General features: G+C 39.5%; 3 protein-coding genes across 4 annotated transcripts in view; 2 read left to right on the top strand and 1 right to left on the bottom strand.

Moving 5' to 3' along the window:
• Positions 1-6971, bottom strand: part of LOC138000288 (FERM domain-containing protein 4A-like) — a 27660-nt gene extending 20689 nt beyond the window's left edge. The window contains exons 1-6 of one of the 2 annotated variants that reach the window (XM_068846599.1): positions 6645-6971; positions 6433-6527; positions 4076-4168; positions 3497-3581; positions 1734-1813; positions 449-532 (exon numbers count right to left, since the gene is read on the bottom strand). In XM_068846599.1, coding sequence (XP_068702700.1) covers positions 449-532; positions 1734-1813; positions 3497-3581; positions 4076-4168; positions 6433-6527; positions 6645-6719 — 512 coding nt within the window. In that variant the 5' untranslated portion in view covers positions 6720-6971. The remainder of the gene's footprint in view (positions 1-448; positions 533-1733; positions 1814-3496; positions 3582-4075; positions 4169-6432; positions 6528-6644) is intronic. The other variant, XM_068846598.1, reaches the window with a different exon arrangement.
• A 3291-nt stretch (positions 6972-10262) lies between these two features.
• Positions 10263-30624, top strand: LOC137999093 (kinesin-2b-like). Its single transcript, XM_068844927.1, has 24 exons — positions 10263-10367; positions 10440-10491; positions 12273-12364; positions 12543-12590; positions 13800-13883; positions 14592-14654; positions 15359-15436; positions 16256-16335; positions 16709-16828; positions 17300-17397; positions 18198-18261; positions 19221-19320; positions 20374-20428; positions 20668-20750; positions 21159-21275; positions 21817-21921; positions 22382-22471; positions 22823-22919; positions 23322-23464; positions 24410-24469; positions 25430-25531; positions 26692-26793; positions 27462-27717; positions 30027-30624. The coding sequence occupies exons 1-24, from the start codon at positions 10365-10367 to the stop codon at positions 30083-30085; spliced, it is 2151 nt and encodes a 716-aa protein (XP_068701028.1). The 5' UTR covers positions 10263-10364; the 3' UTR covers positions 30086-30624.
• A 4090-nt stretch (positions 30625-34714) lies between these two features.
• LOC138000287 (protein transport protein Sec24A-like) lies at positions 34715-58872 on the top strand. Its single transcript, XM_068846597.1, has 27 exons — positions 34715-35073; positions 37186-38084; positions 38392-38502; positions 38575-38646; positions 39129-39221; positions 39345-39373; positions 41189-41291; positions 41939-42065; positions 42181-42290; positions 42430-42496; positions 43442-43560; positions 44500-44545; positions 45000-45055; positions 45722-45823; positions 46668-46769; positions 47393-47516; positions 48392-48491; positions 48718-48776; positions 49844-50017; positions 50569-50679; positions 51708-51751; positions 52444-52578; positions 52858-52995; positions 53907-54011; positions 55709-55801; positions 56984-57087; positions 58049-58872. The coding sequence occupies exons 1-27, from the start codon at positions 34857-34859 to the stop codon at positions 58161-58163; spliced, it is 3555 nt and encodes a 1184-aa protein (XP_068702698.1). The 5' UTR covers positions 34715-34856; the 3' UTR covers positions 58164-58872.
• The last annotated feature ends 10461 nt before the right edge of the window (positions 58873-69333 follow it).

Here is a 69333-nt window from a genome sequence, read left to right as displayed (position 1 = left end):
TCACTTGATTCCATATCCGCAGTTCAATATGTGGTTCATTTCATATATCATTTCATCATTGAAAATACTGTAACAGTTATATGATGAACTGCTTGGTGCACAATAATTATGGTAAAGACACTTTCATTCACAGCTTTGTACAACACAGATAATTTCATAACTACTGCGTCTGAAATTGTTGGAGTGCTCTTTTCTTATATTCAAGCCATAATTCAAGTTATGAATCCTGTCATTGTCAAGTTCACCTGGTAATGTCTATGCACAATATCACTACAGTGGAGTCATAATGTATCACATGCAGACATCTTTACCATTAGAGCACATTAGGAAGCACACCACACTTAACAATATTGGCAGCTGACTAGTAATGCAAGTGTAATGGCAAAATTCTTGCACTTCAAGAGTAACAAGAATAATGGCTAAAAAAAATCAAGTTCACACAACTCACCAAAACGTAATGGATGGCCGCTCTTTAAGAGTTCTTGTTGGAAGAACAGGGAGTTTCCTGAGGTCTGCTCTTCCAGTTTCATCACTAAAAAGTTACTGTCTGCTTAGTATTTGCTTGCTATCACATACAAAATCTGGATTTCCTTTTATGTTATCTTCCCTAAAGGCTACTTGAGATAAAGTATAAAATAATCTATTTTCTCATTCTTGTTTAACCCACGGACTCCTGGGGGTTCCCCATTGACGAGTAAAATATCTGGCGTCAGACAGGGTAAAATACCAAATCTGGCCGGTTCAGGCCCGGTTTGGGTGTCAAAGTGTTAATTGAGTGCTAGAACTGAGGTCTACCAATGTCTGATTTAGGCTGCAGAAAAGTAGTGTTAGAGAAGGACTCTATACATGTGCATCTATGGATAGATCTCAGATGGAAATTAGCTAGCTAGTCAAGGACAAAACTTTGTGAGGTTGTTCACACTAGCTCCTTAACCAATAACTAGATATCATTGTGTGTCCTGCAGTTTGCTTGATACACATGGCAATGAACTAAGCGAAATCTTTGTGGGACAACTTATTGAAACAAAAGCAAAGTAAAGGGCTTGCAACTTTCACCTTTTGCAAGGCACATCACACCAGCCCCTAGCCTCGTGTAAATGTAAATGTGCGCTTAGTTGATTGCTCCCCACAAGGGCTTTTCAGGATCAACCGGCTCAACGGGATTGGACAGAATGCATGTGAAGGTGCCCACGGCTGCCGCCATATGATCCATGCGTGATCTTGGAGCACCGCAAACCCAGCAAGATTTAATTGACTGGAAGTTGATTTTGAGGAGGGAGGAAAACCGGAGTACCCGGAGAAAAACCCCCGGAGTCAGGTTGAGATCGACTGAAACTCAGCCCACATAAGACCCAAGGCCAGAGTTGAATCTGGGTCACAGAGGTGGGAGGCACGATTGATGACCTCTAAACCACCCTGACTCCCACAAGTAACTTCTCTTGCAAATTTACCATGGGCAATGTGAAAAAACTTGTATGAAACATTGGATAGGAGAACTGACATTTTCAGATGGACCTTACTTAACCACGAACAGCGAAACAAAACACCAAAACACCATGTATGGCTCCACCATACATTGAATACCAACCAATAAAGGTTGGATTTTAAGGCCTAAAATAATATTTAATCTCAAATCCAACCTTTGTTGGTTAGTATTCAATGTATGGTGGGGTAATAAATGGTAATACAAATTAAACTGATCAACAGCAAATTCTTGTAATTTAATGACAAACCTTGTATAGTCTCCATTGGTTGCATGAAGTGCAAGAGCTGCCAATTCAAAGACAGTTTCACTATCACACTGAATTGTACCCTGCAAAAAATATGTCATATGTAAGAATTAATTGAAGATTATTAAATACATGTAGCAATTTAACCTTATTGTTGATAAGGTGTAAGTTGCACACCAGCTGCTGTGGCTCACATGGTCAGAGCATAGTCCAGCTTCAATTAACATGAAGCAAGTGAGAGCATTTACATGGGAGGCATGGTGGCCTCATGGTTAGTGCGCTCGACCCTGGATCGAGTGGTCTGGGTTTGGGTCCTGGCCGGGGACATTGTGTTGTGTTCCTGGGCAAGACACTTTACTCTAACGGTGCCTCTCTCCACCCAGGTGTATAAATGGGTACCTGCGAATTTAATGCTGGGGGTAACCCTGCGATGGACTGGCATCCCATCCAGGGGGAAGTAGAAATACTCCTAATCGCTTCATGCTACAGAAACCGGAGATCAGCGCCAGCCTGATAGGCCTTCTAGGCTCATAGCAGACTTTATCAAATGAGAGCATTGACAGTGTACACTGTTTACTTTTCAAGAACAAGATGTTCTGTCACAGTTGAACGGAGCTGTCAATCAAGAAAAAAACAAACGATTGGTTTTCATAACTTAGAACACCAGTGTCATGAGAAAAAGCCCATTTTTCACATCTGTCCAAACATCTTTGTCTCATTAATGATGATGAATGCAGTTCAGTGGTTTTCCACAAAACACCAAATTAATACTTTAACAATTATTATTACAATAGCTTGTGGGGCTATATGTGTAAAGCTTGTCTGATGACTTATTGCTAACACTGGATAGCTACATGTAGTTGGTACAGTACAGCTTGAAAGTATTGACCCAAGTCATTGTCGTGTCACTCTGTCACAGCTTTCCCTTGGTATTCCAGCGGTAGACCGATTTCTTGCTGAGGGAAATTTATGGTTAGGCTTCAAAGCAAGACCTCGGTAATTAAAATGCTGCAGTGGCTGGTAGAGTTGGAGAGGGTTTCTTTTCTTTTTGAGTTTTGTTGAAATCCCACCGAATAACCTAAGCTGAACAAGTTTCAGCTGGAAATTGAGAACAGCAAAACAGATCATAGCCGCCAGTCATGGACCTACATGTAGGTCAGCTTTTCTTTTTACATGCGAAGAAAATATCTGTAGCCAGATTCCGACCACATTTGATACCTTCTTTGCGACATATTTTGATTGCAGCAAGTATTTCGAAGACTTCCTGTGGACTGTTCATTTGAAGGTTCGACGTGTCGATTTCTTTGACACTTGACATTGCCGTCATCACATTTTAAAGCTTTATTAATTTACGTTTATGTGAAGAAAGAAAGCCAAGAACATGTCTGCTTGTTTTTTTTGTTCCCTCAGCACACAAGCGTACATTACTTTATTATCTTGCTATATCCTACAGCTGCAGAGAGCTTTGACAACATATACAATACTGTAAGTAGTGTCTTATGTTACCGGCTCTTTCAATGCCTGGTTGTAAGACAAATAACTACTCAAGCTAGATGGTGTCTCTGCACTCATCACTGTCCAAAACGTGACTAATGCAGATTCACTTTAAATTGACTGAAGTCTCAGGTTGCTGGTCACAGAGTATTTTCAAAACACATTCAACGTATCCTTGAAAACCTTGCGTGGCGCACAAAACCTCTATTGCTTCGTCCCAAGGGGTCAATACTCTCCATTGTCTATTTTCACAATTTTCAACCAGGTCTCACCTTAAAGATCAGTATTCTTGCTTGAAGGAAGAAGAGTTCAACAGTAGTTGTGTCCTTCAAAATTAAAATATTTGGGACAAAAAACCTGCAAAGAAGGCAAAATACATGGGTCATAATTTTTTGATTGCTACCCTACACAAAATGTCATTTTCCTGCAATACATGAGACAGTTGAAAGCTGGCAGCTGATTTGAATAGATTGACCAAATGCTATTCTAATAATAATACTCAAAATGAATTTGAATCTTAGCTTTGAAAGAATGTTTTTTATTAATCACTTTAAGTCAGGGGAAAAAGCAGACAAGTTCTCTGAATCCACTGTAAGGCTAGTGGGTTTCTAGACAAGGCGCGGAATTATCTCATTGTCTGCTAGTTGGCGATGATCTGTTCACCAGTAAATTGGAAATGATGCTATGTTCTTTCTTTGAATACTGCTATAGTACTCAATCAACACATTAATAAAGTTCATTGCCATTGTTTCATTATTTTTCTTTTTCATTTCAATTTGTGGCAATTAAGTTGGGAAGAATACTAGGATGCAATCAAAAATAAAATTTAAAAAAAACATTATAATGGCTACCTAACACAAAACACCAATGAGACAGGGTCTTGGTATCTTGGAAGCTCGTGATCTAGAACCCGTTTGTCCAGGCATAACCAGTTCTGGTGGCTCCTATAGAGATCAAAGGCAAGATAAACTGAATGATGATCAATGACATATTTGTACAACCAATGATAATAAGCTACTGCCATAGCCTCTCATCAGCCACTTCACTGACATCCCTCATAAACTTCCCACATGACCTCTTCTCCCGAAATGTCTCCCTCCTTATGATTAACCACTTAACTCCTGGGGCACCCTAGCATACCCCCAGTTGACAAGTAAAATCATCTGATGTTAGAGTAAAATTTGCTAAGTCTCACTTCCAGGAGTCAATGGGTTAATAATAATAATCATCATCATCATCATCATAAAATTTATTATATAAACACCAATGAAATACCAAATAGAACATTACATGGCTGCTTGGAAATACGAAATTTGTCTCCTTGTGTTGAAAAATTTTCGCTGTGTCTAATCTCAGAGAACATCTGACACTACAAGGTATAGAGTGTTTTCGCTCACGTGAATAGTAACCTTGTTTTTACCGAAACAAAAGAAAAAGTTTGCATGATAATAGAGCTCAATTCCCTAAGGATTAGTTGGGGACATCATCATGGCCGCCATTCCTTTGTTTAGGGACCCCAACATGGCCACCGTGACGTCACGTGAAAATACTCTATAATTATTAGAAAAACTGCTGTTGATTAGAGGATGTATGAAATTTCCTGGCTTATAACATTTCTCAAATTCAGAGTCAGTGATGCATGTTCATGGATTTGTTTTGTTTATTAAAACTGTAAAAACAACAGGATTTCAAACAATGGCCAGGCCTAGGTCACTCCATAACACCTCTCAAAACAAAACTAGAGAATTTCAGAAATTTTGTAATCTGGCATGAGGAAATATGAGAGATTTTTGTCAAGAAATAACCCAAGAATATCTCGAAAATTGATGTACATGATACAGGGGAAACTTGCTATTTTTTTGGTTTTCAGTTACCGGTAGTTTAAAGAATTTGGTAAAATTTTTGAGATTCAGGGTTTTCGGAATGCGAAATTCATAAAAATCCTTTGATATGGCTCATAATCAGTCTAATTAAAAATAATGACTGATAGCTACGCCTACAATAGATGCAAGTTTCAGCAAGTTTACGAAGGCATTTTCTGTAACTTGTTTAATGCAGCCCTAATCCCGTTCTGTAAATTTCAAGTTTCAATAAATGCTTAAATTAATTAAGTGCGATAATGTTATTTAATTTAATTCTAACAATTATCCCAAATAAAATAATTAGATATCAACCTGATAACAAACATTTACTCTTGTGGATTGTGTCAACAGAATTGTGGAACACTTTAATCCACTACTCAATCAGGAAATCCTCACCAATAAACACCATTACAAATCATCGCTTCCTTTAGCGACAAAATGGTTGCGCTTCTTTCTGTATTCAGTAGTTTCCTTATTCAAAACCCAGGAAATAGCTGGAATTCTTAAAGAATCCCACCTCACGCTATCCGCCAAAGAACTGTAAGCAATCAGTTAAACGTACATAAAATATATTGCAGTTTCCATAAACTAAAGGAACGGCCCAAATACCTTTAATGTAAAAGAAAAATAATGTAACTTGTCTATGTTTCGTTAAGTTGCTAAGAAAACGTTCTCTGTGAAATTTGATCTACATTGACGAGTTACGAGAACAGTGAAATTCGTTCAGCACTGACAACGCAAAAATAAAAACTGGAAGATTAACAGCACTAATAAAATGTAACACCACAAGCTATTTACTGGCTATTTTAGAGAGCAACGATGCAGACCAGAGTTCGAGATATCACCACGTAGCGGATATAACTGACAAGTAGTTTGATAAAATAATTGCGACAAAATGCAAAATCGATTCACCATTTAAAATTCAAGAATTAACACGATTAACTTATAAGCCGAAAGCTACACGGGTGTTAATATGACAACGAGAGAGAAAATATTAATATCATAGGTGCATTACCGCAACAACAGGCGGCTAAAATCACTTTTTGTAATATAATTTCAGATTACACACGCTATTTAAAAAAAAGATCTCCAAAGTTTTGCAAATGCCGACAATGGAGTAGTGGTGGAGTTTGACATTATCACCGGTGTATAAAAAAGGACGTTGAGAACTTTAAAAGTTCATAGATTGAGCGACAAACACCGTTCGATCGAGAGCTCGTCATTACACTGAGACATCATGACAGACTATTGTTTACATGGGTTTTCGATATGTCAGGACTACAGTTGCCAATTTACAATGCATAACATCTTTAAATGCCTGTTCAACAAGGCTTCATTCAACTTACGTGTCATCGTTGTAAGAGAGACCAAAATAGTCCTTCTCGTGTAGTCCGACTTGTGAAGCAACCATATCGAGGAGGTCGCAGGACATCAAACGCGGCTGTAAGCAGGGAAAACATTCATTCACGCCATTGATATCAGCTTCGCTGTCCACAAGATTTCAAGTTTAACCGCTTCAAAAGATTCTTTAGAATAGTAAGATCGACATTTACATTACCTGAACCAAAAGATCTAGTCGCCGGTCATCCAACATTATGATCTGGCATCTACGCGGCTTTCGAGCATCGCTCATTCTACAACCGGGTTCGCTTTTCCACTCGAAACTATGGCTACGAGAAGACTTTATGGAAAAACACACAACTTCGGAAATATGGCTGTTTCCATTATCATCACCCCGGCGTCCGTACAACAGTCAGCTGCCTCTCAGGTATTCCAAAATAAAGACTCTTATTGCTGTAATTCGCACTCATGCATGTAGTTTTTCTCTGTGGGAATTCTTTTTCAATGCGCCGCTACCCGCAAAGCTAGTGGAATTAGAAAAATCTACGACGCATGCTCTCAAATCCGCAGCTGCCAATCACGCGGAAGGGTTCTTCAGAAGTTACCGCCTTAGGGTCCAAGCCCCAGAACCCCACACGGAAAAACTTCAATTGTTCTTCGGAGAGTAAACACATATGATTGCACGTTTCCAATATTAGACCATTTTACGGATACGGCGGCCATTTTGAAATCTATTGTTTCAAATAGCTATTATGGGATGCCAAGGGGGAAATTAGTATGCATTTGCTCCCTTAGCATCCCATGAGTGAAAATAATTAAAACTGTGCGGCTTGACTGCAGAATACCCTACCATTTTGAAGCTGCACCTCTGAAAAGGCTGGATACGCGGATACGCAGTCGAAAGTACCACCCCTCCCCAGGTAAACTTCTAACTATATTGTGAAGTGGATACGCGGATACGCGGATACGCAGTGGAAAACAGGGATACCCGGATAGGTGGATACGCGGACATCACACATGGGAACTGGATACCAACTTCGTGTAACGTACTTCAAAATGCTCTGTCGTATACTGTATGCATGGACTTACTCCACGTATTGTTTCAGTGATTAGGCCTAAGCCGGGGGCCTAAGCACTCTCGTAGAATTTTAGCTTTCATTTTACGCTTCGGTTAACTACACACTTTCACGAGATCGTGTGAAGAAGAACGCACTCGTTTACTGATTAAGCCTAAGCGCTCGTTTCAGTGATTAGGCCTAAGCACTCTCGTAGAATTTTAGCTTTCATTTTACGCTTCGGTTAACTACACTCTTTCTCGAGATCGTGTGAAGAAGAAAGCACTCGTTTACTGATTAAGCCTAAGCGCTCGTTTCAGTGATTAGGCCTAAGCAATCTCGTAGAATTTTAGCTTTCATTTTACGCTTCGGTTAACTACACTTTTTCACGAGATCCTGTGAAGAAGAAAGCACTCGTTCACTGATTAAGCCTAAGCGCTCGTTTCAGTGATTAGGCCTAAGCACTCTCGTAGAATTTTAGCTTTCATTTTACACTTCGGTTAACTACAATTTTTCACGAGATCCTGTGAAGAAGAAAGCACTCGTTTCAGTGATTAGGCCTAAGCAATCTCGTAGAATTTTAGCTTTCATTTCACGCTTCGGTTAACTACAATTTTTCACGAGATCCTGTGAAGAAGAAAGCACTCGTTCACTGATTAAGCCTAAGCGCTCGTTTCAGTGATTAGGCCAAAGCACTCTCGTAGAATTTTAGCTTTCATTTTACGCTTCGGTTAACTACACTCTTTCACGAGATCGTGTGAAGAAGAATAAAGCACTCGTTTACTGATTAAGCCTAAGCGCTCGTTTCAGTGATAAGTCCTAAGCACTCTCGCGAAATTTTGCGGTTTGGTTCTCACAATATATTTAGAAGTTTACTTGGGGAGGGGTGGTATTTTCGACTGCGTGTCCGCGTATCCGCGTATCTGCGCATCCGCGCATCCACTTCACAATATACTAAGAAGTTTACTTGGGGAGGGGTGGTATTTTCCACTGCGTATCCGCGTATCCACTTCACAACATACTACTTAGAAGTTTACTTGGGGAGGGGTGGTACTTTCGACTGCGTATCCGCGTATCCAGCCTTTTCAGAGGTGCAGCTTCAAAATGACAGGGTATTCTGCAGTTACTCCAACTGTGCCTCTCATGCGAGCAGAAGATCGGCAGCCGGAGTCTAATGTTCACCATATATTTCTTGGGTGCGCATCGGCCCAGTTAAGAATAACCCTTATGTTTTGGAAGCCATCTTGAAGGGTAGGCAAACGTGTCCAAAATAACAGTGTTTCTATGAGAATCTGCGTTAAAATAACTTGAGAAAACCTTGAATGTAGAAAAATATGTGAATGGTAAACTTAAGCTGCTAACCAAAGGATTTTACTGACAAATTTGACTTTTACCGACATACCTAAATGAAGATGTAGATGTAGATGTACCTGCACTAGAATTTTTTCCCAGACGCATGTCTGACTGAGCGTAAATTTCAAGCAATTGTATGGCAAAATTTAACATTCCGCTGGGCAAATTCTAGTGCAGGTAGGATCCTTAAATTTTGTCAGTAAAATCCTTTGGTTAGCAACTGAAGTTTACCATTCACAAATTTTTCTACATTCAAGGTTTTCTCAAGTTATTTTAACGCAGTTCCTCATAGAAACTTTTGGACATGCTTGCCTACCCGTCAAGATGGTTTCCATAACCATGATAAGGCCTATGGATAAGCAAGTGCGGGGTGGATGCCTCTTGAATATTTTTACAAACTTCGTATTTTAATTATGGCTCACAAGGCATTTTATAACTTGAGTTTAGATTAAATAAACTCCTTAGTTGTTAGGAGCTCTAAGCGCTATGATTTTAGGAAAAATTAAATATTTTAGTTATAAAGCCAAACACTGAGTTTGGTCATAGTTCTTTTGTATATATGGCAGCAATTGCCTGAAATTCTCTGTCTGATAGTGTAAGACATTTCTCTAACCCAACAGCTTTTTAAAATCAACTGAAGCAGTCCAAAAATAATATTAGGAATATCGAAAGGGTAGTTCTGTAATTTATAAATTATAGCAATTCAGATTTTTACTATTATTGATAAATGGTCATCTTTGTTTTACATTTATGTAATTATTTATGTTATTAATTTAATTTACAGTAGGTCCACATCAGATGTAAAGTTGCCTTTTTCCTATTTTCCTGCTTAACTAAATCAAGTTATGTTTATATGCTACTTATATCCATGACAAAAAAAGTAGATAATGAAGAAGAGAGATACTGGCAACAAGGTTGTAGATATCTTTGTAAGATGATTCAAGCTAAAAATAATTAAAATACAATAGTACAGTTTCTCTTGGGACCTTTCTTAGTCCCAAAAGAAAATAAAAACAATGCTTATGGAAGGGCTTTTACTTCGTGTAGAAGACACACATGACCTCAAACAATAGAACAAAAATCGTGAAAGAATGCCTAATCAGAATTCGAAATCCCTAAAGACCCCTAATGCTTTTGTTACGTCATGTGTGTTTTCTACACGAAGTAAAAGCCTATGCAAGGAACAAACAAAGAATATTATGGTATTTTTGATACTGAAATGATATTTTTTTATGATCATGGTTATAATTCCATGTCCAAGTACACAAAATGAAAAATCTCACTAAAATTCCGTGGACTCGTTGAGATCTTCCCCAAAATTCCTTATGCAATACACAACGTATTCAGCCAACACTATCCATTAACACTACATACTTTATATAGTCTCACATGATTAATTGTCATCCCCAGGCTTCTCACGTTTGTTATGTTGCTATGTTTTGGAAGTGACGTCACATATATCGAAGAGGGACTATGGCGGTTTGCGATATTTCTTAAATTCCTGTTCATATTCCACGAAAAATTGAAAAATGGTGAGTTTATAGTTTTTGTATTTTCTTTGATCCCCTCTTATTAACCTTTTAAACTCATACTTGTTCTTCCAGACGCCAGGAGGCTCAAATGTATTAGTTGCAGCTCGCTGTAGACCTTTCAATGGTAAGGTTGATTTTAATTAATTCGAAAATTCCTGTAGCTCTAAATTCGCTTTTGCTCTTTTTTTCTGACTTAAAAGCATACCCGTTTCTCTGGTATAGAATCAGGGTTGCTAAAACCAAATCAGACACTTAAACCTCTTCTATGTTTCCTCTTTAAATAATATAACTCCTATTAAGGTTCACTTTAGAGCTAAAAATATTAGCTTAATTAAGCTAAAATATTTGACTGTATAAATGATACGTAAATGAGCTCAAAATTGTACGATCTTTATCAGTCGTTTCTGCCAACATCGTTCTTTTTCAGCATTTGCTAATTGGTAACTTGCCTTTGATATTTTGATAAATATATATTCTCGACCAAAGTGAAGCTGAAGCAAGTGCTTATAAAAAAACAAACGAATTACATCTTTTCATTTTCTCAGTGCCTAAAATTTGATATTTTGAAAAAAATTAAAATCGTCAGTCAGTCAGACAGAGCACTGTATTATAGTATTATAATGAAGCTGATAGCGTGAATGTACGGGATATAATTATAAAACCTCTTGTCATAAAGATAAGAAATATCACTGAAAGAGTGATATTGTAGCCCCATGGAGCCAAAATTGGACACCAGTTGTTAACACAACAGTATTGTTACCACAGAAACAATGGAACAGCGATGGGTCAAGGGGTGTAATGTCAAGTCCCAGGAAGTGCAGCTTCCAGATAATAGTTTTTCTGAACTCATTGATATGGTGTTTTCAGTTATTCAGTATTGCCTAAAATTTAGGATTTAAAAATTAAATAATACTAATGAATTTAAAAATTTCAGTTGTAAGAAAAAAGAATATATATGGTTATATATAAAATATAAATAAATAATAATCTGATGATTAATCTTCTCAAAAGTAATTTACTTAAGTGAATCTACAATCCTCGTAGTTATGAATGCAATTTTAGCAAGTGCACAGAGAAGCTTGAAAAATTCAGGACTTCAACGGGGTTTGAACCCATGATCTAGGAATGACTCAACGAATGAAATGATATGTGAAATGAATCATATATTGAACAGCAAGACATGAAATCAATTGAAGCTACGATCCCCGCATTTATGAAGACAATTTTAGCTTGACTTGTTTTCAATCCACAATTCGCTATATATATCATTTCATTCCTTGATTCTTTCACCACGGGAACGTTAGAACCCACAAATGACCAGCTCCCAACATCAGTGGCTTCAATTAGCTCACTTTATTAGAGCGTTGCACCAGCATCGCAAGGTCACTTCAAACCCTGTTGAAGTCCTGACTTTTTCAGGCTTCTTTACGCAGTTGCTAAAATTGAGTTCATAACTGGGAGGATCATAGCTTCATTTCATTTCATATCTACAGTTTAATATATGATTCATTTCATATTTCATTTCATTCAGTAATTACTTAATTTACAATAGTCATAAAAGTTTAGAGAGATTCATCCAATACAACATCAGAGGGTAGCCAGTATTCCATTCTCTAAGTTAAAAAGTTCTGTGGAAATAAAAAGTACTTGAATACATCATTTATTTGTATGTTTAACACATTCTTAAAAAATAAAGAGTTCCGCAAGCTTGAGTTTCTCTGGCTGGTGTTATAATTTATAAAGTATACTTAAATAAATAATTGTTAACATGAATAACACCATTTTGTTATCTTATACATGCTAAATAAGTAGGGTTGCTTCATTATTTGTATCCTTTTCCTTTTCATGAATCGTTCCATTTTTTCGAATAAATATTGAACTGCTTTATTTTTACTCATCATACAGATAGCGAGAAGGCAAGAGCTGCCACAAGGGTGGTTAAAATGAGTGCTGAAAAAACAGTAATACATAATCCACACCCTGGAACAAATACCAAGGTATTATACTATAAAATTAACTGAGTTTGAAATAAATTTAATGTTAATATAAGAACTACTATTTGTTGGTACAATGTTACGTAAGGTATTAAATGATGTTATGCATTAGTGCTCCTTTGTTTATTTCTTTATTTCTTGAATAAAGTGTATTTATTTAGTATTATTTTTTTATTGATAGGAGCATGCATTTAGCCTTGATCACAGTTACTTTTGGGACACAAAAACTGTAAGTTTGTGAACATTATCATGTACATAAATTATGTACCTCTGGATGTCCATTAGTTCTGAACCATGTATTTGGGCCTGAGCTTAGACTGAGCCTTTTCGTTCACGATAATTATTGGCCTGAGCCCGGTTGTTCAAACACTGATTAACGCTAATCCCAGCTATTAAAAATTAACCAAGGAGTTTATTTCTCTGCTCCCAAATGCTGTTCAAAGCTGATGTTTGGAAGAACTTTTATTTTACTTTAGGGGAAGTCAATCTTGAAAAACAAAAATACAGTGTAAGCAAAAGAAACTTTCCCCAAAAAGTTGACAACATGAAACAAAAGTTTTACGCTTATCCTGGATTAAGTTAACCCTTTGATGCCTAAACCGGCCAGACTTAGTATTTTACTCTGCCTAATGCCAGACGATTTTATTCGTCACTGGGGAACCCCCAGGAGTCAATGGGTAAACCCATTCATCCCTACACCGGCCATACTTAGTATTTTACTCTGCCTGACGCCAGGCGATTTTATTTGTCACTGGGGAACCCCCAGGGGTCAATGGATTAATTGGCTTTTGAACAACTAGGCCCTGGAATGTAAGTTGCTTGGGAACAGGCAAAAGGACAAGTGAAATATCAGAGTCTAAGGTCTAAGGATTCGAAGCTACGACCTCCAGAACACTAAAGCTTTTCCAATAATTAGCCACTGTCACAGCCCAGCATTTAGTCTTGAGGACGGTGCCTACTAATTCAAAGGTATTTTTGCGCGGTTTATGGATATGCAGGAAAAGTAGACTATCCTAACAAGACTACGTTATTTCAATTCAAAACGAAAATTGGGGGTAACCACGCATTTTTCAAAGATAATTGATCGACAATATTTTGTAAAAAGCTTTAAAATACAAGGCGATTTATGGTTTTGTTTTCCAAATTGAAGCTTATTAATAATTATCTCTGAAAAATGCATGGTTATCCTCAACTTTCTTTTTGGATACTCTCTCTGCATAGTTTAAAACCTGTGCAAAAATATCATTGCATTACAAAGTACCACAGATAGGAAACCTGAATATCTCGAGATGTACAGAATGTATGCACAAATAACGATAATAAGCACCGTCCTTAAGCCAGCCAGTTAAAAGTTTTTCTAAAAACTTTGTTTTAATAATTTGTTAATGATACCAGTAATAATAATAATAATTATTATTATTATTGTTTTTCAACACAGGAACAAATTTTTCATGATCTGGGTGCTCCACTACTAAAAAGAGCTCTGGAAGGCTTTAATGTCACTATGTATGCATATGGCCAGGTAAGGTTACATGTATTTCCCTAGCATTGCAGAGCTTGTACTGTGTAATTTGCTTACATTAAGTCACTTGTACACTGTACGGAGTCTTTGATGTGGTCAAGATAAATTACTTGAACCTTGTTACCTGAGACTTCCGGGGGCTTCCACTGGAGACCAGGAAGCAACTTCCATGCCTCAAGATTTCAGTTACCCAGCCATGAGTCCTAATGCTAAGCGTTCATGCACACTGATAAACTTTGGAAATAGAGAGAGAAGAGAGCTTGTCAAATTAATACAAGCCACACATGATCACTGACTTGTAAGAATAGACTTTAACCCCACCCATATGCAATGACAGAGGTAGAAGGCATCAATTTGGTTCATGACCAATACACCAGCTATTCCCCACAGAGTGTAGTCAGCTCAGGGTCACCCATCCAACAGGACTTAACTTCAGCCTTTCAGTGTCAGCATGTTGCACCCCCCTTCCCCACTGGATTTGGTGGGGACCACTTTGATCCATTTGGGAAGCAGCAAGTCTGCAGCTTCATTATGTAACAGTAACTGTTAATAGTTGATTTATTTAGTCTGATGTGTATTACGTGCACCACTGTCTCTCGCGAGACTTTATCATTTTATTCAGTAAACCTGCTGCTGAAAGTGGCCACCCTTGGCTCTGCATTTTCCTTTGGTTATAGTACTCATACCTGTTTGTGATTCTCCTATTAGACAGGCACTGGAAAAACTCACACCATGATAGGCACTGAAGAAGAGCCTGGTATCATTCCCTTGGTAAGACTGAGTGGTAGTTTAACAAATAAAGTTAGACCGAGGAAAAATCTGTCATGTCTTGAACCCGGGATCTCTGGGTCTCAAGGCATTAGTGCCCTAACCACTGGGCCACACTGCCTCCTCAAATACAGTGTGTCACATATTTTATTTTAGTTGGCAAGCTTTCAGCTACGTCTGAAACACCACTTACAGGTCATTTTTAGTTACCAAACTTGGTCACTGGTTTAAATAACTGATTTGTCACCCAGAACTAAAGGGAATTGCATCTTTGGTAGCTCAAAAATTCATAATTTTCTGGGATAGCATGCTAAGAGACGTCGCTGGTAATTCAGGTCTTAATTAGGCCTCATCACTGCTCATTGCACTGAAATGGTGGCTGGTCCCCTGTTTACATACTTCAGTGCCACCCTTTTAAATTTTGTGCTGAGGTACATTGTGTAGGTACCATGGATCAACAGTGATTTTGGCAATGTTGGCTGCAGGCTGACACGTCAGCCAAGGTGTTGGTTGGCTTATGTTACCAATTAGCTAATTCAAGACACAGATTTCTGAAGGCTTTTTCATTTTTCATTTTATTCAAACGTAATACCTTCGTAAGATTTTTAGTGCAATTTATTATAATCATTTCTTAAATCTAATCCCTGCTGCATCAAATGGTGCACTGTTTTCTTTGACTTCTTGACTGTTTTTATTACTCGTAACAGCTAAATCAAGGTCTGTTCAAGTTTGTAGATGAGGCCCCACCAAACAAGCAGTTTTTTGTCACTGTTTCATTCTATGAGGTAAGAAATCCATACCAGTTATTGCACCTGTTGTTGACTGGCACTATCCTCGGGAAAAAATAAATCTTCAGTGAAACGCTATATTGCTGCACTAGTGTCCAGAAATACATTGCCATGTAATTAGATGCAATACAGTCCAATTTTGATAGTCAATACAAAGTGTCCCTTTAAGTCTAAGCATTTCCTTCTGATTTCTAACAATAAGGTTAGGGTAAAGGTTAGCAGTATAATTTTTTAGGTCAGGGTAAATGCAGAAGTTTATCCTTACTTGAGGGACACTTTTTGATGTTGATTGTCTGTATTCCGAGACACAAGGGATGTTGAAGTTGGGGAAAGGAGCAAGAGGACACTTGGTGACACTTATTGACATCTGCATACATGTGTTTAATTCCTCGCATTTCTGTACGTATCTGTATCTGCATTAACAGAAACAGAAAGTTCCTTCACATTTCTTTCTGATATCTAAAAATTCCATCATTGACATGGTCTCAAATGTATTAAATGCAACTCTTGATGGCAGATGATGTGGTGCACACACAACTTGATATTAAGGACAGCAATATGATAAACCTTAGTCGGATAATTCATCCTGTACAACTTAACTTTAGTGACAAGGTGTAACAACTATCTATTCTTGTTAACTGTTGTTCAGTTGACTCCAAATCACTTAACCCATTCACCACCCAAACATCCTAGGATACCCTCACTGATGAGTAAAATCGTCTGGTGTTAGACGGAGTAAAATCTATTACTGGGTAAGTGTCACTCTCAGGGGTCAATGAGTTAATTAAATTAATGTTTCTTGTCTTTTATAAATAGATATTTCAAGAAATGATTCATGATTTGCTGAATCCTACTGGCCAAGATTTGCGAGTCCGTCAGCATCCACAACTAGGAATGTAAGGCCAGATTTAACATTAAAATGATTCAGACGCTGATTTTCTCTGTAATCCCACAAATTGTGTTGAGGAATTACTGTTGCTTGTAAAATGTTGATCACATTGTACACCGAATTATTCTCTCATGATTGAAGCTCTGACATTGCAGAAAATTAATCCAAAATATATACGTAAGACTAGTGAAGTTATGTGAGGTTACTTGAAACATCTTTAATCCAAAAAGTGACTTCTGTGTTTTTCCTTGTGAATTGTTTTTATGTTCTACGTTTTCAGCCCTACTGAAACAAACTTGTTTTCACTAAAAATGAGACTAAAATACTTTTGACAAAAGTTAACAATACATAATTGGGTGGCTCTTTTCTCTTTTCCACAGCTTTATTGAAGGTCTTGCTGAGCTTGTTGTTCAAGACAATGAAGACCTTGCTCGTCTCTTTGAGCAAGGAAATAGGATTCGCAAAATGGCATCAGTTGATAAGAACTCCGGTGGCTCAAGGTATTTTTTAATGAAGCTGGAACTTTGCAGTACATTGCCAGTACCCTTACAAGGTAATGGCTTTAGAGTAACAGTGTCAGGCAACAGTCTAGGTTGCTGGCAATCACACTCTTTCCATTCGTCAATGGGAACCTGGACTGTCTTAAAATCATTCATAGCTGGTTTTCAAAACTTCAACTCAGAAACAATTAGGGTTAAGTGAGCTAAACAGTTACTAAATATTTTTCACGGTGCTTCAACATTGATGGGTGGAAATTGCAGAGAATATTAAGGAAATTTCAGGGCTTTGTAAAGAACCATGCTCTAAGGGAATTGTGGTTGTGATTTTGATGTACAAGTGATTTCCTGGATGCACAGTTAATATACATGTAATCAAACTTTCAAAATAGTAGCTTGTGTTAGGCAGGACACTCCTCAGGTCTTTATTATCCTCAATTGGAACTGTTAGTTATTGATTCTGTCTTTGTGCAGGTCTGATTGTGTGTTTACAATTCACATTGAGCAGAAGAGTAATGGAGGATCATCTGAAAATGGAATCAGATCCAAAATAATATTGATTGATATGGCAGGTGGGACACTGTAGATAAATTGAATACTGGAGCTTCAAAGAAGTGGTTGCAATGTACTTCCAATGGTGTCAAAAATGTGTTTCTTTACTAAAAAGCTATGAAGTGGAAGATGTCCCTCTTGTACATTGCTGGGACTCTGTCTGGTCTTAAAGTTAGAGAATTTGCTTGTTGCTATCCATGGGCGATCACTGGCCTTGCTTGCCACACCCACCCACTCACTCGCTCTCGTCCTACAATTACACCTGCCTTTTTGCATTGGCAGCATTTTCCAATCATAACACCACCATATTTTTATGTACTCAGTTTTTTTCTAATAGCCAGCCTTAGGTTGGGATCAACCAAGGTTGAAATGGTTGTGTTCTCCCAATAGAACACTTTTCCAACTGTTTTCAGTTGAAACATGGTAACTCCTAGGAACAGTCATTACCAGACTTATCTGTGTTGACAAGTTGAGGGAAAACAAAATAGCAGAGCTGACATGCGGCCCACTTTAAAATGCCTGAGTGTGTAAACAACAGTGGCCGCTGCCAACGCTTTCTCAACCGTTTCGACCTAGTTTAATTGATCCCGTTTGAAAAAGTTGATAAATCAAAATGTAACAAGAACCTGCACCATCATCTTTCCTCCATTCCACACAGTCTGAGGCCTGGTGGCCCTTCAGGCCCTTTTTTGTCTCCAAGTAGATGATTTTTGTATTGTAGATCTATGAGAATTTTTTGGCATTTCACTTTCCATTTTATTTGGCCTTTCATTTGCCCTTTCACAATGTTGTAACGTGAAATATTATTGCTCTTGTTTAGGGTCTGAAAGAATGGAAGGCATAGATCTTAACATTCAGAGTGAGGGAGGTCATATAAACAAGGGGTATGTATTACATCAGTCCAAGGTAAATCTTTTGTATCGTGATCATCATTGCTGCCATTGTATGTAACTAATAATAATAATAATAATAATAATAATAATAATAATAATAATAATAATAATAGTAATAATAATATAATAATAATAATAATAATAATAATAATAATAATAATAATAACTTTGATATTTACCCACTAAGCTCCATACACCCAAAAGTGGTTTTCAGGGCTCCAGGTCCCACATCCAATTGAATTGGAAACCGACCAAATTGGAATGTAGAGATGTTGTACTGACTAAGTACTGTTTAAAAAGAAATTCATTTGAATGTTTGCATGTTAGTTCCTAAGATGCATTTCAGCTAGGATAGTTTATAATAAATGAAGTCCTCTCTACGAGATAACAGAATTAATAAGGAACAAAATACAACAGGTTAAGATTTTTAGATCATTGCAGTTATGAAATGAACAATATTATTTTTAACCCATGACTTCTGTGGTAATTATTCATCAAAGTTATGACCAATCAGCAGGTACTATTCGAGTCACATGTAATCCTTGGTAAAACCCCAATACAAATCAACTGGGTTGAAGAATTATTAAACAGTAGAATTAACTTTTAATACAAACTCATGCTCAGTTTATTAGTATTCTTGAACCTTTGATACAGATCTCTACTGTATTCTGAGTTTGGTGTTTTATTTTGCAAGTGCGATAAAATATTCATGTCCAATCTGTATGGGTGTTTACAATGGCTATCCGAATACAGATCTCCTCCTTGTCTTTTATCTACTACTTAAGTGGCATTTTGTTCGCTAGTCACTTCACTATGCCAATTTACACTGCAGTAACTATAAACGAAAATGGCGAGCAGATTGCAACTCATTGTAAATCCCATACTGATCTCCTTGACTTGTGAATACATGTATGATATGATAGATTAACAAAGTATTCTGTGATTGTTAGGATGAGTGCCCTTAATGCTGTGGTGAGTGCATTGGCAGATCCCAAGAGGAAGGAAGGTCACATTCCTTACAGAAACTCTAAACTAACAAGGATTTTACAGGTAAGAAGAAATGTTAAAATCAGCCTTTGTTGCTTTTTAACAACAACTGCAGTCGCAAAACGTAATAGTAGCAATTTTAGTCATATTAATTTTAATTCAATGAAAGGGAAGGATACCAGAGTTTATCCCTATCGAGGGTATCTACCTGCAGCCAGAATGATGTAATTGACTGAGAGTCGATTTTGTTTTGGGAGGAATATTTAACCATTGAGAGGACCAATAGAAAAACCCTCTGAGTCAGATTGAGATCGACTGAAACTCAGCCCACGTGTGACCTGAGGCCAGGGTTGAACCCGGGTCACAGAGGTGGGAGGCGCGGTCGATAACCACTAAACCACCCTGATTCCCTAAACGTAGCGAAACAAATTTTGCTAACCTGTCCTAGCTTTACTTAGCAAAGTGATGTGGTCCAGTGGTTAAAGCATTTCATTTACGTGAGGTTGTGCCAAGTCATAGTTCAGAAAACGCTACTAACTATGGCCAAGTTCAAATACTTTTTTTAACCCATTGACACCTGAAATGCCCTGAAATGCCCCCAGCGGACGAGTAAAATCGTCTGGTGTTAGACAGTAAAATCTGTCAAATCTCACTCTTGTGCAGGGGTCAGTGGTCAACTCTATCTCTCTTTGTAAATAGCCATTCCATCTACTCCAGAAAGATGTGTTTTTAATTATGTTTTGTTTTGAATTCATATGAATAATAATTTTCATGTTTTTAAAGTGGAGTGCTTGTTTATAACCAGTTTGATTGATCTAGAGTGGCTGAGTGGTTACGGCACATGTCTTGAGATCAGGTGATTCTTAATTGCCTTGTTCCCAGTAGTCCTTCACTGGGTCAACTTCTCAGCTACACTTGTAAATAGCCAACTGGTTTGGTTCCAGTCACTTGGGATTCTTTTGAAAACATTGTTCTATTCTGTTCTGCTCTATCATTAATATTCATTTCATTGGTTCCGAAAAGCCTGTATGAGGAGTGGTCAATAATTTATTGCATGATTTTTAATTTTCATTGTGAAGAAAAAATTTAACGTTTCCCACATCTTTATTGTTGTAGGATTCTCTTGGTGGCAGTGCATACACTGCAATGATCACAACAGTGTCACCTGCAGGTAAAAGGTTTTTTGTTTCCCCTTTGGTAGAATGTAGACTGTCTTGCAGTAGGAACTAGTTCAATGTGGCTAATACCAATCTTCAACCCTTTGACACTGGCTGTTGGGCACCCCGTGACTTTTTGTCAGAGTGTGTTCCTCATAGTTGCATTTGCTTGCTCTCTGGCCCACATGCATAATGCCATGATTTTGGCCGATCCTCACAATCTCACAAGCAATCTTTGCTGTCTCTTAAACAGACTCCGACTATGAAGAGACTCTTGCTGCCATGCAATGTGGGAACAGGACAAAACTGATTGACAATGCTGTCAAGAAAAATGAGGTATCGATAAAAATTGCTGCATATTACTTTTGTGTAATTAAGTACTACACTCAAAAAAATATTATTATCTGATCGTGACTAGATGAGTCAAGCTACAGGATACCCTATTCTTAGGCCGATTTCAATTTCAAAGTTTAGTAACGTGGTTAGAAAGCTCCTAATCTAATGGTGGCACTAGAGTTCCACTAAAATGGTCTGATTACAATTATGAAAATTAATGATAAAAATGGTTCTTGATGAAAAGGAAAAGAAAAAATAACAACAACTGGAACTCCAGGACATTATCCCAAATAATAAATGTATGTTAATTTGTCCCTCTGGAGATACATCCACCATCTCCAATTAAGGTTATTACAGTACTTGTACATGATTACGTATAATTTGATGGGAAATTTTGGCAAAACACAGATGGAGAATACAAAGATAATCCAAGATTTGAGAGATGAAATTTCACGATTGCGAGAAAAGTTGGCGACCAGTGGTAGGGCAGGCAGAGCAAACAAGGATGATGTCATGCAAATGGAAGTATGTAATAAAGAATTATTAATAAAGAACATTTCATTTTTAGACAAGAGATAACTTTCAGTGATTTTCTCTTCAAATGACTATTTGGCTTCATTGAGGGCTTCATTGAGGGCTTTCAAAGGGGCACTGTCATGGCGTTATACTGTTTTTCAGCCACAACTACGGTTCTTCAACTGAATACTTGGTGCTGCAATCCACACAACATTTTTGATAACCAAAGGAAGAGATATCAAATGAATAATAATTATTATTATTGAAAAAATTGGCCAAATTTCAATTCATTTTGGTTCTTTCCATCCTTTGTTGCTGGAGAAAAAAAAAGAAAAAAAAAAACAGAAGAAGATCTTTTCAGTCTTCAGACTTAGGTCACACTGCTAATTTAGTGAGCATTTGAATGGTGAGACCTTCATGTCTTCTCTAGCCTTCCGTGAATTTTCAATGTTTTGGCCAGGGGCGAGACCCCTTTTTATGTCTCGCCCCACTTTCCGCACTGAGGGGCACTAACCTTTGACCTGTGGGAACTGATTTGTTTTCTATCCAGGAGCTCATAAAAGATCTTCAGACAGCTAAGAGGCAAACTTGGGAAGAAAGGGAAAGATTATCAGAGCATTATGATGAGGAGCGGAGGATAACCTTAGCAAATAAGGTAGCATGCCACATGATCCGTTTCGGGAGAGAGTCTATATCTTCTATTCAGGGGCACCCAACGAGAATATAGTTCAAAACCACTTAAACATAGCATTTTAAACGTATTTTAGTATTGAAACGGTAGATATAGGCATATTTTAATCCCCTAAAAATTTTTCATCTATTCGGATTCGCTAGCAGAAAGTCTAGTGATCCGAAAATTATGGGGATCAAAACTTACCTTTCGAAAATTTCAGCCAGATAAAAGGCTCCCGAAAGTTCTGGGTGACCTTCTTGGGGTAAAAATCACTTTAAAATGGTCAAATATACCATGTTTTAGATGTTCGAAAACCCTAGGACAGGCAGGCAGGCAAGCAAGGAATTTTACAACAAATGTTCTAGATCTCAAATCGTCTTCTGAACAGATATTTTCCGAAAGTTGACGTTGGTTGTCCCTGACTATCGTGCTATTCTTTCAGGGAATCTTAGACTGGGTAATGGATAGTACGAAGAGAGACAATAAAGAAGTACAGGAAAAGTTGATGACCCTTCAAAAAGAGAAAGACCAGGTGAGACCTGCTAAGAAGTGACTCGTTTTCCTGTTCATTAGGTCGATGAAGCACTGAGTATTGTTACCATGGGCATTGCGCACCGCTGGCTCAGTTGGTTGAGCATTGGGCTGCCATGAGCGAGGTGGTGAAAAAATAACTGAGGAGAAAGTGCTGCCTTTGTAATGACACCTGCAAATGCAAGATTGATCGAAGATTGGCGGATGTACACACGTAAACAATAAACGCGCTTATTGGGTGGGGCGCGAAAACGCTTCACCTTTCCCCCTGTTTCACCTGGTGTGGGCCACATCACGAGCAATTCTTGCCCTTTAATTATGCGCACACTGACTCGCTGTTATTTCTGTATAGTTGACTGCCGAGTTCAAAGAAAAGCGAAGACTTGTTGATGAGCTGAAAGACGACTTGCAGTCAAAGATTGCCGATTACTCCCAGATGGCAGAATCCGGTAATATTATATATTTGGTTTGCGGTTAAAACTATCTGCGGATAAACGCCCCAAAACCCTAAGAAACATGGGCGTGCATTCACCATGCACGCTAACGGAAACCACTGAAGCTGAAAGCAGCTTTTCCTTCCGCTAGTTTTGTAACACACCCTTTTTTGTATCAATTATTTTATTTCACAGAATTATTCAATTTTCTTTGACTTTATTATGATCATTTTTGGTTACCTTCGAGCCTTGCATGTTCTTCTCTGTTTTCTTAAGAATCGTGTAATTCGTGTTATTCATCTTTTCAGCTCTTTTGTTTTCCTCTTTTTCATCATTCGAAAGTTCAACAGTATGAGCAGGTAATTCTAACTTTTCAATAAAAAGCTGTGGACTCAATTGATATCTGATGTTTTTAAGGCAAGAACAGCGAAGAAGAAAACAAGGCCAGGGTGTCGGCCATTCATGACTTGAAGGAAAAACTCAAGAGCGAGAATGAAGAATTGAAGAAGATTAAACACAACCTCAAAGATATACAAGAAAAACAGAAAGCCGAAAAAGAGGTGAAGTTGTTGAAGATTCACGCGTATTTTAAAACTAACACATCCTTAAAACTTCTGCGTACGAAAATATTTCATGTGCACGAAAATAGAGGCGAAAACATAGCAACCATACAAATCCACATAATCGAATTACACAAACTCGATTATGGATAATACAAATGACAAATACAAATGAGTTTCTACCAGTTGATTGACAACTATTGAGAAATGAAGGGAAATGGAGCTGAAGTTTCAAGTGGAAGCCCTTCGTCAGACATTCTCCTGCCATTCACAACTGTCAACTCAATCGATACAACTGAATCATCGTTTTTCACTCACTTTTCGACGCAACTCCATCGTTTTTTTTAAAAAAAAAACCTGTAACGTTCGAGAAATTCAAGTCTGCGCTGCATCTGCGCGGCAGACAATTTTTGATTCCAATCCCCTCACTTGATACGACCAGGATCCCATGACAAGGAGCGAACAACAGCCCTATGTAATCCTGTCACCATTTTTTCACAGACCGATTTATTTTTAGATTGAATTTCCCGCGATTGAGACTCCCCTGGAGCCCGATGACCAATCACAAGAAACGAACTTAACGACATAGCGTCACCGAACCGGAACTGCTTTTTTTTGCGGAAAAGGTAGTCTGAAAATAGATCGGTCCGTAAAAATGCCGTGACAAAGCCTTAATATGGGAGTTGTTCGCTCCTAGGCGTTGGTTCCTGATGCGACTGAATTTCCGTGTTTCACTCACTTTGCGTCGAACCACCATCGTCTCCTTAATTGAAAACAATTGTTTCGTACGAAAAATTCTTGTCTGCGCTGCACACGATTCTTCATTACTTCCCACGTTCACCGTAACGCGATATACGCAGGCTTAACCATGCCCCTATACCCTAATAATTATAACTAAGTGTGGCTTTGACGCAGCATTATAATGGTGTATTATTTTCAATTTAGGAAGCAAAATCTCAAACTTCATTTTTAAAAGGAAATGCCGAACTACGTTACAGGATTGAGGTATGAGTTTGTATCAATGACGATATTGTTAGTGTTTTGATAGTCGATGGTCTGTCCTGATATCATCATCGTAGATACCAAAGGCTCTTCTCGTAGTCCATCTCTAGTTACTAGGGAGCTTGCACATGCGACGTTTTTGATTGACGGCAACCGGAAGTGAGCTGTTTTCCCTTTTGACTGGTCTTGACACTATCTCATTTATATTGCGAATCATTCCTCTAATGGAGTCAATTAGTTTAAATTTCTGGGAGAGACTACTGTCTGGTATGCGAAATGTTCACTTCCGGTTTCCGTCCGTGGCTCGAAAACGTCTTGTGCTCGTAAGCTCCTTATTTTAATCTCATTATGCCTGACGGCCAAAGAGTAAAACTACCTGCACTAAATCATTTTTCATGAAACTTGTACTTTTTGCGTTCGTTTTACGAGAATACATTCGACATTTACAGTTCTTTAAGGTCGCAGGAACAAGGGTAGACCACAACACCGGAACTCCGTGCTCCGCTGTGTGGGTTCTTTAACGTCCCACAGTGTTTCATTAAAGAACATTGATTTAACAACAGAGCCTGCGTTTCACAGTACCGAGAAGACCTGAAGGCTAACCATTTTCAGCCGTCAAAGCGATAGCAGCGATTTTTCTTCAGTCCTTATAAGTGTAGGGCTTGCGCTGGAATCGAGCCCATATCTTCGCGTTCAGGAGACTGATGCTTCGTTCGGTTTGAACATCAAGGCGGTCGCCTTCCTTAGTGATCTTCTTCTTCCTGCGCTATCGGTCGTTTTCGTTTTTTTATAGCTTCGCGGGAGACACGCGCGGGTATGGGAACGGAACAGACAGTAACGCAAGCTATTCCAATCCGTAGCGTCACACGGTGAATTGCTGAATATGGCTGTGGATGTCCCCACATATACAGCTTCTTTATTCGTTTGCTCTTCCAATTTTGTGCATTTGTTTTACATTTTTAGAGTGAACGACGCGAAAAACACGAGAAAGAAAATGCCGCAACATTGGCGGATGAGGTGGATCGGGTGAAGATGGAGGTTGAGCAGGAAAAAGCTGAGCTTCAGGTAATTTTTCTATTTTGAAGAGGAAACCGAAAACCGAAAACTGCACAATACAGCACGGGATGCGCAATGTTAGCCTGTGTTATTAGGGAGCTTAAGCACGCGCGTTTTTGAGACGCGGACGGCAACCGGAAGTGAGCTATTTTCTCTTTTAACTTGTCATCACACAATCACAATTACATCGTCAAGTATCTTAAAAACACGCGTGCCTCTCGCGCCAATAATAGGGAGTTTAAAGGGACACTGTCATGAGTTGCGCATGCGCTAGCGTCTTGCGAAAACTTGCAAAGTGTTAGGTTAACTTTTTCAAGTTGAATCGACAAATTCAAAATGGCGTCCACTGGGGAGAGCTATGATGGACTAAGGAGAAACTCCGGGAGAAAAAGGAAGGCTTTAAGGGATCGCAAAGAATACCTGAAGGAGTGGAATAACACGTACAAGCGTATTTATCAGAAGAAGAGAATTTTTCACGCCTGGCTGCAAGCTAAATTCGATGCTGGCCACGAAGCGTGCAGCGACAGTAATTTCGCTTTGTACTGCAAGCACTTTCGCATTTACAAAAGTTTAGTGATCCGGAAAGTTCTTCCTGACAGGTAAATATTAAATTCTGAGCACTATGTTTGACATAGAATTCATTAACTGCGAACGTGACTCACGCGTGAATCGATAATGGTGCTAGAATTTTCCGTGAGCGCGAGAGCGAACAAACTCGAGCATGCGCAGCTCATGACAGTGCCCCTTTAAGCATGCAACGTTTTTGAGCCGCGGACGGCAATTGTAAGTGAGCTGTTTTCCTTTTTAACTTGTCTGTTCACTACCACCTTTATATTGTTAAGTATCTTTCTGCCATTAGAGATGATTACGCTAAAAATCTGGGAGACACTTCTGTCCTGTTATGCGAAACGTTCATTTCCGGTTGCCGTCCACGGCTCAAAAACGACGGGCGCTTAAAACTTCCTTAATAATGCTAACTACGCAGGCTAGCGCAATGTTAGCTAAAAGAACTGAAATGAAACCTCTGCTAATCGAGCACTCAGTCAAGCAGAAGCGGACACGAAAATGATTCACCGATAGACAGGAAAGCCTCAACAGCACTGTGTTATGTGAGAGTGTGCTCTCGTTTTTCAATGTTTGTTTGCTAACAGAGTGGCATTATTTTACAGTTAAAAGCTGCCGAGGGAGCACAGTACAGCACTGAGCAGGCCATTAAGCTGGAAATGGAGCTGGTCGAGTTGAAAGCTGAACGCACTGTCATGTCACTGCGGGTAAAAATATAGTTCTTGCTATTTCCCTTTTGTACTTCCAGAGTTAATAGGAGTTACCTCTGGTACTTCTGAACGTAGCCTGTAAGCAGGCCCTTCCGTTAAAATGATTCGCGCTTGAAATATAGGGGCTTGGTTACTACTGAACCAAGTCCCTGTATTTCGACCTCGCGCCATTTTCAACGGAAGAGCCTGCTTGCACTCTATTGTGAACGGGGAGATGGGAACGAATCAAGCTGTAGACTTAAGGCTATAGGATTTGTAGACCAAATAAATTCTACACCATGCCTCAAGTAGTCTGCAAGTAGTTTAGTAGTCTTGAGCAAAACCGGTTTTGACAATAACACGCTTGTTACAAAGCTCTTGCCTGTAGCCTCGAATGTTAAGGCAGCGTTTTAAAGCCCCTGGTCAACATTGGGAGTGGGGGAGGGGTGTGTAAATTAGCACGTGACCTCACACAGGGGTCGTTTGTCGAAGAATGCATCCCTTATTGTTATTTACTTTTCAGTTAAATTGATCCGATCCTCATCAACGTTATATCAAATCGGCAATGTTGCATGAGTAGTTGCAGTTATCGGCCTATACTTGAATTGAAACATTGAGTCGTTTGCGACTTCATCGCTTTGTTATCTTCCTGTTATAATGGGATCATTTGATTATCGTTTTTATAGATTCAATCAGTAACGGAGGAGAAAAAGCGTTTAAAGGCAGATTTGGAAGAAGCTTACAAAAGACACAAGGAAGAATTGGAAATTCAACAGTTGCAGCACTTCCAGACGTTCCGTAACTATCGAGAAGTGTTCGAAGAACAAAAATCAGCCATTGAACAGCGCTACCGAACGCTTTTGGAAGAAGCGATACAAGACGCCGTATTTCTCTCCACAAGAAATCAGGAACTTATGCACGAAAATCAAGCCTTGAAACAAGGTAACTGGGGAATAAGGGGTCACGATAGCCTTTGCAGCAAGGGAATAGAGCGTTTCCAAAGACGTAAGAACGACCATGTGTCTCTTCACGATAATACGACGGCTACGCTGGCATCTAAAATAATGCTTTGAAAGTGCAAGTCTATTTGTATGCGAACAGGCTCTTTTGTTTTGCTTTAAAAATGGCCGGTGATTATGTGAGTGTAAACACTTTTTCGTCAAATATGTTGCCGCTTTCTTGAGTTCTGGAAGTAGAGAAAGGTCAAAGGGGGAAAACGCCTACTAAGTTCACTGGGTGAAATACGAGAGGAGTCTGTATCGGTGAACGATGGTAACATCATAATTGGTACTGACTGGTCCTTCCAAACTGGAGGTCTGTGGCGCAGACCTTGAATCAGTGAGTTTTGATCAAATTTCGGCAACTGGAAGTGGACATATACAATAGGCCATTTCCGAGTTCTGGCCTGCCTCATCTTCCAAGCGAGTCTAAGTGCGAAGTTTTTGTTATGAAAATTAGTTTTTATTCATATGTAAAGTAGAATTGATTACCATCACAAAAACTTCGCACTTAGACTCGCTTTGAAGAGGAGGCAGACATGAACTCGGAAATGGCCTATTCCAGGATGCAAGGTTTTACCAAAATTTTCAAACAAATCGTCCCTGTGAGATGATATGATAGTTTCCTGCCAACGGCCAAAAGGACAACTAAAGAAAAATCAGATTGCAAGGCAGGAATCAAATCTACGACCTCCGTTTACACAGGGTGGACTCTCTACGCAACGAGTTGCAAGAACTACAACCTCGTTCCCAGGGTCTCTCCTGGGAACAAGGTTGCAAGAACTATAGGAATCAACACTCAGCAATACAAATGTGGTAGAGTCAAGATATGATGAAAAGGTGAACGCCTCCCTTTAGGTTGCCTTCCGTTGCGGCACAAAACTGAGCTCTTGTACTTAAGTTTCCGTCTCTCCGACTTTTTTCGAAGGTTAACGCCATGTTGGCCGAATCTCGAATATAAAACATTAATTGAACAAAAAAATTAATCCTGTCGCGTGAAGGGGAGACCTGTTGTAAGAACGCTCACTAAATTTGGATGTTATTGCTTCAAACGCAACAACACTGTTAGTAATGTAAATTGCAGGTACAAAGGCATCCTTTTATCTATACTGTTCTCTTCCTTCGGGCTTTCCCCTCAGTTTAAAATTTAACGCTTAAAGGGGTTTTAAGGTAGAACCCAATAGACGAGTTCACCCTCCTGAGTGCATCATGGATAATTAGGGCAAGATGGAGAGAAATTCAAAGGTTTGAGTGGAAGTTTAAAACGATGAAAAGTATTCATGATATGCAATTTTTTTGGGTTTTTTTTTTTCCAAAACAGAAGATGTGCGCTCAAAGGTGCGGCATAAGAAAGTTGGAGAGAATGGCTATTGTAGAAATTATGTTATTAAACAGAGTTTCTGCCATACATTTCCTGTAATTCCAAAGGCACAAAATTACAGAGAGTGTATGGAGGCAAATAAGCAATATTTAGAAATTACAAAGATTAGATACCAAGTCCAGTTCATCTCAGTTGTGAACTTGGACTTATTTGTTTGGTTTGCGAAGGCGAAAGTCTATTAATTATATCTCTTAGATAGTACACGCGTGTGATTGGCTAAATTAGCGGGCCGTATTGTACAGTACGGCCCGTTGTACAGCCCGCAAAATTTAAAATTTCGATAGAACATTATCTAGCAAGTTCTTCATGTCGTTTCTGTTACATAAACATGTAACAATGTTTGAATCTTGCAAGCAACTATTTCAAACAGCCAAGAAGGTTGAGTTTTTCGGATTTTGACACGGCAATCTTTGTAGCAGTTGAACCTTCCGCTTGATTTCGACTAGTTTCCTTGCCCGCGCGCCGGATTAACCTCAGAGATATAATAAATATCTTACTAACCTCGTTTTCTCGGTCCGTACTGTAAGTTACGGATCCCTCGTTTTTTCCCGTTGTTTTATGGAGAAAACTCGGTCCGTAACTTACAGTATGGACCACGAAATCGGTTAGTAAGAGGTATGTCATGTTCGTTTTATTTTGCTTTAAAGTTCCATGCAAACCTTTGAATTTCCCGCCATGTTGCCTTGATTACCCATGATGCACTCAAGAGCGTGAACTTGTTTATTGATTTTACAATATACGCGGTCCTTTCCGGGTTGTTTATAACACGGCTACTTTCCTTTTTTCGTCCGTGCATTTAATTGCGGACTTGGTAAACGTCATTTGAAGAAAGACGTGTATTTTCTTGTTTTATTTTATTTTTATCTCTTTAGAAATTGCCGAGTTGAAAGACCAAGTCTCACTTGGAGGATCAAGAGATGAACTTTCCTAACATTCATTTGATTTTATAAACGCGTGTTGTTATTTATTTGCGTAGACTGCACTTACTGTTTTATTTATAGCGTTTTTTTTCTGGAAAATGTAAAAAAACTTTGAAGCAGTTTCTTGACCATGATAGAAAGTAGATTGATAACGAAGGTCATCACTTTTGGAAGAAGAAACGATACCCTAATCTCTGGAATCCGTGGGCAGTATGACCCTTCAGAAATGGCAATCTGGCGTGGAAGATTGTCAGCCTGTGTAGCTTTGCGGGACGGGGACTGGCGTGGTTGCGGCACGAAAAATCCCTCGCCTAGTGGTTTTTGCTACTTGCATGGCTCACACGCGCAGGTAAATCCCGCAAGTTACATAGGCCAGAACGATTGTTCGACGATCTTTCCTCCGTGAAGGTTCCACCCCCGCGTCTGCTGGTCATTCTCCCAAGTGGTGTCGAAAACTGAATGGTCGCACCATCTGTAGAGAAAACTAAACCATTTATTCCATAATGTATTTTGTAGCAAGACTTTGTTAATAAAGTATTTTTAGAATGTATTTTGTAATTTCAGCATTATCTTTCCGTGGTTTGTATCTCTCGATTCACACCTATACTGATCGCATGATAGAGAGGTTTTCAATTGAGTCACAGTGTCGAAAGTAATTAGCAAATTGCTTTGGTTTTGCATTACTTAACTCAGTGATTGGTTCAAAGTTCTCGCGCCACCTTTTCAACCTTTTCAGAATTGAAACCAAAACCAATCGTGGCTCGCGCGTGCACATTTTCGCGCGCTTTGTGTCGGCTACGTGTAATTACATCGAGTTTTTATTGGTTTACTGGATTGTCTCCGTCCTTTTTGATTGGCCAAAGTAATTACTTTGGTTTTGGTTTTACGACACTCGATTGAAACTCGCTCTGAATAGCACGCAAGTAATTAGATGCAATGTGATTTCAATAAGCGTCACGAAGTGTCACCTTGCTCGGAATGAGTGGTAAATAGCGTCAATGGTTGGTGGAGTGTTGTCGATGAATGAATGAATGAATGAATGATTTAAATGTCAAACTAAAATAGCTGTAAAAAAAACTAAAATAGCTGTAAAGGAACCACTAAATGGGGATACTATAAATTAATGTAAACAATTATTAAAACAATTTAAACTCTTAAAATAGACAGGATATAAAATTGATGAGATTATTTACAAGTGCACGATTGTTAAGAGTAAAGGTGTGTAAAGGTGTGGCTTAAAACTATTAACAATTGCAGATAAGCTTAATAAATGCTACCGCATCTGTACTACATAAAGTGCAATTTGAGGAATGATCATGAGCTAAATACAGATAATGTAGGAAGGTCCCTAACATATTTGGGAAATAGATTCCATATTAAACTTGGGCCAATGCATCTAACAGAATGCTTTCCATGTGTAGGAAAGCAACTTCATTTAAGTGTCTAGTCGTTCTAGCGCTGGAGCACTGATTGGGGACATTGTAAACTGAAATGAACAAAGTAAATCAAATCAAATGTTGGTTTTTGAGGAGAGGGGAAAATCGGAGTACCCGGAGAAAACCTTTCGGAGCAGAGTAGAGTAGAGAACCAAAAAACTTAAGTCACACATGACGCCGAGGTCTGGGAATCGAACCCCGGCCATAATTGTGGGAGGCGACTGCTCTCACCACTGCGCCATCCCTGCAGCCCCGTAGTAAATCTGGATATGGCGAATTCCTTGTTTTTCAGTGAATATTTGTTGTCTGTCCTTTGTACTTAAGAACAGCCATATCCTGTAACCGTCTGTTAGGCAGGGTGCACAGGTTAGCCATACTCAATAATTTATCATAACCAAGAGAAAATAACTTTGATGATCTGTCGTAGTAAGTAGCGCTGAGTGCTCCGGCTTTCTTGTACACGTTCTAATTTTCTACTGTCGTTAGAACGACAGAAGTGCCAAACAAGGTGTGAATAAGTTAAATAGGGAAGAATAGTAGCTTTAAATTGTTATAGCTTATTACCCGTGGGTAAAGCCTCGCATCAGGCTACACGCTGACTGCTTTTGTTATTGATTATACTTACGTGCTCATCAAAACAAAGGTGCCTATCCATTGATAATTATATAATTCTAAACAGTCAGTAAAAGTTACAACTTTATTGTCGATAGCTATAAGTTGATATTAGAGTTGTCTGGGTTGCTACCAAGAATAAGGACTCTACACTTATCAAGGTTTCCTTTAAAGGGGCAGTGTCATGGGTTGTTAGTAAAATCTGAAAAGCAAAGGAGACCTGTTTACCGATGGCAAACGAAAATTAATGGGCAAATGTTCTTTAAAACTGCTATTTTAGCTCGCAGAAACCATTCTTAAGTGTTTTTGCTTACAGTAGCCGAGTTCAAATGAATGCCAACATGAAAACGTCGGACCGACGTTTTTAAGTTCTCCACTTGCATCTTAGATGAACTCCGTAATAACTTAGTGTGGTTCATTTTTCTTTTAAACTTCAATCAATTTAATCTGACTGCGGCCGGACCCAGAAGCAATTTAAGAATGAAAAAGTCACTGAATATTAATCTAGTAAATTTAAAGAAGTTGGAAGCACTTTGTGTTACATTAGTATTATCAATCATTATCTCTCGTGAAAATCGACTCTCAGTTAATAAGATCCGGGCGGATACCCACGAAAGGGATAACCTCTGGTATCTTTCCCTTTCATTGTATTAAAATGAATAAAGTTTCGTTTCTTTCTTTCCAAGGCTTACGTCAATATCATAAGAAAGATCGTTGGGGGTAAATGTTCCACAGGAGTGGCCCAAATGTGGATCCCTGGGAGCATCCCCTTCCCCTCACACCATTGTTTCGGAGTAACGAATTCCCACAAGAACTGGTGTGTTTTCCATTGACGCAAACTCTCGTTTGGCTTAAGTTTTGGGGAGCAAAACCATTATCCATTGTCTCGAAAACCTCACATCCAGTTAGCGTCTGACGCAAAATATGGCCAAAAAACGGCTGCGAAGGAGACTAACTGTATGGAAACCACTGGTCAAAACTAAAACACGTTTGTCTCCTTTTTACAGAAAAGAGAAAAGTGAACCTCTCGCTTATGTGGACAATCTAAGCATTTGTCTCTCAGCGACATATAACAAATTCAGGTAGCTGTTACGGGATTCGAATCTATGACCTCTGCGATGCCGGTGCAATGTTCTATCATCGGACTTCCGAAGCCGCTGCCAATTGAGTTCTTTGCACAGCCATAGCAGAAGTCATGGGATTGAATTCCATGGCAGCCACCTGAATTTTTCCGGGAGGCGCGGTGGCCTTGTGATTAGTGCGCTCGACTCCGGGTTCGGGTCCTGGCCGGGGACATTGTGTTGTGTTCTTGGGCAAGACACTCAACTCCCACAGTGCCTCTCTCCACCCGGGTGTATAAATGGGTACCGGCGAATTTAATGCTGGGGGGTAACCCTGCGATGTACTGGCATCCAATCCAGGGGGAGGGGTGGGGGGGGGGATGGGAGTAGAAGTACTTCTAGTCGTTTCATGCCACAGAAACCGGAGATAAGCGCCGGCCTGATGGGCCTTCTAGGCTCGTAGCAGACTTTACCTACCTACCTACCTTATAAGGTTCAGATAGGGGCGAGGATCACATCTCTCTTTCATCTTTCGACCCACACTTCAAACATACATTCATTTCAGAAATTGATTTATTCATTCACTTTGTCAATTGATGGCCTGTGTACCTGGCATTTTAGTTGAGAACTTGCCAAAGTAGGAAAGGAATGACGTTTAGAAGTCCCCTTGGCCTCTTTCCTTTCGCACAGCAATGCCTTGGGACAGCAGAGATAAAGCAGAAACAAGGTTAGGTTGCCTGGTCGTTCTCCAATAGCGCTCACTGAGAGGCAGGAATTTGCCACATTTTATGTGACGAATCGTCTACAGGAGCAATTTTTCGTTATTTGCCAAATTTTATTTGCCAAAGGTGGAGCGGGATGGAATCACTTCAAATCCAGGGTATGTCTACGCGAAACGTCATTTTAATTTGATAATACAATTAACGCGTCCTCTAGATTTCCTGGTGGTGTTCAGATCAGTTATCTAGAATGCTACTCTACTTCAAGGGAAAAGAGACATGTTTCAGAATGTTGGGAGCTCAGTCCATGCTATGCATGTTTTGTTCAAACCACCAGCACAAGCGTGGACCCTGGGTTTTTTTTGCCGTTCACAACTGGTCTCGAAACAGTATCGTGATGAGGAAAAAACAAAGACGTTGTACGGGCGGCAAATTTCTTTTTGCCTCTCATTGTATGCACTTGCTTATCTGTATCTCTTAATGCGCCTAAAGCCTTTCTAAAAATGAGCAAACTACACTGAAAGCAAAGTGTTCCCGCATCATGAAACCAATCCCTTGATAGCGTGTTCTTACATCACTTTATTTTTTTTTCAAAAGTAGCTTCCTCTACTCGTGTGTCGTGGTGCTAACTCCATGTTGAAGATGGAGGCTCCTAGAGAACGTCCACTTAGTGTTTGTCTTACTTCTCTCTATTTGTAGGTACAAAGGTGCCGCTCATGAGCACGAGATGGTCACGCGTGGTGACGCGCGCGTAATCACTTCGGTGCGCAATGCATTACATATGCCACGTCGCTCGGAACACATCTACTGCGCACACTCAAGATTTCTGCATCCGATTTCGTCGAATTAGCCTGAAAATTGGGTTGCACTGTCGCTGTTACAGCAATTTGCAAAATCCCTGTGAACACCATATAACAAGGAGGCATAGATCGATTCTTAAACATGTGTTAGGTGATGTCTGGAGGAGATTTGCCGCCGAGTAATTCGTTCTCGGTTGGTCAACAACAACCCTACCAGAACCACGACGCCGGAAACCATATTTTTCAATCTCCAACTCATGTAGCATTTAAGCAATCAGAGAGAAAGGGAACAAGCCAGGAAGACCAATTTACAACTGGAGTGAATAGCCAGGCTCAGAGTGCTTATAAAGAAATGAATCCAGCAACGAGAGGTGAGGATATCTGTATTGACAGATTGAGTTGCAGCGTCACCGAAGTTTACCCAAATTTACTTCAACTCAGTTTCATCTTACGGTTCAGTCTTTCCCTTGATTGAAACGAAAGAGACTGCGGAAAATAAACCTCAGAGATTTGTGGAATAAGACAAACTCACTAAAAAGTAATTTGGATTTACTTATATCCCAATCATTATGGCGTCATTGGTTTCTTGTAGCAGGTTAACTTGTTTCAGTTGAATCACCTGGCCTGGTTCTGTTACCAGTTAATGCTTCATGGTGTTTACGTAATAAGTTTACGATTTAAATAATTCACTCTTATCCGAACATCTTGAACATTTTTCAATTTAATTGTAAGAGAAATAAATGAAGGTATGCATTTCACATACTTTGGCAAGTGTTGGTAATGTGAGAAGCAGTCTCCCTAGGACATAGAGGAAGGCTATTGATTTGTGCAAAGTACATAATAAAGTAATTATACTTCGTCGCTTGACTTATTTGTGGATTGGTTTGAGTTTAATAGGTTATCTGGATGGATTTTTTTTCCTTTCACAATTTAGCAGTAATTATTGATTATGACCCAAGTGTCTCTACATGTACATGTAAAGTTGGCAAACAGTGATCCACATTCCTTCACTTTGAACGAGTTCTAAGTATTTTCAGGATTTTTACTGACAGTTTTTTAATGGAAGCTTGTTTTTTTCTTTGATAATTTGGTCATTTTCTAAACCACATCAATTTAAAAACAGGCATAAAAATGAAACTTTCAATAAACAAATACTCATTACATTACTTACTCATTCTGAGGTGAATGCATGCAGGTACACCCTTTGCCCCTTAAAATGTGTCAACGCATTGCGACTTATTTCCCCGTCCACCAATAATTTTTATATTCTATACCTGGCAATTTGATATCTTAGTGACAGGTCTGTGAAGTTGTCACTTACACCCTCCAAATTCATTCTCTATAGTTTTAGGATTTATTATGTTGTACCTTTTTTTGAGTATGTGAGTTTCAAGTTGTTTGTGTATTTTTGTATGTTGTTGCTTTGCTTAGTCTGATTTCTTACCGATAATTTGTTATTTTGAATACAGGACGTTCCGCTCCAGAGTCAACCCACCCCACAGTATTCTGACGACTGTTATATGATAGCAACCAACCCTAACCCTAATTTTTCTTCACTAAAATCAGTGCTTAGACCTAATCATTGAACTGAGTGCTCAGACGTAATCATTAAAATGAGTGCTTAGACACGATAATACATAGGGCGGATTGACTCTGTAGCGAAATGACCAGTTATTGTTGATTTTGCGCTGAACAAGAGCCTTTGTTGGCAGTAGGAAGGTGCTAGCAGGGCTCAGAATTAAAAAAAAATTCAGTTGCAATTTTAAGTTAAGAGTTCTAAGAAAACTTTAATGTTGAAAATTTCTCAAATGAAATTTAATTGGGGGTAATTGTGTTGTGTTTGCCAGCGGTTTAACAAACAAATGTAAGCCTTCAATACATGTTTAAAGAAACTGCTGAAAATAGTGGATGACTAGCAGGGACTGACATTGCTGCTAGTAACACTACAATTTTGCCCCATATCTTCAGATCAAACACTTTATAATGAAAAAACAAATTTTTTTTTTAAATTTTTCATTTGTTTTAGGAAAATTAGCATTAAAGTGGCAACTGACAACCCATCTGATGCTTTCAAATGTGCCTGATTGGTTCAATGCCAATCATTTACTTTTTTCAGTTTGGAGAGTCTATCATAAAACTTTTTTATGCTCTCAAATTTGCTTATTAAAACAGAACAAAGATATGGGCATTCATTAAGTTGATACAGAAGAGCACATGAACAAGACTGCTTCAAAGCAAAAGCTTGCATGTACAACTTAAGATGCCATTTTGGAAGGTTTTATTTTGATTTCAGGGTGAGATATATTGGCCGGTGGGGAAATCTATTACATTGTTTTCCTCAATGATACAACAATTTGCCTTTGCTGGTAATGCACGAGCTGGGAATTATTATAATAAAGTTCATGCTGATAGTCTCTTGTGGTTTCATTTACTCAATCCATGATAACCTCAATTACCCTTTTATGATATTTTTTTAATGGCAGGTTACCAAGCTCCACATCCAGGTCATTGGCCTACGCCACCTGGGCAACAAAACTACCCAGACCACTCCTCGGCAGTTAATCACGCCCAAAGTCAGTCTTTGAGTAATTCTCTTGGAGTAGCTGCAAAGAACATTCCACTGAAGAGAAGCCCATTATCCAATGCCATGTCAAATGGACCTGTTGCTACGTTACCTCAAGGGCATCCTCATGTTGGATCTCCTCCTGCAACGAATGCATCTCTACCACCAGCTTCAGTGGGGAGTTCACCGAGACTGTCTGCTCCACTGTCACCAGGTGCTGCTTTGACAAATGGTCCTTCATCCCAGCTGTCAGCCTCTGCTATAGGTAATAACATCCAAGCGGGATTTTCACAACCTGGCTCAGCCTTTAGTCCAGTTACGCCATCTCAATCGACCTATCCACCTCAAAAGTCCTCCCCAATGTCACCAGTTTCAGGAGTTCCTTTGCAAGGGCAGTTAAATACAAATACACAGTCCCAACAAACATATATTGGGCAGAATAAGACACCTCCTCCTCCATCAAATGTCCCTTTAGGACAGGATGCAGGGCAAATATCTGGTATGCTTCCAACTTCAGCTCCACAGGTAACCCAACCATTGTCTGCACTGCATTCAAACAAACCTAAGAGACCTGTTATGCCAATGAACACGGCACCTGGTTTCTCTGGACCTTCGCCAAGGTCAGCTCCTCCTCCACCAGGTGCCGCTGGATCAGCCAATTCTCCAAGGTCAACCCCACCTCCTCCCTCAAATTTGCCAGGATCAGGTATGCCTCCAGTTTCATACAACAGTCCTGCAACAGGCTTTCCACCAGTGGGTCAAGATTCTTCAGCTGGAACAAGACCTATTTCTTCTCGTCGCAGAATGTATCCTGCCCAGGTGAAGTTTTTGTTAAGTTAACTTCAGTACTAGTTGATAATAAGTGGTGTGGCAGTCAACAGTATCTTGGATCTTGCTTGTTATCCCCCTCTTAAGGGTAGAGCTAAACCATCTTGTCTTTTGTATTTATTTTTGTGCCTCTGCGAAAAAGTAATTTCTTTCAAAAAGCTGACAGTTTAGAAACCATGATAGACTGTCAGTATGGCCTTATTAAAGAGAACTGAAAAACTCCTGCAGTATCCAATAAAATAATAGTATTTTCTAATTCAATTAAGCATTTTGAATAATCAGAATTTATGTTTTTTAGACATCACCACCTTCAATGCCTGGGGTCCCTGCGGGTATAATGAATGTTCCAGGTCAGTCAAACCAATATCCTGGACAGATGCCTACTGCAGCTCAGCAGCAGATGTCCACTGTGAGTAAAATAAATTCCTCCTTATGTATTATATTTCTACAAGGAGTTTTATCAAGTCTTTTTTGTTTTCAGGGACCCAGTCCCTCACGGTTTCCATCACAAGGTAGTGGCCTGGAAGGTCCCATGGGAAGACTCTCAGTTCAGGTGAGAATCTATGAGCTCTTGTTTGCACTGTCATACCTTTATTTAGGGGGACATAGTTTTTCAGTGAGTGATTAATGACAAAAAAAATATTACTTTTGAGAGAAAAAAAAAGTTCAGTTGATTATCTTTATCACCATTGCTTTTAACTGACGACAAGTTGTCTTGGTTGGTGAAGTTTCATGCTTTTGTGCCAGAAGTCATACCTTCCAATCCAAATGAGATGAACCATTGGGGCCTTTCAATAATTAAGGAGAAAGCATCTTCTAGTTGTCATAAATAAGGATGATAAAGGGTTGGTCTCGTATTGACTAATTAACATTGGTGCCCATTTAAGATTCCTTGCAGTGGTCGCATAGTCCTCTTGTCGAGGACAGATTGCAGAGACATTTTGTAAGCATCTTTACTAACTCACTTAGCAAATTTACATACTGATACATCATCATCATCATCATTACTGAGATGGTAATTTTTTTGGTATCCAGCAACCCTCAGGTTGTCAGCCTGTCAATCTAATGGAACAGAGACACATTCTTCCGACAACTCCACTTGAACAGCCAATTCCTAATTTGACACCGGTGAGTTCTTTTTTACCACATATAAATAATTGTCACTGTGCAAATTAATAATTTACTTCTATGGATAGATACCACTGGTAAGCTACTTTTGTTTAATGTTTCTTTTTCTTTCTTTCTTTTCAGGATCTTCCAAAGAGGAGCAGTGATCCAAGGTTATTTTCAAACCTAAAATAGTAATATTCATTATTTAACTTGACCAAGGCTACAAATTTGGACAAAACTCTTGGGAATATTCCTGTGTGGACATCATTGGACGTGCACTCTCAAATGAAGTTTATTGGTCCACCCCTCTCCCCCATACTGATGTGGTGAAAAATATGACCTGTACTGTGCAAACCTTTGGCCGGTTCTAAACCAACGTTGGATTAGGGGAAAGTATGGAGAAACTAATCCCTTATTAGACAGACAAATTAGGGAATGAACATTTTACATTGGTGTGTCACATATTCCTAACAAGTTTTGTGCAAGATACATGTAAGCTGATTTTTAAGTTAAGCGTCAGTATCTGAGAGGTCACTGGACCTGGCTCAGCACATACAAACTTCCTGTCAGGTGAATTAGAGATCTGCCACCAAACACATTAAGATTTTTTGTTTGTTTTCGCAAGAGTACCAAACCTCATGTAGCAAGTACATTTTGAGTGATCTTTTCTTGGCAAAGAAGATTACATTTAAGGAGGCTCAAAAGGGTTTTCAGCTGAGCGCGTGCGCATAAGCCACACACGCAATTCGTAAGCTGCTTGTATCAGCTCATGATTCAAATGGGTGACCTCTAATTTTGCTCTCCTTTCTCCTAATTCCTATATATATGGAATATAAATAGACATCTCCCATTCACGAAAACTTTGAAAATTTACAACCTTTGTAATGGTCACTTAAGTCCATTCGTGTTGGCCTGTAGCTCCACTCGCGCACGGAATCGAATGAGCGGATGATGCATGTGTAAATGCTGATCTTGTAACCCCCTAATTTTTCCTGATTTTGCAAATTTACTCGTTTATATCTCTGCTTCCGGACGGTGAATTTTTTTCATTTTTTGCACGTTAGCTTAGATTAATTTAAACATTTGTCTTTCAAATTTAAAAAAATTCTGTTGATGAAAAAAAAAAGGTCAGAGACATTAAAAAAAAAACTGATTTTTCCGAAAAACTAGCGTACAGATTTTGTTGAATTTTAAATATTTTGGAGAGTATTTCTTAATTCTAACATTATCTGGTAAAACTGAATGGGAAAATTTCACTGTTCTGTTTCTTTAAAAAAGACAACTCATGTTGATTTTAAGGCTCAAAGAAATGCCTAATAACGTTGCCATGGTAACGTTAGTTTGGAGGAAAAGGTAATGTGAGAAATCTGCGATGGGTACTTAATACCCTGGCCAACTGTATCTAAGTGCAGAATATGTTCATTTGTTTGAAAAAAGGAGAAACTATATATTTCTAGCCTCCTTCCTTACAGTGCAACGCACCTTATCATGACCACCCAACAAGCTTTCACATTTGACAATTACTTGTAAATACATCAACTCAACAACCCAAGCAATGGTGTTCAACTTATAGCTGTGCAAACTTTGCAAGGAATTGTGACTGTCAATCAAATTCGCGAATCCTGATTGGCGGACAATTTGTAAAAAACTTTGTTAGGTGGCCACTGTAAGGCACGTCGCACTGTAAGTTCCTTCAAGCGTTTTGTAAACTAAAAAAAAATTAATGTTTAACTTACATACATGTTAATCACTTACTGAAAAACTATGTCCGGGCCATTAACCCTTTGGCGTCCAACCCCCCAGCCGAAACCGGCCAGACTTAGTATTTTACTTTGTCTAACGCCAGACGATTTTACTCGTCAATGGGAAACTCCTGGGCGTCAATGTGTTAATGCCAATTTTGTAGGAACCATAGTGGTGCAAAACTTCCACACACTGTATGACTAATTATCGTCTTTATTGGCATCTTTTGTGTTCTATTTCAGTGTTCTGTGTTGCACCTTGAATGCTGTTCCTGAAACTAAGAGCCTGTTAACAAAATCAAAGCTTCCGTTAGGAATACACCTTCATCCTTTTAGGGATTTACAAGTAAGTGATGCAGGGTGACTTGGAGGCTGGGTACTAGTCGTTTTGCCACTGCAAAGTCTCATTGGTACCTGACTCATCACCAAGGGCTCTTTGTTTTTTAATAATTGTGATAGTCGTTAGCACTTGTTAACACCATGGCAGGGTCCTGGTCGGTGACCAATCTTGTTGGCAGTGAGATGGCTGTAAACTTGAGGTGTCCAGTCACCTCCCTCCTCTGTAGCATACTCCATTGATTGGCAATCCGCACAACTCAGCCATGAGTACCTAAGCTTGAAGTCATAGATAATGCCTGTACCACTGAGTCAACAAAGGTTGAGGAGAAAGAAGAGCGACAGGGAAGAAATAAAGTGACAACAGCCTTGTTTTCTGTTGTTTCTTTTTGACAAGTGAAAAGTGACTATACTCTAGCAGGCAATGCTCTTTGTTCCATGAAAAAGCAAACAGGTTTTTGTTAAGTCTTTCAAAGGCATGCTTGGTCAGTACTGTAAATTAATCTGAAATACATTATATGTACAGGAACTGTGTGCATATTTCTTGAAATGTTGTGGAGTTACATGCAACAGTGATGTTTTTGTCTAATTCAATAATCAAGATCTCTAAGAGCTAAGCTAAAGAATGTATATTCTTTACTGCTCTTTTTGCAATAGAATCTTCCAGTTATTCACTCTACTGTCATTACAAGATGCCGTTCCTGTAGAACTTACATCAATCCATTTGTCACTTTCACCGATGCCAGAAGATGGCGATGTCCAATGTGCTTTAGGGTAAATGAAGGTATGTATTATTTTCTGTCTTTCTCAAGTTTATTACTATAGCTCAAACAAGTGTAAGAAATAGCCATCTGTAGTGAATGGGGCCAAAATGAGATGAATGGTCTTTTTTGTTCTAGTTCCAGAAGAATTCTGTTTTGATCCCCAAACAAGACAGTATGGTGACCCTTCCAAACGACCAGAAATTAGGAATGCAACTGTGGAGTTTATAGCACCATCAGAGTATATGGTTTGTTTAAAAGTCATTGAGTTAATTAATTTTTCTTAATAAGGCACAAATAGAATCCTTTTTTATTTTGGATAAGTAGAGACTAGGATTTTTTTAGGAAATGTTAATTTCGCTCATTTTACTTATTTCATTTTCTCAGCTGCGACCTCCTCAGCCTTCAGTATTTCTGTTTCTTTTGGATGTCTCTTTTAATGCCCTTGAAACAGGTTGGTCAATTATTTCTTTCCATCCTTGGGCCGGGATGTATAGATATACTTGTGACTGCATATGTGTTTGCTTGCTGTTACCATCATGAATTGAATTTGGTGGTTATGTGTTCATCCACGATGATGATGACAATTTATTTCAATAGGGTACATAATTGCAGTCAAGACTATAGTCTCTCTTATGGTCCTATAAGCTAATTTACAAAATGACTAATTTACCAATAGTTTGAATTTTAAAATATAGCACAATAAGATACTAGAGGGAGACAATAATATTATAAAAGTTAAATTACTTAATGCCAAGTTATAAAAAAAAATCTAACTTCAAAAAATCTAAGTGTGATCATGATTCTTCATCATTTTTATCAGAACTGAACTTCACACACGCATTTTAAGGATTTGCCCAATGTGTCTTCAACTGAAGTTAACAACATTTGTAATTAATTATTACTTTAGGATACTTTCATGCAACAATAAACATTTCAATGTCAACTTCAATACCCATCTGTGATATTTCTTATTTAAATTTTCCTAATTGTTTATCAGATTTAACCCTTTTATCCCTAAAGCAGTTCCCATTGATGAGTAAAATTGTTTGGTGAGATCTGAAAGTCTCATTCACACGAGGGAATGGGCAAAAAGGGACATAGTTTTTGAGTGGACCTACAGCTGTCTGTCTGAAAAAGTTAGCGAGACTGTGAGCAGTCTCTCTTTTGCTTGAAAATCTGCCAAGAGAACAAGATGATATGCAAGGGTTGAAGCAGTGAGCCTCCCTACGTGGGTCTCCCTGCGCCCATGCTACTCATGGCCTCTGCTTCGCCCCTCACTTATCACATTCTCTCGGTGGATTTTCAAGCAAAAGAGAGACTGCTTGCAGTCTAAAAAAGTATGTTTGGGTATAATTATTAATACTTAATTTTGTTTTTGTTTTTTTTTCTTTTTAAGGGTACCTTCAGTTGTTTTGTAAATTATTAAAAGATAACCTGGACAAGATGCCAGGAGACCTTAGAACACAGATTGGATTTATAACATTTGATAGCACAGTTCACTTTTACAGCTTAAAGGTAGATATTTGTCCCAAATGCTTATGCATGAAGTAGCAACAAAACAATCAGTTTTGTGAAAATTTTGCTTTGACCCATTGACTCCTGAACCATTCCCATGGACAAGTAAATTTGTCTGGTGTTAGACAGAGTAAAGTCTATTAAGTCTCATTCCTATGCGTCAATGGGTTAAGAGGGGAACTTTACGAAGTGAAATCAGACTGAAAATCTAGAAGATGATGGCCTTTTTGAGGCCAAACGTTGTCAACATGGGCAAATTTTCTCCCTCATTTGTTGTCCATGTTTTTGCAGTTATAATGTGAAAGTTATGTCCAACTTTTTATTGATAGTAATAGGACTGAGTGGGGTACAATTCAGGGAGTAATCCTTTCATGTATGAGCATGATTCCCACTGAATTGTATGACACAAAGTCTTATTACTAAACCTAACCATAACTATAACAAAATGTGAGGATAAAAAAGTCTTTTAATGCCTTTTTGCATGAAAAAGTTAAAATTATATTCAACCTGTTTTGGAAACAGTACAAAAAAAGGAAGGAAGTTCACATCCAAGTGCATGTGATTGACGCGCAAATGGCATAGGTGTCCAGCTACAGGTATCCAATTTGGAGTTGTTCATATTGGATACCTGCAATTGGACACCTACGTGATCGTGCGGCATTTATGCGACAAATAGGTGCGCACAGAACCAATCAGATTGGAGAATTTTGTAATACTTACGATTACAGCATGAACTGGGTGAAAATGGCCCACTATTTACACAAAGGAAAAACAGTAACTGCTCTTCAGGTGCCCTAGAACACCCCCAGTTGACAAGTAAAATTGTGTGGCATTAGACACAGTAAAATCTGTGAAGTCTGATTCCCACTGGGTTATTGTTGTTTAACTTATGCATGTAAATTGTAGTCAAGACTTGTCCTTTTTCCTTCTCATTTTTAGCCAAAACTCAACCAACCTCAGATGCACATTGTGTCTGATTTAGACGGTAAGTGTATTGAAACCAGTTTTCTGTAATGTTCAGCTGGACATTGTGGTTGTGTTATGGATTAACCCATTGACTCTTGCGGGTTCCCCATTGACAAGTAAAATCTCTGGTGTTAGACAGTAAAATACTAAGTATGGCCGGATTAGGCCTGTTTAGGGGTTAATGGGAAATGTTTTTCAGTGAGTGGTTAAAGATAGAATAGTATTCATTTGAGAGGGGAAGACTGTCAAAGCTGAGATATAAGGACACCTGCAAAGTCAGCCTGTCAAGATGCGATGCAGGTGTTAAGACCTGGGAAGAAACAGCTAAGGACAAAATAGTGTTGAAAGCAGCAGGGAAGCAAGGAACTGTCTTACAAGAGAACAGCAAAATAAAATAAAAAGACCATCTGCACATAGGAAAAGAGCCAAAGAAGATTCGTTTGGTTTGTTTTATTTTTTCTTTTTTTTTGTAGATGTCTTTCTTCCATCGCCAGATGATCTGTTGGTCAACTTAAATGAAAGCAAAGAGGTAAATGATAAACTTTGTATTGTTCCTGATGTCCATTGTCATAATGTTCATATCTGTGCTATTTTTTTTGCAATAAATTGGCATATTCAGTGCTGTAATTAAGGCCCTTATTAGGCCAATTTCATGTCAGTTCAAATGAAGCTTCACTTTAAGTGGAAGTTATAATAATAATAATAATAATAATAATAATAATAATAATAATAATAATAATAATAATAATAATACCAACTTTATTCATTCACATCAGTGAAAGGAAAGGATACCCTATCGAGGGTATTTTTCCCGCAGCTGGATGTTCGTTACTGAGAGTCAATTTTGACGAGGGAGGAAAACTGGAGTACCTGGAGAAAAAGCCCTGTGATTGAGATCTACTGAAACTCTGCCCACATACAACCTTGGGGCCAAGGGTTGAACCCAGGTCGCAGAGGTGGAAGGCACCTTTAACAACGGCTAAGCCGCCCTGGCTCCCATGTAAAGTGCCAAAAGTGGATATTTCTGAGAGTCTAAACTTTCGTTTTTGTTCATTAGAGTCTTACATTTGTACACTTTCTGATATTACTGTGTTTACTGCTCACTGTTTTATCCATGTGTGCGACTTGAAAAGATCATAGCTTCTTGACATTTACTTGCTATGTCATTTAACTCATGCTTTTTTGAACATTTCAGCTTGTGATACAGCTATTGGATTCACTTCCAGCATTGTTTAGCAAGTGTCCAAATGTACATAGTGCAACAGGAGCTGCTCTCCAAGCTGCCCTCAAGTTGGTTGTAAGTCTACTGTGCCTTAAACAAAGACTGCAACTTAAAAGTTCCTCCTCTGTGTAACATGTTTCTGCTTCCAGGGGTCTTTACATTAATTACAATACTATTATTTTCTTTCATTGTTTGTATTTTAATTAGATTAGATTTCTGTAATGAATGTCTACAGTCTTCAACAAGAATATTTGGGACACTTTCTTCAGAGGGTCACGTTTTGACTAAATGCCAATTAAATAAGATCAACCAAGTTCACCTTCATTATTTCCCCCTTTCCTTCCACTCCCCCCCCCCCCCCTGCCCGCCTACAGTGTTGGTACACAAGCAAAGTGCTACATTGTACATTGCCCAATAAAGCTATATGGTAAGGGGGAAGGGGGGGGAATTTATGAAGTTTTCGTTTTCTAGGGTGAAAAAGGGATCTGTATCCCAAACATTTTGATGAAGATTGTAGGTTGTTTCACACAAAAAAACGGCCGAAAGCGTCATGTTGTGGACTCATAAGGCGAAGTTGAGTGGGTCTGCAACAAATTTTGACCATTGTGATGACGAATATGGTTGTCGATAAGAGTACAGACAATGCTGAACCACTTTCGATTTGTTTTTTACCCCAATATTCAATGCTAAACAAAGTGTTTATTTCAGAGCCTGACCAAAATCATGACACAAAGAAAGAGCAAGCGTTGTCGATAACTTTCTTGCAATGTGATTGGTTTATTTCCCGAAATGAGCATTCCTGATTGGCTGTTACATTGCATGACGAATTGATGCGAGCTAGACTCTTATCAACGACGGCAAATTAGCCAATCACATTGCACAATTACAAGCAATTGTGGTAAAAATTGCATTTCCTCAGGGCCCTATTGGTGGTCGTATAACACTCTTGCAAACAACACTTCCCAATATTGGACCAGGGGAGCTGAAGAGGAGAGAGGATGGACAAAAGTCCAGTCCAAAAGTAAGCATAATAATTATGTTAATGGTAACATGAATTCTGACCTAAAACTAAGTAAAGTTCAACTGAAACAACTTTTCAATTTTGCTACTAGCCACACTCACTTTTTATGCAATGGTTGTTTTTACGATCAAATAGATGGAGTGGCAATGGGTTCACCTTTAGCTCCTGTATTAGCCAATTTCTTCTTGAGTCATTATGAAAAGCTTTGGTTGAAAAAATACACTGGTACCCAAGTGTTATTGTAGATTTGTAGATGACATTATTTGTAGTTTTTTAAAATTCTCATGATGCAGATATGTTTTTTCATACCTGAACAAATGCCATCCCAACATTAAGTTTACAATGAAAACAGAAACAGATGGCAAATTGCCTTTTTTTTATAATTATTATAGTTTGAAAGTGAAATGGTAATGATATGCATGCAAACATCTTGTACGTGCCTCCCCCCCCCCCCCAAAAAAAAAAAAAAAATGGTGAGTCTCCGAGCCCTAGATAAGATGGTCACATATCTCCAACAATTATGACGTGACTGTCTTGAAATGGGTGATCACTAGTGACAACTGGTGGCAAGGAAAATGACTATCAATTATTAAATTAATATATCTTTTTTAACTTTTGCAAAGGATGTACAGAATCTATCTCCTGCAACAGATTTCTACAAGAAGTTTGCACTTGACTGTGCTGCTGAGCAAGTAGCTGTTGATATCTTTTTACTGTCAGGACAATATGCTGACATAGCAAGTTTAAGTAAGTGTGTTACTGTGGTTGAAGGGCCTAGGGTATAAGGTTTGTTTCAAAATTTTGGCTGTTTATCAATTTTGATCAAAATCAGCTGAAATTTTTCAAGTGGCCTAGAATTGAACTGAAGAACATTGCCTTGCGTGATTTTGTTCCCAGATTTGAGCTTCATTTTTGAGAAAGTGTCAATAAGCTATGCAGAAATACTGTCAGCTACACCTTTGAAACATAAAACGAAAGAGAACTTTTGTTTTCTTGAACAATGGAATCAGTGAAGTGACACTTAACTGTGTTCAAAACAAAAGCGATAGAATTGAAATTTAACTTTAATGCATTTGTCGTGAGGTCAGTCAGATAATGCACACATTAGTCTTTGGACAATTTGGTTGTTGGATGAACAACGCCTGAATGAAGATCAATAAAAATTTGCAGCACTGGGTAAACCATAATCCACCTTATTTGAAATCACTATTTGTCTGCTGAGACAATTCTTTTGCTAACTCACTAAGTCAACCCAAGAGCGCCTGAAAATCAACTACAAAGTTTAAACTTTAATTTTAGGGATAACTACTCAATGCTAATTGCACAGGGCCCAGTTGTTCAAAAGCCGATTAACGCTAATCCCAGATTAAAAATTAACCAAGAAGTTTATTTCTCTACTCCCAAATGCTGTTCAACGTTGATAATTGGCAAAAATTTACATTAGTAGATGTCAATTTGAAAACATGAAACAAAAGCTTGCGCTAATCCTGGATTAAGTTAATCAGCTTTCAAACAACTGGGCCCAGGTTTGGGTTGGGGTTAAAATGTTCTGAAATAGTTTCTAGATGTATTTATTTGTTATCTGCAGTATCAATGGAAATCTTGTATTTTTGTTGTCATAGTGTGTGCATCAAAGTACTCTGGTGGATCAGTAACATATTATCCAGATTTCCATGTTAGTAGGAACCCTGCTGGAGCCGAAAAATTTGAAAATGAATTTATGTAAGTACAGTGGTTCAGAACCTTGTAAACCCAATGACTCCTGAACTGTCCACCACTGACAAGTGAAATCTTCTGGCAGCATGCAGAGAAAAATCTATTGAGTATCACTCCACGGAAGTCAGTGGGTTGAAGGGAACATAGTTTTTGAGTAGATGCAGAGGATGTTAATCAATGTTTTGTGAAATTAAGAATTTCCCACTGACGTATTGACCATTCTTTTCTGTAGACGTTATCTAACAAGAAAGATTGGCTTTGAAGCAGTTATGAGAGTACGGTGTACAAAAGGTAAGATTTCACAGCTGGTTTTTTCTGCCTTGGTGATCTTTTGGTTTCATAAAGAAATAGTATACTTTGTGAAGTTCGAGGGACACAGGTAAGAAAAAATGTGAAAAATACATATAGTCTTGCCTTACTGGTGCCATGTCAGATAAGTTTGTTTTCTCCCACTTTATAAGATCTTGTGATGTCAAACACAGGCACATGAGAAAAAGGTGCTGTAGCCTGGGTACCATTGTATTTTTTTCAATCATCAGTTGACACAGAGCTCTGTGAAAATTTGTGCAAATGGCTTGTGAACAGTCTATTTTAAAAAAAGTGTCATAGGACATCGTATATTTTTTTCTTGGTTTTGAGATTACCAGTCATTTCCCTACGGAAAAAGCTGTGAGGAGGTCGTTCACCACTTACTGCCATCTTGAATGATCAGTGACCTCAGACAATTTAATTTATTAACTTCCGCCAGTTGTGATGAAAGCAGAAACTGGGCTAGGGACATTGCAACAAAAGTGGGGCGTCAGTTACAGGGTGCTCACACACAATTTGATTGCACTGCAAACATCTATTTTGATGAGGGAAAAAATTCTGAAAAAAATTACTGGGAGAAAAACCCTCAAAGTCAGATGAAAGATCAACTGTATACATACATATGCAGAATCACAGAGATGTTAAAATGTAATGCACCTATGTGAGGAAATTTTAGTAACCATCTGATACAAGAGGAAAGCCATTGGGTTGAATCCTAAGGCAGGAGTGGAGTTGGAATTGTTTTAGATAACACCCAGGGCCCGGTTCCTCGAAAGCCGATTAACTTAATCCAGGATTAGCGTAAACTTTTGTTTCACGTTTTCAACTTATTGGTGAAAGTTTCTTTTGCTTATTTTTGTTTTTCAAGATTGACGTCTTCTCATGTAAAGTTTTGCCGAAAATCTGCGTTGAACAGCATTTAGGAGTAGAGAAATAAACTGCTTGGTTAATTTTTAATCTTAGATTAGCGTTAATCGGCTTTTGAGGAACTGGGCCCAGATCTGTAATTTAATACTTCATCCCTGTTCTTGCTTTTTTTTTCAAATCAGGCCTCTCAATCCACACATTTCATGGGAATTTCTTTGTTCGCTCAACGGATTTGGTTTCCTTGCCAAATGTTAGTCCTGACAGTGGGTTTAGTATGCAAATCGACATTGAAGACACCCTGACAGATTCCAACATAGCAGTTTTTCAGTCTGCGCTTCTGTATACAAGCAGCAAGGGTAAGTGGTGACACAACCCAAGTTCCTCTACTTTATTCTGAAAGTTTTCCCCAAGTGTATTAGCTGAATGTAGATGTAGAGGAATTTTGGTTTATATTTGTGACATATCTACTTGTGAAAATTGAAGGGATATTGTGATATTGGGAGTAATAAATTATTACGTACAAGATCTTCTGAATGAAAGAAATGTATATTATTTGAACTGCAGGTTATAGTCTTCAATTATATACAAGTACATTTCTTTCATTCATTGAGTCCTTTCATGGGAACAAATGAACCCAACAAATTGACCTGCTTCCAACTTCCACATTTCATACTAGATCGTCTGTTGTTTACCTATATTTCATTCACTATGTTTTTGGTGAAATTGGGTTTAACACTGTTGAAATTTCTAATAGTAAATACAATAGTATTAAGGTCATTGTTATAATTATCTTCTGATAGTCTTCTTTGTGGGTTACAAAAAATCCCTAGAAACCTGGAGCAAACAAGGAAATTTCAACCTTAGAGACTTGATATCGTCCTGAACACAAACTTTAATCTGTCCCTAGGTGAACGTCGTATCAGAGTACACACTCTTGGTTTGCCAATTACAAACAAACTGGCTGATTTGTATGCCACCGCTGATGTGCAAGCGATTGCCACTCTGCTTGCAAAGATGGGTTAGTTTTATGTTTTCAGTACAAAGCATGTTTAGACGTTTAACTGTCATCAAGTAGCAAAACAAGTTAATAACAAAGTTACTGTTCACATGAAATCTTTGTTCCTTCATGCCGTTACCAAAAGTGTCTTAGCAAGCCCCACATCCCTCAAGCTTCTTGTCTTCTTAGATTTGTGAAACCCGAAAACATTTAGGCCGGGACTTTGCAGTTGTCCTTTGACAAGCAGCTCATCATTTTCACGTCGCAAGTCACTATATTCACCACCAACAGTGGCATTAACACGGTGATTTGTTGACCTAATAGACCAGTGGCACTCTGGAACCAAGATTAGCGACCTGGCTTCCTGGGACTCTGATTTTTCAGTTGTCCTTTCATCCATTTCTGTCAAGCAGAGAGGCCATCAGATTTTTCAGACTATATATTTTCCAGAATGTTGAAACGCAGAAGGAAAGGACTACAAAGAGAAGAGGAAATGTCACTGTATATTTAAAGGAGCTACGTCACGTTGTTGTAGGGTGTTTAGGCGAAAATCTTAAGTTAATCATGAGTTTAAAAACAGGAAGTGGTAATGTGGAATTCCTTTACTGATAAAACTATCATAAGATGATTCTGATCAAAAACGACCATTACTCAGGCGGTTTGCCATAAACTTGAAAAACATTGTCCGATCTTTTTCAAGGTTACCCAAATACAATCCGGTTCAATCTTGTCCATTTGTGTCCATCCATGCTTCTATTTCCTTTTGCTGTATTTCGTTGATGTTGTTCAACAGTTTTAATTTGTTATTGCAATGTTTCGTTCTACTTGTTGGGCATTTGGGTATCATGAAATTACATCATTTTGATAGGGAAGGCAAACCAATAATTATTACAATTTACAACTGCAACTGAAGGAAGTCCAACCAGACCCTCTGAATCTCATGCTTGGTGCCGTAACCACACAACCTTGGTGTCTCCCTTGACAGACATCTTAAAACTAATAATTACAGATTACAGCAACTTATAAGACACCTTTTTCTTCATTTTAAGCTGTGGATAGAACCCTGTCATCCTCTCTGGGTGATGCAAGAGAGGTAAGTTGAACTTGCTAAACGTCGTGCACCGAATGTTACGAAACTTCAAGTAGTTGAACTCATCTTTAATAGACAAACTTGTGAAGCCCGCCATTTTTTCATCATTTAAATTGGGGGGAGGGGTGGTCTTCATTTTTCATTTGAAATTATTGTAGCCAGGGGTGGGGGGTGGGGCTAAGCAACTTTGTTGATAGTATCGAAACCTGTTCAAGACTGCGTTGTTGTAAGGTTCTTTGGCCATGGCTTTATTTGGCACCTTACCGTAAAATGACGACGGCGGCGGTGGGGATGAAGACGAATAGTAATCCATCATTGCAAGCCTTAACTATAATAACCATTGTAACAGAAAATTGCGAAAAGCTAATAAAAAATTATTCTGCAGAAGAGTTTAAAATTAAGTTGTGTTCAGAAGAGGAACACGTGTTGTAACTCGTTAGCCAACCTTACGGGGCGGGAGATTTCGTTCATTTATATGTACGTTTTATGTGTGTGGTAAGTGTGAGGTCATGTGTGTTTACTATAAGTGTGTACTGATAGTATATTGTAAATATAAGTATCTTTTTGTTTGTAACAGAGATCTGTGTAGTTTGTGTTCCTTGTAAGTAGGTTACGAAATGAACTGAATTAAAAACGTACTTTACCAAAAAAGCGATTAATTTCTAATCTTTTCGTGTTTTTCGTTGCTTCAACAGGCTCTGATGAATGCATGTATTGATGCTCTGAGTGTCTTCCGGACATCAGTTGCAAACCAGCCTCAAAGTAGTGGATTAATAGCTCCTTATTCTCTCAGATTGTTACCGCTGTTTATCCTGGCCATTATGAAGCATGTAGGTATCAAATAGACCATTTCCGAGTTCATGCCTGCCTCCTCTTTAAAGGAAATCTAAGTAGGAAGTTTTTGTGATGGTAATTAGTTCTACTTTGCATATGACTGAAAACTAATTTTCATCAGAAAAACTTCTTACTTAGACTCGCTTTGAAGAGAAGGCAGACATCAACTCGGAAATGGCCTATTGAGCGGGTTTCAGTAAAAACCTTGAAAGAAATTTCCCAATGGCTTTGAGCTTAAACATATTTGCGTTAACCTGTCCGTTTGACGATTTCAGATGGCGTTTCGTCTTGGCTCCAGCCGACGATTGGATGAGCGTTGCTTTGCGATGCAGCAGTTGAAGGTGATGCCTCTGAACCTGGCTATGCTGTCCATCTACCCAAAGATGTATCCAATTCACGACCTCAGTGATGAGGTAAGGCGTGGCTCTTGTACTTTGATAAAGTAAATAGTATCAGGAAGAAAAAAAAAACACTAACGGCAGCGCTTCTCCTAAGCCGGGATTGAAGGAGAAAAGTGCAAAAACAGACAGTGTTCAAGTCTAAACGAAGGAGTGAAATGGTCCTCGCACGTAACTGGACAATTGTCTGTTATAGTCACCTGAACAATTCAGGTGGCTACAAGAAACAATTCCTTAAAAGATGACTGTAAAAGCAGGTCGACTATAAGAGACAATTGCTCAAATTGCCCAGTTAAGTGTAAGGATTACTTCACTCCTTTGTCTATAACCTGCTCTTCAAATGTACAGTGGAACCTCTCCTTTGGGACACCTCTATTCAGGGGACACAATTTGGTCCCGGAAAAATGTTCATAGAGAGGTTTTCAATTGAGTGTCGAAAGTAATTAGCAAATTGCTTTGGTTTATGATTAGTTCACTCAGTGATTGGTTCAAAGTTCTTGCGCCACTTTTTCAGCCACTCAAGTATCTTTGAGCTGTTTTCCTTGATCAAAATCTTTTGGTTTATCAAGACCATACCCCATGCGACCCAGCGAGTCATGTGGCATTCAGTGCTAAATGAAAATGAGTTCCTGAAGTTTAAACTTGGAGTAAATCAAAATCAAAAACGAGACTGAACTCAACCCAAACGATAGCCTGCGCAGCTGGTGGTATTTTTGGAGATAGAGGCACATTAACGAGCGGCGAGGCCGCGCGGAGAATGGGGAGGGCGCTCCTCATTCTCCGCGCCGCCTCGCCGCTCGTTAGTTTGCCTCTCGCGACAACAATACCCCCAGCTTGGCAGGCCACCCAAACGATTTATCCAAGTGTTCTTAATTAAGCACAGAATCCGATGTATCTGTAACCAGTGGGTCTGTTTTCTTTTCAAGGGAGCTGTACAGACCAAATCAGGCCTGGTTGCTAAGCCTCCTATTTTTCACCTCTCGGGCGAGAAGCTGAGTCGCAAAGGAATATTTTTGATGGACACCGGCCACGTAAGTGTAATAGTCATCTAAGAGTTGAAGGGTTATTCGGTTTGCTTCTAGGCAGCTTTTGCCTTGCCGTCCACGGTAATCTCCGTTTTCTGTTTCTTAAAACTCACAAAACGTTTGCGTCCACGGGCGCGTTTTTGGCCACACTTGACCACCGAAAATGGATTGAAAACATACCTTTCGTCACTTTGCTTTGTTCGACCTTACTTTCTCGGTACTGCGCATGCTTGAACTGTCCCCACGGTTTTATACTAATAGCAAAATGAATATACATAAATTAACTAGAGCAGTATTTAGCTCCAAGCAGGCAATCAAAGTTGAAATCAAGCCAAGCAACTGAAATGCAAGGTCTCCCACCGTTTGCCTTTTTTTACGAGAAAGTAATACTGGGACATGCAATTGCATGCGACGTAAACGTTTTGAGAACCTCTTTTTTCTCATGTCCACAACAAGATCCCGCATCTCCGTTTTCAAAAATCCCCTTTACTCTACAGAGAGCTTTAAAAAGCTCCGTTTTCGATTGTATCAGTGTGGACGGAATGCGAAAACGCTATGCAGGCTGTGCACGGGAATTTTACATTTTGGAAGCTTTCCGTGTCGTGCGAAGAAACAAGGGCAAAGTCAAAGATAAAATATCAAAACAGCAATGATCGTGCGGTGCGCATTGTTGTTTATTTTTTGCCGTACTTTGCCAAAGAACTGCATTTACAACTTCAAACGATAACGAGAGCATGCAGCACTTTACAGTGAATCGTTCGTTCTTCAGTCTTTTAAAGTGCCGACAAATTCAGTTTCCACTGTACTTTGTCGTAAATATATATTTGTTGTTTTTACAACCTTTTTATTTAATACTCATCTTGCTAATCGCTTTGAAATTGGTCATAGTTTGATCCATGACCGAGCAATGAAGGGCAATGGGGTCGAGACTGGGTTGACGTCACTAATTACTTCAAAGAACTATCCCAATGCAAGTGATAGACACTTTAAAACCCGTTCGTGCCCATCCGGTTTTGTATACTTCGTCCATATTGTATAACGTCAACGATATGGAATAATACTTTTCTGGTAATGTTTTTCTGCTGCGTTTGTGCTGAAATTGACCTTTAAGGAAATACGTTATCAAAATGGCAAGGGAAAACTTACCTTGTCCACAGCTGGAGCAGTAATTGGAACCTTCAGCAACGGTGGCCTTACAGAGGAAACAAAACATGGTTCTCGTTCGTTGAGGTAGAAGGAAAAGCTAGTAACTTAACCCATTGACTCCTAAGAGTGAAACTTAATAACTTTTGCTCTGTCCAACGCCTGCCGAGTTTTTGAGGTGTGAATGGGTTAATTTGACTCAGACAAAAACAATGTCGCCATTAATAGTGCAGGTGCGGAAATTTCGCAGGTAGCGGCTTCATATATGAAAAATATTCTTTGACGTCTTGCACCGCTGGCTGGAGGCGACTAAAGACGCCTAGCGTGGTCGATCATTTTGAATTTGCTGTGATGATTTGTAATTTGCTGTGGATGATTTGAATTTTCTGTGAGTGATTTGAAAATGTTGTGAGTGGTTTGAATTTGTTGCGAGTGATTTGAATTTGCTGTGAGCATTTAGTTTTGATGTGACAGTTGTGGGCCACCGTATCTGATCCCGTGATTAGCTATTTTAAAGATTATGGATTTTCGTGACAATGTGACAATTTTTTTTGTCCTAGGCATTTTATGTTTGGGTTGGACGAGATGCTCCTATTGATGTTATTCAGCCCTTGTTTGGCGTCGCAAACTTTACCAGTATTCCAGATAATTTGGTAAGTGACTTTTTTTAAACATTTTGATGCTGGCTAGGAATCGCAGGCTTTACTATGGAGGTGGCGGGGTCTAGTGGTTATGGTGTTGGGTTTGCATGCGGTTGCCCCGGGTTCAAATCCCGTTTAAACCTCTGGGGGCCGTTTCTCGAAAAAAGTCCCGAAAATTTTTCGGGCCCGAAAAGCCATTTGTGAAACTGCCAACCGCTTGTTTTGGAAATCCGATCTTTTAACATGTGTTCAAGGTAACAAAAAGAAAAATACTACTTAAATTCTCTCTATTCTTGAGATACAAAGGGAATTGTGACACCCGAAAATGGCTCTTAAAGTTTCGGGACTTTCGAGAAACGGGCCCCATTTTCGGATGTCACAATTCCTTTTGTAACTCAAGAACGGAGGACATTTAATTCGTCAAACTTCACAGTTAATTTTCTTTTTGTTCCCTTGAAAAAAATTTAAAAGATCGGCTTTCCAAAACATGCGGTTGGCAATTTCAGAGATGGCTTTTCGGGCCCGAAAAGGTTTCGGGACTTTCGAGAAACGGGCCCCTGGTTTGGATTTGTTTCCGGTTGTCCCGGATTCAACTCTACCACGCTTTGTAAATAGCCAACTGGTTGCCTCCTGCCCACCGGGGTTCTTATAGATGTTTTTGTCAAGTTTGAATTGTTTCTTTCAGATTAATTAATAAAGTGGGGTGCCTTTGAACTAGCCAGATAGCCAAGTGCACTTCCACTACGAGCAAAGTGTTACATTTTCTACTAACGAGATACTGTTGATTGAAGGTTTAACAATGCAGGATTTAGCCTCTCTTCTTCCATGAATCACTCTTTTCTCGAAGTGTGTGTTATAGACGGAAAATGGAAATGACCCGCGCCCAGAAATGGACAGTTTAAGCAATTGTCGCTTTCTAGACACCGCACTTAACTGCTGGACAATAGGCCAGTTTCGTATTTTTACGGTTGGGTTGGATCGAGCATGAAATGGAGGCTAATGCGGGGAGTCTTTTCACATGCAAAAGTATTTCCCCCGCAGTAGCCTCCATTTCATGCTAGATCCAGGCTAACCGTGAAAATACGAAACTAGCCTATTGCTTAAATATTTCAGTTAAGTGCGCGGATCACTTCGATCCTCCGTCGGTCTTTTCTCGCGAGTCAGAAAATTCTAACGTCACTCCTCTTTTTTCAGGGATCGCTTCCAGTTCTGGAAAATCCACTGTCGGAGAGAGTGCGAACGTTTATTGATTACTTACAGTTGCAAAGAACTTGCCACGCCAACATATACGTTATAAGGTGAGTTAATGAAAATCCTTAACTGACAAGAAATATTTCTCTAGTATTTTAACCACAATTGATGATAATCTCGCAATCTGATTGGCTAATTTTCCGTTGTCGATAAGAGTCTAGACAACGCTGCTCGCGTCATGCTCGAGTCAATGTGTTACGCAATCCAAGAACGTTCATTTTGGGAAATAGACCAATCAGATTGCGAAAAAGTTATAGAAAAGGCTTGCTCTTTCTTTCTGTCACGCTCTGAAATGAACATTTTCTTTGGCGTGGAATATTGTGGTAAAAACAAATCGAATGTGGTTCAACGTTGTCTGTACTCTTATAGACAACGATATTCGTCATCACATTGGTCAAAATTTTTTGTGGACTCACGAGGCGCATAACATTTTGACCACTTTGATGATCAATATCGTTGTCGATAAGAGTACAGACAACGCTGAACCACATTCGATTTATTAATTATCCTTTTTTGCAATAATGAAAATAATGATAATTATAATGGGTAAACAAGAAATCGTGAAACTACGAAAACGATAAAAGCTATGTTGCAAAAGGATCTTAACGTTTCCTTGTAACGCCTGAGGTAATTTGGCAGGCGTCTGCTCAGTAACCTTGGTCTCTGACTGATTTCTTGGCTTGGGATGGACTTGTTTAAGGGCATTGCCCCGGTTTATGATTATGCAGGAAATGTAGATCTTAAGGTAGTGTCACTCTAAGTGAGACCAAAATCCGAAATTTACACCCCTAAGCGAGACGACGAGCATCCCTCCCCTTTTTAGATGGGATTTCCTCCGCCGGGCAAAATTCAAACCGTGAATGGTATTTAATCGAGGGTAAGTGTTCATCACCTTTGGAACAACTAGAGCCGGACGTTTTCTTAGCGAAAGGTCATCTTAAAATACGAGTTTTGTTTCATATGTTGTCCGTCATTATTGACTCCCGTTTGTTTGAAATATCTTAACAGGGAGGATAGTCGGATGAGAATGCTTTTCCTTCAGAATTTGGTGGATGATAGATCAGAATCTGTTATGTCCTACTATGAGTTCCTTGTGCATCTTCAAAAGCAGATTTCAAAATGAATTCTTGTGGTCGATGTCCTCGCGTTGAAACGTGGGTCACTAACTGCAGAGTCGTCGCACATGGAAGATTTCACGGTGATCTCTTTTTGGAGGTTAATACGGTCTCAAAGCCAAGATCAGAGCTGCTGCATTGGTTCACAGGGCAAGGGATTAAATAAATGAATTCACAAGAGCTATCCATCATTTCTTTTGATCAAGTCAATGATTCGAGAAGCGAAGTGCACGATAATTGACACGTCCTGAAATAGTAACCAAACAGGATTTCAAGTACAAGGCGCCATGAATTAACCGCCCTCGTTGCTGCCAGATCCGTCTTCCGAACGATTAAGTTATTACTATAGGGGTGGAATAATTACGATTAGGAAGTTTGAGTCGAGGGTTGATCTCGCAAGGGTAAACTTTCCGTGCTAACGGGCTCCCGTGTTTCAGCGTCCTCGATCCACAAATGAAGAAAGGAGCACCTTGCTCTCTTCTTATCGAGCACCAACTTTAATTTGCTTTCTTTTTCAGTAATGGTTTTGCTTTTATTCAATTTAGACGAGAACGATTGTTTTATATTTTGGAACGGCGTGTTTTTGACAATGCTCAACGGAAGGAATGTTTATAAAATTAATTAGTGATTGGCCGTCAGAACATGAGTATTTGTTATTGTTCTTGTGGAAGTTTAGGGTATTGAGACAATTTTAAATACATTATTTCTTGAACGTTCTTTTGTCGTCCCATTTGAATTCGAATTTCACCGTGAGATGAGCTGTACAATCCGTGATTCGCTCGCCCACACGCGAGAGTTGTCTTTTTCGCGGGTCTTGTTGATTTCTCGGGCGGCGTGTGATACCTTTTGGTTTAGGACGCTGGAAAGTGTATTCACCTGTGGGCGCATGGAAGCCACACAGTAAAATTTAGCTGCTCGCGTCCGCTGATGGATCGGAAACGGGCAACTGGAATAATCGCGAAAACCGGAAAATATATATTATTAGATGTGGTGGGCTAAATCTCGAAACGTTGGTGCGGTGACCAATTCTGGGTGCACAAAAGATTCGATCAAAATATTGTCTGGTATAATTGTTTTTTAAATAAATGGATATATTTGAAGTGCGGATTACAGACAAAATGGAGAAGTGAGCATCGCACTTGACTGGACAATTTAAGCAATTGTCACTTATAGACGCCTGTAAAATTGCTACGAGACTTGATCCCTTGACCTCTGCGATGCCAGGGCAATGCTCTACCAACTGAATTATGAAGCCACTCATTTGGGAGCGGTCAATTTGATGAGCTCATGTGGTCCTGTGTAAGCAGTTGGTAGAGCATTGCCTCCGGCAACACAGAGGTCATTCGTTCGAATCCCGTTGAAATTACATATATAGAGATATTTTTAAGGTTGTCCTTCTTGCGTACATTTACAAGGAACCCCATTCTAGAGTTTGACCCCCGAACTTGGTAGCAACGACCCCATCCTTCTATTACACACCAAAATTCACTCTCCGTACATACTAAATCTGCTGTGACCGTCTGAGTTAGCCTTGATGTGACGTTTTCGTTACTTTATGTTTTCTATGTAAACTGTCAAATTGTGAGTTAAAGCAATCTGTGTTGCGTTGTCGGGTTAAAGGGTGTCTCGAGATCACCTTATGTGCATGGTTAGTGCTTTCCTCGTGCGATGAACCAGAGCGTCCTGTTCAGGAGAAAGTTGTTGTCCACCGCCTCCTAACAAGCTAATGATGCTTGCGTTCATTTATTTCCAATATGCCCCGTTGTTGTTTATGAAGAGACTTGAACCAATGAAATAAGTTTTTCACCGTAGTGATGAACGTTACTTGAAGAACTAACGATGCATGGTTAAACTGAATTTTATACCATGACGTCTGCGATACAGTTGCAGTGCTCTGTTTTAGTTGCTGATTGACTTACAAGTTGGCCGCAGTGGGTGTTTCAATAATCTATCTGTGTATCCATCAGGACTGAGTGGTAATTCGAAAGAGTTGGTTGTGTATGGGGTTGAGGGGATGCGTGGTCCAGTTATGTTTTATACGTTAAGTTAGATAATCGTTCAAAATACTTTGAGTAAGTCTTTGAAGCCATCATCAGATGGCAATCAGTCAGTCATGAAACAGACAGGTCAGAGACTATGATTTTTCGATGATGCCTAGGGCAAACTCAGAACAATACGAATATTGACGACAGAAGTCGAATTTAACTCGGTGACCGTCGTTCACTATACCCAGGCGGGGTCATTCCTGGTTTAGTGTTTTTGTTTTTAGGGTTAGGACTTTGTTTTTTCAGGAGCGAGTTTAAACTTATAGTGACAAGTTGACTGTTGTAGTATCACAGCTACTGGGCCCTGCATGGCGTCTTCTGACTACCTCACTTTTCACAAGTTTTCGGGAGTAAAGATAGCAGTAAATGCATGTCGCAAATAAACAAATACAAATTATTGCTGCCACAATTATAATGTGTACACCTCCGTGACCACCAAACGGCGAATCCACTGTTCCGTAGTTATTGCTAGTGCCATAAGAGTTACTGTTGCGGTTGTCAAGCGCACATTTTTTACTACAGCAACTACTTCCAAAAGAGGTATTGTCATGTGAGGTGTTTTTGCGGCCATGTAAGGTACATTTATTGTTGCAGCATTTCTCTTGGCGCCCGCAGTCGTTCTCGTTGTAGCAGTCTTGATAAGCACAGTTTTTGCGACATTTTCTGTCCTTTGTGCCAAATTTCCCGCCAGCGCAGCAGCTTCCATAAATCCCACAGTCCGAGTTAGAATGACAAGAGTGTCTTAAACAGTAATGGTCTGGATCACAAGAGTTTCCACAACAACTCTTGTTAAGGGGACAATCTAGATGAGATGAACAAGACAGTTCTCCGAGACCGTACGAGGGCGACAGCAGAGCGAACAAAAGGAAACTTTCGAAAATTCTAAGCCTGCAAATGACTCTCATACCCGGTTGCTCCATCATGGAGCCTTCGACGGCTTATAGAGCTGATTTGCTTTAAGCCTGCACGTTTTTATTATTGATGTAAACAAATAAATTTGTCTTAAGTTGATCTTGTGATTAAAACCCGTGAACTTAATCTTGTTTGAATTTTAGTACATGCAGATACGCATAACGCGCACCACGCCAGTGCAATGTTCGCGGAGCTCATGAGAAACGCGAAACAGTTTTGCAACAATAGGTGGTGGTGATGTTGTACCGTCGAGAATGATGATATATCAGGGGCTTGGCAACGGGAAAACGTGATCCCTGCGGGCAATCGAACCTGTGTTCTCTGCAACAGCAATCGGATGCTCAACTCGCCAAGCCACAATAAATCCTTGTGGTATCCCACTGGTCTGATGGCTCGACGATGTCATATGATTCAGCATGCCTTTATAGAGAAGGATTCATACCAAGTCGTAATTCCTCAATTGGGAAACTCCAGAATTTGGAGGGAGATTCAAAATCTAAAACTAGCTTCAGTGCTGTTCGTTTTTTCTACCTCTGAAATATAAAAATCAAAAAAATAAAACAAAATATGGACCCTAGGTCCATGGACCACCCCTGTGGACCACTCCTCATTTTGTACAGTTACAAGCAGAAAAATCTTTAGACGAAAAACAGAAGTGATCCAAGCAAAAATCTGGACAATTTAAGCAATTGTCCGAGTTACACACACATGAAAATTCAGGTGCCTCTAACGGGATTCTAACGGGATTCGAACACATGACCAGCGATGCGGGTGCAATGCTGTACTAACTGAGCTCTAAGGCCACTCAGTTGGGAGCAGGTCATGTTTTGGGTCGTGTTGTACTTCACTGAACGAGCTTCAGGATTGGCCAAAAGAACAATAGAATGAACAAAGATAACAATGGATTTGGCACAGAAAACAATAGGAAGTACGACACTATACAGCCAATTAAATATAGTGATCTACAAGAGGTTACCACCCAACCCCATGTTTTGCATACGTCCTCATGGATCCTTACCATGCCTTTTTTTGGCCTGGCCTTTCATATGCCACGCTGGTAGGACTCAGCCGACTGGTTGGATCAGTTGGTTGTGCATCGGACGAGAGTGCTGGAGGTCGCGGGGTCAAAACCCCGCCCAATGTCCTAGCGAATTTTTGGACCCCTGGGGTACAAATACAATTGCTGATGAAGCTTATTCAGGCAGTTAGATTTTGGATTGGGGAAACTGGCCGATACCATAAATCATAAATCATTGCGAATAAGATCAGATCAGTAAAGGTCGGTTAAAGCATTCACGGCAGTAGATGAGAATTTATTAACTCCTTTCTCACAGAAGCTCTCACAGAAGCTTAAGTCACGCACTATGGTTAGACTTTCTAGTCTTCTCGGATAAGTTCGATAAACCGTAGGCCTCGACTCAAATCACTTGCGTAGCCAGCGTGGGACGTTAAAGGGAAAGTACGGTCTAGAAAAAGTCAGTTCTCTGAATCGAAAGTGTCATACTTGACCACTCATTTGGACTTAGTAAATGTGTTTAAATAGCCAACAATAACGCTTCAAAAATAGGCAAATTTAAAATTAAATCCGCCTTTCCTTGCGCGGTGAAGGCACTCATTTCAAAACAACAACCAAGAGCAATGGTCAAATTACTTCGCCACATTCCCACGAAAGTTCGTTTCAAAGTTTGCCATTTGATTGACAGGTACGTAATGAAATTTACAACGACCTTCGCAAATCGCCTGTCAAAAGTTTTGTGAAATGCACTGTAACCACATTTCAAGTTACGTTTATTAGCGCATAAGAGTGAAAGTCGTCTATATATGGCTTAATTCTGTTTTCTCGCTCCAATATAATGATATTTTGGACTAGTTGACTGAGATTTCCGTATGAAGCGAATGTCACCAAGACCAATATACCTGAAGGACATAAAGGACCCGCTTGAAGCCCTCCTTGGTAAAATGACAGACCCGAACAGACAATATAGCAGTCAGGTTTTCACGTTTGAGGAATCCATCCACGTTTTATTTTCGCCGGCCAACTTTTCTTTAAATTTTAATTTTCCGGTGTAAGCTTCGGTTTTTTTAATTTTTATATGTGTTCTCAAGTTTAGACATGTGTCTAGTTTCGTCCCCATCGAAAGCGTACACCCCAACAGCGGTAACTGTTGATGTGAAAAAGCCTTGCTACATGTATTGAGCGACATCTGAAAGTTTCGTCGGCTTATTCAAATTAAACGCTTCCTCGTGTGAAAGCAAACAAATACGTTTGCTGAAGCATCGAAGACGGCTGTCGCTGAAGGAAGAAAGTGAAAAAGGTACGTTTGTCGAATATTTCTTTGTCGCATGTTCAAGGTTTTTGTCTGGTCTGGCTGATTTTTGCCGCCTAGTTTGATTGACTAGAAAATCTAGAAGTATGTAGTGAGTTGAGTTTCTGTCGCACTTTTGGCCTACATGGCCTACTATCTATTGATCGTTTACCATCGTTTACCATCGTTTTTCATCTTACATTTGAATTTCTCGAAGCAGAAAGGTCACACAACATTAAGAAAGTGATCGCGGAACGAAGAATTTGTAAGGCCGAATTGGTCAGTGTAAAACGCTGACTGCAGAATGCAGACCGGGGGTAAAATGCAGACTAAGGTTATAATTTAACTGTTGAAAAAGCCCAAACCATTAGAAATGCTAACAGTTAAGCCTAAATATTGTTTTAGGCCTAATTAGGCCCAAGGTTAGCATTTCTAAGGGGTTTGGGCGTTTTTCAACAGTTACGTTATAACCTCAGTCTGCATTTTACCCCTGGTCTGCAGTCTGCGTTTTGTCGAACACGTTTGTTGACTATTGCTACGTCATAACACGTCATATCCAAGATGGCGCTCTCCAAGTCACGAAAGAGGCAACTTCAAAGTGCTCTTGTCACATTTTAACAGGGAACTTTTCCTTTAAAGAACACACCCGGTTAGAGAAGAGTAGGGGACGTAGTGCCCGGTGCAGTGGGCTCTCACTCATTCTCTTCTGGGGTCACCTGTGTACACTACTTACTATTCAGTTAAGATCACTGTAAACTGCATGGCTGCCATTTGTGCCAGAAAAAAAGCAGTCTGGCAAAGTCCCCAACAAAACGTTGTTGATTGACCCTGAAAAGCCCTTAGGGGAGTGGCCAACGAAATATTGATTCATTCATTGATTCATTCATTCATTCCATTTGTTGGGCTCATTTGCTCTGGTGAAGAAGTTGATGAATAAAAAAAATGAATGTACCTTGAAGCGCTGGTTAGGCCCTCCCTGTTTACAAGCAGGTACGGTAACCCTACTGCTAGGGTTACCCCTAGAACTCACACATTTCGTCTTTTTTTCATCGACACGTTTACAAGGCAGCTAGGGTTACCCTAGCAAGAGAGTAACCCTAGCTGCCTTGTAAACGCTCCGCTAGGGACAACTTTTTAGCGGTTTCCATTGTGTTTGTGATGCTGGCGGTTACCAAGCACGCAAAGTTGTCCCGGGTGGTAGGGTAACCCAACCTGTGCTTGTAAACCCAGGCTATCTTTGAACCTCTTGCTAGGGTAACCTTAGTAGTTAAACTTACCCTACCTGCTTGTAAACAGGGCCTTAGAGACGCATCCCTTTGGAGCCACCAAATAGGTTGTATAGGTGTCTATTAGAGACAATTATTATTAAATCAGTAGCCCATAAATAGGAGCGAACAACTTCCCTATATTCCTGTCATGGGTTTTTCACAGACTGTAATTTAGTTTTGGATTCAATTTTCCGCGAATGAGACTCCTACAGGAGCCCGATGACGAATCACAAGAAGTAACTTGACCTCATAGCGTCACTAAACGGAAACTGTCTTTTTTTCTTGCGGAAAAAGTGGTCTAATTCTAAATTGGTCGGCAAAAATGCCGTGACAGCCTTAGTATGGGAGTTGTTCACTCTTTGAGGAGAATTCCGTGGAAGAAAGTCTTGTCTTTGTCGATCGTGTTGCTTGCACGATGGTATTCTGGGGCCGGTTGCTCCAAGCCTGGTTAGCGCTAACCGTTAGTTAAGAGGTATCAAAACCAATAGGTTTCCATGCCATTTAACGCTGGTTAGCGATAACCATGCTTCGAGCAACCCAGGCCTGAACGATGAAATGCACACTGAAACACCAAAACTACACTTACCGAAAGCGTCAGAAGTTTCATCTTCACTCGCTCTTACAGCGAGCCAATGATCATTTCTCCAGTTTCTTTTATGGTGTGTAAGGCTAAAATCTTTGTTTCTCGAACATTTTCAGCCCGCCATTGCTTTCTCTTTTCTGTTTCCATTTAAACTTTACATGTAATATCATACGTACTTTACTTATGTGGGCTCAGGTTTGTCCATCACGTGACAATGTCAACAGTTCGTGTTCGGGGAACGAGCGAGTTGGCGCAAATCTGGTAGGTTTATCATTTTATAAGTGATTTTTTGGGCCATCTTCGTCTACAGAAGCCCCCAGGCTGGCATCATTAAGCTAGAATGTGGGTAAAGGCAAGCCTTTGAAAGAAAACAGAGGTGAGAGATGGTTTCATGCAGACTGGGACGCCTAAAATGCTTTAATGGCGGTTCACGAGTGAAGTTGTCTCTCTGGCCTCTCTGTGGATGAATTCCAGGACCTACCGATACAATTTGGGAGACTTTTGAGTGCTAAAAATTTCAATCGATGCTATATTTTGCTGGTAGGACTGGGTGGCCCGATACTTATAAAAAATCTAAGAACTGGGAATCGGGGGACTTACCTGTTCGTGGAATGACACAATTACCCAGAATCCTTTTTGAGCATGAACAAGGCTACTTGAGAAGTACGAGGCTGGCCCTCATCAAATGGCCGAAGCGCAGCCGGAAAAAAAAACACTGAAAGGAAAATTTCGTGTCAGATACTAAGCAGTAGCCCTTATGTGTGCTGTTACCGGAAACTTTTGATTTCTGAAGAAGCTTTTATCGTAGAAAATTGGAGAAAAGCTAGTGCTTTTTTGGTAATTTCCTCCTAGAAAAAAGCTCCCATGTGAGATGCAAGAAAAAACAAAATCCAAACTATAGACTATCCTTTTTAACATGTGTTTTAACAGAGGAGCTGCGAGTAGTCAAAGGGTTAGTCACAATGGCTCAAGGACCGATTAACCTCTCCCTCTTTGGATTGAAAACAACACGGGGACCCCAAAAAGAGTTTTTGCTTTTTTTTTCTTTTTTTTTCCACAAAAAAAAATCCTTAAAAACGAATTTTACTGTAAAAGTTAGCGGCGATTATAGACCGTTCAACGGCCATTTACAAATTAAAGGATCATGTGCGTATATATATCTTACAAATACGCATGCGTTCTGTACGTGCACTCGCGTTATAGGTAAATGTGGTTACAACATGTTGAAATGCAAGAAAAAAATTCCAAACTATAGACCATCCCTTATTTTACTTGATGCAAGTGAGAAGTTACGAGTAGTCAAGGGGTTAGTCGCGTATGGTTTAGGGGCCGATTAATCTCTCCCTCCCAGGATCGAAAGTAGCACGGGGCCCCGAACAGAGTTTTTTCTTTTTTTTTTTTCCTTGTGTACAAATGTCACAAATACGCATGCGTTCTGTACGTACACTCGCCTGGTAGGTCAATGTGCTTACCACAAGGCGAAATGTGTGTACAAATGTCACAAATACGCATGCGTTCTGTACGTACACTCGCCTGGTAGGTAAATGTGCTTACCACATGGCGAAATGTGTGTACAAATGTCACAAATACGCATGCGTTCTGTACGTGCACTCGCGTGATAGGTAAATGTGGTTACCACATGTTGAAATGCAAGAAAAAAATTCCAAACTATAGACCATCCCTTATTTTACTTGATGCAAGTGAGAAGTTACGAGTAGTCAAGGGGTTAGTCGCGTATGGTTTAGGGGCCGATTAATCTCTCCCTCCCAGGATCGAAAGTAGCACGGGGCCCCGAACAGAGTTTTTTCTTTTTTTTTTCCTTGTGTACAAATGTCACAAATACGCATGCGTTCTGTACGTACACTCGCCTGGTAGGTCAATGTGCTTACCACAAGGCGAAATGTGTGTACAAATGTCACAAATACGCATGCGTTCTGTACGTACACTCGCCTGGTAGGTAAATGTGCTTACCACATGGCGAAATGTGTGTACAAATGTCACAAATACGCATGCGTTCTGTACGTGCACTCGCGTGATAGGTAAATGTGGTTACCACATGTTGAAATGCAAGAAAAAAATTCCAAACTATAGACCATCCCTTATTTTACTTGATGCAAGTGAGAAGTTACGAGTAGTCAAGGGGTTAGTCGCGTATGGTTTAGGGGCCGATTAATCTCTCCCTCCCAGGATCGAAAGTAGCACGGGGCCCCGAACAGAGTTTTTTCTTTTTTTTTTTCCTTGTGTACAAATGTCACAAATACGCATGCGTTCTGTACGTACACTCGCCTGGTAGGTCAATGTGCTTACCACAAGGCGAAATGTGTGTACAAATGTCACAAATACGCATGCGTTCTGTACGTACACTCGCCTGGTAGGTAAATGTGCTTACCACATGGCGAAATGTGTGTACAAATGTCACAAATACGCATGCGTTCTGTACGTGCACTCGCGTGATAGGTAAATGTGGTTACCACATGTTGAAATGCAAGAAAAAAATTCCAAACTATAGACCATCCCTTATTTTACTTGATGCAAGTGAGAAGTTACGAGTAGTCAAGGGGTTAGTCGCGTATGGTTTAGGGGCCGATTAATCTCTCCCTCCCAGGATCGAAAGTAGCACGGGGCCCCGAACAGAGTTTTTTCTTTTTTTTTTTTCCTTGTGTACAAATGTCACAAATACGCATGCGTTCTGTACGTACACTCGCCTGGTAGGTCAATGTGCTTACCACAAGGCGAAATGTGTGTACAAATGTCACAAATACGCATGCGTTCTGTACGTACACTCGCCTGGTAGGTAAATGTGCTTACCACATGGCGAAATGTGTGTACAAATGTCACAAATACGCATGCGTTCTGTACGTGCACTCGCGTGATAGGTAAATGTGGTTACCACATGTTGAAATGCAAGAAAAAAATTCCAAACTATAGACCATCCCTTATTTTACTTGATGCAAGTGAGAAGTTACGAGTAGTCAAGGGGTTAGTCGCGTATGGTTTAGGGGCCGATTAATCTCTCCCTCCCAGGATCGAAAGTAGCACGGGGCCCCGAACAGAGTTTTTTCTTTTTTTTTTTTCCTTGTGTACAAATGTCACAAATACGCATGCGTTCTGTACGTACACTCGCCTGGTAGGTCAATGTGCTTACCACAAGGCGAAATGTGTGTACAAATGTCACAAATACGCATGCGTTCTGTACGTACACTCGCCTGGTAGGTAAATGTGCTTACCACATGGCGAAATGTGTGTACAAATGTCACAAATACGCATGCGTTCTGTACGTGCACTCGCGTGATAGGTAAATGTGGTTACCACATGTTGAAATGCAAGAAAAAAATTCCAAACTATAGACCATCCCTTATTTTACTTGATGCAAGTGAGAAGTTACGAGTAGTCAAGGGGTTAGTCGCGTATGGTTTAGGGGCCGATTAATCTCTCCCTCCCAGGATCGAAAGTAGCACGGGGCCCCGAACAGAGTTTTTTTTTTTTTTTTTTCCTTGTGTACAAATGTCACAAATACGCATGCGTTCTGTACGTACACTCGCCTGGTAGGTCAATGTGCTTACCACAAGGCGAAATGTGTGTACAAATGTCACAAATACGCATGCGTTCTGTACGTACACTCGCCTGGTAGGTAAATGTGCTTACCACATGGCGAAATGTGTGTACAAATGTCACAAATACGCATGCGTTCTGTACGTGCACTCGCGTGATAGGTAAATGTGGTTACCACATGTTGAAATGCAAGAAAAAAATTCCAAACTATAGACCATCCCTTATTTTACTTGATGCAAGTGAGAAGTTACGAGTAGTCAAGGGGTTAGTCGCGTATGGTTTAGGGGCCGATTAATCTCTCCCTCCCAGGATCGAAAGTAGCACGGGGCCCCGAACAGAGTTTTTTCTTTTTTTTTTTTCCTTGTGTACAAATGTCACAAATACGCATGCGTTCTGTACGTACACTCGCCTGGTAGGTCAATGTGCTTACCACAAGGCGAAATGTGTGTACAAATGTCACAAATACGCATGCGTTCTGTACGTACACTCGCCTGGTAGGTAAATGTGCTTAC

This window comes from Montipora foliosa, chromosome 4, assembly GCF_036669935.1.
Source record: "Montipora foliosa isolate CH-2021 chromosome 4, ASM3666993v2, whole genome shotgun sequence".
Classification (NCBI taxonomy): Eukaryota; Metazoa; Cnidaria; class Anthozoa; order Scleractinia; family Acroporidae; genus Montipora; species Montipora foliosa.
Note: the sequence above shows the minus strand (reverse complement) of the source record. Positions and strands in the feature narration are given on the sequence as shown.

What these genes read in the sequence shown, in the direction of transcription:
- LOC137999093 (XM_068844927.1), top strand. An exon ending in AACTAACAAGGATTTTACAG is followed by an intron (nt 19,321 to 20,373) that starts GTAAGAAGAAAT and finishes TTATTGTTGTAG; the next exon opens with GATTCTCTTGGTGGCAGTGC. An exon ending in ATGATGTCATGCAAATGGAA is followed by an intron (nt 21,276 to 21,816) that starts GTATGTAATAAA and finishes TTTTCTATCCAG; the next exon opens with GAGCTCATAAAAGATCTTCA.
- LOC138000287 (XM_068846597.1), top strand. Translation starts at nt 34,857, where the DNA reads ATGTCTGGAGGAGATTTGCCGCCGAGTAATTCGTTCTCGGTTGGTCAA. An exon ending in TTCACTTTTACAGCTTAAAG is followed by an intron (nt 43,561 to 44,499) that starts GTAGATATTTGT and finishes TCTCATTTTTAG; the next exon opens with CCAAAACTCAACCAACCTCA. An exon ending in TCTGTATACAAGCAGCAAGG is followed by an intron (nt 50,018 to 50,568) that starts GTAAGTGGTGAC and finishes ATCTGTCCCTAG; the next exon opens with GTGAACGTCGTATCAGAGTA.